At 42.1% G+C, this 72,089-nt stretch overlaps 1 protein-coding gene across 3 annotated transcripts; it reads left to right on the forward strand.

The window, feature by feature from the left end:
- Window positions 1–35,881: 35,881 nt before the first annotated feature.
- LOC134344230 (mitochondrial glutamate carrier 1-like) lies at window positions 35,882–58,320 on the forward strand. Of its 3 annotated transcripts, XM_063043681.1 has the most exons (10): window positions 35,882–36,022; window positions 42,138–42,240; window positions 43,354–43,479; window positions 44,299–44,354; window positions 48,373–48,463; window positions 51,678–51,796; window positions 51,890–52,085; window positions 55,404–55,558; window positions 56,347–56,422; window positions 57,013–58,318. In XM_063043681.1, the coding sequence occupies exons 2-10, from the start codon at window positions 42,221–42,223 to the stop codon at window positions 57,164–57,166; spliced, it is 993 nt and encodes a 330-aa protein (XP_062899751.1). In that variant the 5' UTR covers window positions 35,882–36,022; window positions 42,138–42,220; the 3' UTR covers window positions 57,167–58,318. The 3 variants fall into 3 exon arrangements, with proteins under 3 accessions (XP_062899751.1, XP_062899752.1, XP_062899753.1); XM_063043682.1 differs by lacking the exons at window positions 35,882–36,022; window positions 42,138–42,240 and adding an exon at window positions 45,982–46,064 and having other exon boundaries at window positions 43,394–43,479; window positions 57,013–58,320; XM_063043683.1 differs by lacking the exons at window positions 35,882–36,022; window positions 42,138–42,240; window positions 43,354–43,479 and adding an exon at window positions 45,982–46,069 and having other exon boundaries at window positions 44,340–44,354.
- The last annotated feature ends 13,769 nt before the right edge of the window (window positions 58,321–72,089 follow it).

Genomic DNA, 72,089 nt, shown 5'->3' on the forward strand with positions numbered 1-72,089 from the left:
AGAGTCAGTCACAACTTGTACGTTAAGACTGGCAGAATGAAGTCTATTCAGCTCCAAGCGAAGTCTCCGCCAAACCTTCAAGATGTCAATCAGCCCATTAAACAACACCTAGTGCAGGAATGCGTTTTCTGTTAGAATTTGCTTTCCTAAGCATGGTCCCACTAAATTCTAATTTATACTTGTTAGTCTCACAGACAGCTGACAACTGGGTGAGGCATGAGAACTGATGTGTGTGCACTTCTTAACATGCAGGTTAAACTCTCTGTTCTCTACCATAATTACTATTAATTTTCAGCTTTGACAACAAAACAGAACACTGCTGCTAGACATTTAACCAAAACCAGGGTGAGGAAGCATGTCACTTCTCACCCTGACTACTCTGCATTGGCTTCTCGTGTCTTTTAGAATTGATCTTAAACTTCTACTTGTTTTCAAAGTTCTTATTACTGGAGTACATCACAGAATTGATTTCATTTTATAACCCTGCTTGAGCTCTCAGGTCTTCTTCCACCAGTTTCTTAAATTTAAACGATCTTCCTCAAAAGATAACTGGCAAATCAGCTTTTTTGAACTATGTTCCTGAACTGTGGAATTTCAATACTGAAAACTATAAGGGATGAAGACTGATTTGACACTTTTAAATACCACCTCAAAACCTATTAATTCAACTTTACCTTTAATTGACATCTGTTCTTTTTTTATTTTCATGGTTATTTTTATTTTGAGTTTTTTTGCATGTTTGCACTTTATCCCATTGTAAATCACTTTGAACTACACTGCATGAAAAGTGCTCCTTAATTAAGTTATTATTATTAATAATTTTGCAATCTAACACAAATATCCACATTTCTTTCATGAGCAAGTTTAAGCTGTACTGTGCTGTACTGCTCCATGTGGTGTGTTCCCTTCTGAACATTGCTCAGTCTCCAATAATGACCCCTAATGGGGCCCATTGTCCTGGGTATGACTCTAAACTGCAACCGGTGATGAGGCTCTGATTGGGGACTTCCAGAGCTTTGGGGAAAGTGGAGTTACCCCTTAGACATTCATGTTGGGCACGTGGCCAAGTGGTTAAGGCGTTCGTCTAGTTATCTCAAAGTCACTAGTTCAAGCCTGTGGCAGCATGTTTGTGCCCTTGAGCAAGGCACTTAATCACACATTGCTCTAGTCTGTGCGAGGAGTGGCGCCCCACACAGACTTCCAATCTGCACTTTGTAAGGCATGAAAATGCCCGACGCGGGCCTCTCATGGTCTGAGTCGATGTTCCCTCCCCATTCATTGCTCCCAGGGCCGCTCTGACTCGGAACGGTAGCACCTGCAAGGGTTCCTGCTCAGGATACAAGCGAAGGCCAATGGCAGATCTGGCAGGTTCAGTAACTGAACTTCTGATGGAGAAGGCAAATGAGCTAGGACCTCAAATGTCAATGGCTATAGTACAGGCGGATGAACACATGGGAAGAAAAATGGCGATTTCTTTCGTTCACCCAACGGTAGGCAATTGCAAACCACCGTTGCTAGATATTAGGTTTCCTAGAATCTATTTGCTAAGAAAACCATGGTCAAACTCACAAAATGTATCACACAACAACAGCGTCAAGAGGATCTTCAAGACAATTCTGAAGATGCTTCGCTCGGTAGGGTTGATTCCGGTCAGCGATCGTCATCGAGCTACTGCTCATAAAATTCAAGTAACACAAAAGAAAATTATTGCCACTTGGAACGCAAGAACTCTATATCAAGCAGGAAGATTGGACAACGTGATAAATGAAATGGAAAGACTGAAGATGAACATCATGGGAATTAGCAAAGTTCGTTGGATAGGTGCTGGAACATGTCAGAATAGAAATAAAACACTAATTTATTCTTGTGGAACATCCCATACTAATCGAGTAGGAACTTTTATGGATGAAAACATGGCAAAAAGTGTTTTAGGACATTGGGCAATATCAGAAAGAGTGCTCCTTGTTAGATTCAGAGGACAGCCATTTGATTTAGCAATTATACAGGTATATGCACCAACAGCAGATGGAACAAATGAGGATATAGATAAATTCTATGAAGAGCTTAAACAAGCAAAGAATGGGTGCAAATCTCAAGATACTGTTATTGTCATGGAAGATCTAAATGCTAAAATAGGACAAGGTGCTGACAGAAATACCATAGGAAAATTTGGACTAGGGGAAAGAAATGAAAGAAGTGAGAAATGGGTAGAATGGTGCAAGATGAATAATCAGGTCATTATGAATACCTACTTTAAGAACCATCCAAGACGCTTGTGGACCTGGAAAAGTCCAGGTGAAATCAAATTGACTTTATTACTATAAACCAAAGATTTAGAAACTCAGTGACTCAATGCAAAACATATCCAGGTGCAGACTGTAATAGTGACCATAACCCAGTAGTATGTCATGTAAAAGTAAAACTTAAAAAACTAAATAAGCAAAAACCTGACCAAACCCTTGACTACTTGCGATTAATTAAAGAAGAAAACTTAAGACAAAAAATTACAATTGAAGTAAGCAATAGATTTCAAAGTCTAGAAATAGAATCTGTTGAAGATGATAGCAATCATATAGAAATGAAATTTAACTCTTTAAGGGATGCCTTGGTAGAATCAGCAAAGTCAGTGATTCCTAAAAAAGAAAAAAGCACAAAGAGTAAGTGGATGACAGATGAAATCAAAAATCTAATGGAAGAAAGGAGACGGAAGAAAGCCAATCCTATAGAATATAAGTCCTTAGATAAAAAAGTTAAAAGCTTATGTCAAAAAGCCAAAGAAGAATGGTTAAACCAGGAATGTGAGCAAATAGAAAGAATCCCTGTTACTGATCCAAAAAGGTTACATCAACAAATCAAGAATATCACTGGTAAAAAGCTCCTCTGTTCTTTAGGTGGATGTTTGAAAGCAAAGGACGGTACCATTATCATGGAAAAAGATAAGATTATGAACAGATGGACTGAGTATATTCAGGAATTGTTTGAAGACGATCGAGGTGGAAAACCAGAAATTAAGAAAAACATTGAAGGTCTAAGTATTTTAAAATCTAAAGTTCGTAATGCAATAAATAAAATGAAGAAAGGAAAGGCAGCAGGTCCTGATGAATTAGTAATAGAACAAAGTATCGCCCTTGAAGATTATGGAATTGAAAATCTTATCGATTTAATCAATGACATTTATGAGACAGGAATAATACCAGAAGAGACAAAAAACTCAGTACTTATCACTCTTCCTAAGAAACCAGGAGCAATAGAATGTAAACTACATAGGACCATTGGTTTAATGAGGCATATCGCCAAAATACTTCTAAGAATTTTGATGACAAGAGCTAAAAGTAAGATACAAGCTGAAATAGGTAAAGAACAATGTGGCTTTGTGAAAGACAAAGGTACAAGAAACGCAATATTGATGTTAAGGATACTATCAGAACGAGCTATTCAAGTGCAAAAAGATTTGTTTGTTTTATCAACTACTCGAAAGCATTTGATAAAGTGAAGCACAATAAGTTATTTGAAATATTACAGAAAACTCTAGATCTAGATTTGAAAGACCTCCGCCTAATCAGAAATCTGTACTGGGAACAAACTGCTGCTGTAAGAATAGATGGAGAAGTGAGTCAGTTTACGAAAATCAAGAGAGGCGTTAGACAAGGGTGTGTTTTCTGCCTGATTTATCTAATGTTTACAGTGAAACAATATTACAAAAAATAAGAGACATCTTGGGAATCAAAGTTGGCGGTGAAAACATCAATAATTTCAGATACGCAGACGACACTGTGTTAATTGCAAGTACGGAGGAAGAACTACAAAACTTAATTGATATAATTGTTGAAGAAAGTACAAAAATGGGTTTATCTATCAATTGCAAAAAGACAGAATGTATGGTGTTATCCAAAAAGAAGGAGAATCCTATCTTCAGGCTGAGAATAAACGGGGAAGACATAAAACAAGTACAGAACTTTTGCTACTTGGGAAGCTGGGTGACATCAGATGGCAGGTGCGACATGGACATCAAAAGAAGAATAGGGATGGCAAAAGACACCTTTACGAGAATGAAGAGTATACTGACCAGTACTAAACTAGGCATGACAACCCGCCTCAGAGTACTGAAATGTTACGTTTATCCAGTTATGTTATATGGCTCAGAATGTTGGACAATACCTAGTAACATGAGGAAACGAATTATAGCAACAGAGATGTGGTTTTTGAGGAGGATGCAAAGAATATCATGGCCGAAACGAATACCTAACGAGGATGTCATGAACAGAGCAAACACAAAAAGAGAAATAATGTATGAGATCATGAAAAGGCAACGTAACTTCATTGGACATGTGATTAGGAAAGAGGAGTTAGAATGCACGGAAATTATGGGAAAGATTGAAGGGAAGAAAGCAAGAGGAAGGCAAAGACAAATGATGATGGAGGCAGTAGCCAGAGAACTGGAAATGAATACAAATGAATTGATCCACTTGACCCGAAACAGGGGTGTGTGGGCTATGGCAGTCAAAGCTCAAACTGGGCACAGCACCTGATGATGATGGGAACCAGTTCACAGCCTGGTATGGAGCCTCTAAGTCACATACCATCCATGATGCCTGGCTCTTTGGAAATGCACCATGGGAGGGCCTTCTCCTCTCTACCAGATCAAGAAGCCAGCTGCCTCACCAGCACTTTCTCTAAAGCAATTGTTGGAGCACTTAGAAAATTAGAAAGTTTTTGACCAGAACAGGCCATTCAGCCCAACAAAGCTTCCAAATTTCCTATTACATAGTGTGTTGAAATAACAATTGTTTAAGTTTGAAAGTTTCTAAGGTACTGCTCTCAACTACACAACTAGGTAGTTTGTTCCATGTCTCCACAACTCGCTGTGTAAAGAAATACTTCCTGGTATTAGTCTAAAATCTCCCCATAATTAGTCTCGACCTATGACTCCGTGTCCTTATTGATGGATTAACTTTGAAGTAGCTGATGGCATCCACCTTATACCCTTAATGATTTTGAACACTTCTATCATGTCTCTTCTCATTTTATGTCCACTTAGGCTAAAAAGATTTAATTTTTTCAATCTTTCTTCATCACTTATACCCCGCAGATCTGGAATGAGTCTTGTCGTCCTTCTCTGAACTCTCTCCAGTGCCTTCAGATCCTACACACAATAAGGAGACCAAAATTGTACACAGTATTCAAGGTGTGGCCTCACAAGTGCATTATACAGTTTAAAGAGAACGTCTCTGGACTTCAACTCCACTAAGCGCATTATGTAGCCCAACATTCTATTAGCCTTCCTACTCACTTCTGTGAATGTTGATAGTGATGAGTCTATCAGAACACCAAAATCCTACTCATACAGTGCACTTTCTAACTCAAGACCCCACCCCCATTGGATATTTATTTCTAATATTTCTACCTCCTATATGTAATACTTTACATTTACTTACATTAAATTTCTTCTGCCATTTATCTGCCCACTTCTGGATTTTGTTGAGATCTAACACTGTATTGATTCTGCTGCCTGAATGCTATCAACCCGTCCCCCTAATTTTGTGTCATCGGCAAACTTTACTAGTTTATTTGTTACGTGCTTATCCAAATCATTAGTGTAAATTAAAAACAGCAGCGGCTCCAAATTGATCCCTGCTGATCTCCACTTTTAACACCTTCTAGGTGTGAAAATGATGCTCTCACCATAGCTCATTGTTTTCTGTTTTTGAGCCAATTCTGCACCCATTCGCACACCTTACCCTGAATCCCTACCTCCTATACTTTGATTATTAACCTCTCATTGGGTACCTTGTCAAAAGCCTTTTGAAAGTTGTTCCTGTCTACATTGGACAGGAAAAGCAGCAGTTATTGCACACACAATGATGCCCCATAGAAAACAATGTGACAATAGTCAATTATTAGAACTAGTTAATATTACAACATGGTACAGGCCCTTCGGCTCACAGTATCGTGCTAACTTTTTAACCTACTCTAAAACCCTTCCTTCCCACATAACCCTCTATTTTTCTATCATCCATGTGCCTATTGAAGTGTTGCTTGAATGCTTCTAGTGTATCTGCCTCTACCACCTCTCTCTGTGTAAAAAAACATACAGTGTACCTCTGATATCCTCCCTATACCTTCTTCCAGTCACCTTAAAATTACGTCCCATCGTATTAGCCATTTCCACCCTGGGGAAACGTCCCTTGCTATCCACTCGATCTATGCCTCTTACCATCTTGTACCCCTCCATCATGTGTCATTTCTCATTTTCCATTGCACCAAAGAGAAAATCGCTAGTTCACTCAACCTTTGCTCAAAAGACATGCTCCCTAATCATAGTCATAGTCATAGTCATACTTTATTGATCCCAGGGGAAATTGGTTTTCGTTACAGTTGCACCATAAATAATAAAAAGTAATAGAACCATAAATAGTTAAATAGTAATATGTAAATTATGCCAGTAAATTATGAAATAAGTCCAGGACCAGCCTATTGGCACAGGGTGTCTGACCCTCCAAGGGAGGAGTTGTAAAGTTTGATGGCCACAGGCAGGAATGACTTCCTATGACGCTCTGTGCTGCATCTCGGAGGAATGAGTCTCTGGCTGAATGTACTCCTGTGCCCACCCAGTACATTATGTAGTGGATGGGAGACATTGTCCAAGATGGCATGCAACTTAGACAGCATCCTCTTTTCAGACACCACCGTGAGAGAGTCCAGTTCCATCCCCACAACATCACTGGCCTTACGAATGAGTTTGTTGATTCTTTTGGTGTCTGCTACCCTCAGCCTGCTGCCCAGCACACAACAGCAAACATGATAGCACTGGCCACCACAGACTCGTAGAACTCGTAATCCTGACAGCGTCGTGGTAAATCTCCTCTACACCCTCTCTAAAGCTGCCACATCCTCCTTGTAATGAGGTGATCAGGACTGAACATGATACTCCAAGTGTGGTTCCTGAAATTAGGGCTAAAATATCAGAGGTAACTCCTTTGTACCTCTGCAAATCTGTATCATAAGAGGCTTTATATCAAATGGAGAGCACGGGCAGGAGTCGTTTTAATGTTGCTTTTGAGAAACAGTACCTCCAGCTGTTCATTTCTTTGTGCTGGAGAGATGGACAAGACTCTGCACTGATGATGTTGGAAAAGGACTTTGAATCTCTGTTCTGACTCAAAGCCAAAGTCAATTTATGATCAAAGTACATACACTCAGGGACCACTTCATTATGTACACCTGTACACCTGCTCATTAATTCAAATATCTAATCAGCCAATCATGTGACAGTAACTCAATGCATAAAAGCACGCCGACATGGTCAAGCAGTGCAGTTGTTGTTCAGACCAAGCATCAGAATGGAGAATGTCAGGGAATTTTTAAAATAAAGCTCAGTGCAAGACTTCAAGTGATAAAACGTTTATTTTAGCATGATATCATAGAAAGTTCACAAGTGTGAACTCTGAGGTACAAAGGAAAAGCTTGTCTTTATATCCAGTAGCACTCAAGTAAGCAAAGCCACCTCCTCGCCCATTAGCAAGACAAACAGTTGATTTGTCGCTTCATCCATCTACCACTTGTGCAATTGTGCCATCGCTATACTGAGGGATTTGGTCAAAACTATCATCTTAGTTATGCAGATGAGAAACTTTAATTAAACAGCATGTTCAAGGACACCAAGCCTTTAGCAATAGATACAGCTCTTTTAACTCTATTTTCAAAATTTTCTTCCATAGAGAAGGAATATCTAAATAGTTTTGACTGTGGAATGATTGTTGGTGCCAGATGGAGCGGTTTGAGTAATTCAGAAACTGCTGATCTCTTGGCATTTTCATGCAGAACAGTCTCTTGAGTTTACAGAGAATGGTGCAAAGACTTAAAAAAAATCCAGTTGAGTAGCAGTGGCAGTTCTGTGGCAAAAACGTTTTGTTAGTGAGAGAGGTCAGAGGAGAATGGCCGGACTGGTTTGAGCTGAGAGGAAGGTGACAGTAACTCAAATAACCACACGTTACAACTGTGGTGTGCAGAAGAGCATCTCTGAAAGCACAAACATTGAACCTTGAAGTGGATGGGCTACAGCAGCAGAAGACCATGAAGATACACTCAGTGGCCAATTTATTTGGCACATAGGTACTGAATAAACTGGCCACTGAATGTATACAGCACCAATCACTACCTTCAGATTCATTTTCTTGCAGGCATTTACAGGAAAATAAAGAAATACACCAGAATTTATGAAAAACTGACAAGCAACCAATATGCAAAAGAAGACAAACTGTGCAAATAAAAAAATAAATAATACTGAGAACATGCAGGTTGTGGAATCAGTTCAGAATTGTGGTGAGGGTAGCTATATACAGTCATTTAGGAGCTTGATGGTTGAAAGGCAATATCTCTTCCTGAACCTGGTGGTGTGGGATGATATTATAGACCACACCACAGTCTGTGGGATTTAGAGGAGCAAATTTGTAGAGAGATCACAGACCATGCAAGAAACTCTGAAGTTATGATAGTAGGTGCTTGTAACTTTATTCACTGGGGCTCCCATACTGTAAAAGGACTGGATAGGAAAGAGTTCAGGAAAGTTTCCTCAATGAGTACACAGAAGTCCCAACGAGAGAGTGTGATACTCGATCTACTATTCAGGAATGAGACAGGGCAAGTGACAGAGGTTTGTATAGGGGAATACTTTGCATCTAGTGATCATAATGCCTTTAGTTTCTATGTAAATATGGGAAAGGATAGGTCTGGTCCTCTGGTTGAAATTCTAAATTGGAAAAAGGCCAATTTCAATAGAATCAGAGAGGATCTGGCAAGAGTGGACTGTCTGGTTTAATATGGTGCTATTGAAGATGTGCAACAACTTATAGTTCCAAAGCAAAGGAATTCAATTAAGAATATTATTAATAACACATTTTCTGAAGTAAATTGTGGTGAACTGTCACCACAAACAATGAAGAGGTGAGTGAAGGCAAAGCAAATTCACGAGATGTGCCCTGCTGGTGTGCTGCAAAATCGATACACTTGGAGTCGGAGCCGTGCTTGTTGGAGTGGACGATTCGGAGAGGAGAAGATGGGACAGAGGGCTTTTGATGCCCATACAGCTGGCCTGGATCACTCTGAGGGCTGAGCTGATTTGGAGAGGTTGAGAATGGCTTCTTTGGCAGTGAATTCTAGGCCTGGAGCAAATCGCCACAGCAAGGCCTGGGTCCTACTGCAAGGTACAAATAAGCTGTTTGGACAATTTAAATGCCGGCCAAGATAGGCTGGAAGGCAGTGTGTTGGGCAAGGTTAGAACATTCTGCGCACCGAGCCGATTGGAGAGGTTGAGTACAGCAGTGAAATCTAGGCGCAGAGCAATTCACCACCATGGGGCCAGGTCCTAGTGCGAGTTTCAGATAAATTAAATGCCAGCCCACATAGTCTGGGGGCTCCTCTCTCTGTGACATTAAGGCAGTGAGACTGCTCCCGATTATTGTGCCTCGTCTCTACAAACTTTGTGACGATTTGCCCCGCTAATATGATGAACGGAATACTGAGGCTTTGGGCCCACTCTGGGCTGCTCTGGAGATTTGGATCTAAGGACTCAATTTGGTTCGGAATGCTGTTGTTGCTTGCCTCTACTGTTTGCATGTGTCTTTGTTTGGTCTTTTCCACCTCTTTTTCTGTGAGAACTGGGGGGTTGGTCTTTTCTTTTAGAAACATAGAAACATAGAAAATAGGTGCAGGAGTAGGCCATTCGGCCCTTCAAACCTGCACCGCCATTTATTATGATCGTGGCTGATCATCCAACTCAGAACCCCGCCCCAGCCTTCCCTCCATACCCCCTGATCCCCGTAGCCACAAGGGCCATATCTAACTCCCTCTTAAATATAGCCAATGAACTGGCCTCAACAGTTTCCTGTGGCAGAGAATTCCACAGATTCACCACTCTCTGTGTGAAGAAGTTTTTCCTAATCTCGGTCCTAAAAGGCTTCCGCTCTATCCTCAAACTGTGGCCCCTCGTTCTGGACTTCCCCAACATCGGGAACAATCTTCCTGCATCTAGCCTGTCCAATTCCTTTAGGATCTTATACGTTTCAATCAGATCCCCCCTCAATCTTCTAAATTCCAACGAGTACAAGCCCAGTTCATCCAGTCTTTCTTCATATGAAAGTCCTGCCATCCCAGGAATCAATCTGTTGAACCTTCTTTGTACTCCCTCTATGGCAAAGATGTCTTTCCTCAGATTAGGGGACCAAAACTGCACACAATACTCCAGGTGTGGTCTCACCAAGGCCTTGTACAACTGCAGTAGTACCTCCCTGCTCCTGTACTCGAATCCTCTCGCTATAAATGCCAGCATACCATTCGCCTTTTTCACCGCCTGCTGTACCTGCATGCCCACTTTCAATGACTGGTGTATAATGACACCCAGGTCTCGTTGCACCTCCCCTTTTCCTAATCGGCCACCATTCAGATAATAATCTGTTTTCCTATTTTTGCCACCAAAGTGGATAACTTCACATTTATCCACATTAAATTGCATCTGCCATGAATTTGCCCACTCACCCAACCTATCCAAGTCACCCTGCATACTCCTAGCATCCTCCTCACTGCTAACACTGCCACCCAGCTTCGTGTCATCCGCAAACTTGGAGATGCTGCATTTAATTCCCTCATCCAAGTCATTAATATATGTTGTAAACAACTGGGGTCCCAGCACTGAGCCTTGCGGTACCCCACTAGTCACTGCCTGCCATTCTGAAAAGGTCCCATTTATTCCCACTCTTTGCTTCCTGTCTGCTAACCAATTCTCCACCCACACCAATACCTTACCCCCAATACCGTGTGCTTTAAGTTTGCACACTAATCTCCTGTGTGGGACCTTGTCAAAAGCCTTTTGAAAATCCAAATATACCACATCCACTGGTTCTCCCCTATCCACTCTACTAGTTACATCCTCAAAAAATTCTATGAGATTCATCAGACATGATTTTCCTTTCACAAATCCATGCTGACTTTGTCTGATCATTTCACCGCTTTCCAAATGTGCTGTTATCACATCCTTGATAACTGACTCCAGCAGTTTCCCCACCACCGACGTTAGGCTAACCGGTCTATAATTCCCTGGTTTCTCTCTCCCTCCTTTTTTAAAAAGTGGGGTTACATTAGCCACCCTCCAATTCTCAGGAACTAGTCCAGAATCTAACGAGTTTTGAAAAATTATTACTAATGCATCCACTATTTCTTGGGCTACTTCCTTAAGCACTCTAGGATGCAGACCATCTGGCCCTGGGGATTTATCTGCCTTCAATCCCTTCAATTTACCTAACACCACTTCCCTACTAACATGTATTTCGCTCAGTTCCTCCATCTCACTGGACCCTCTGTCCCTTACTATTTCTGGAAGATTATTTATGTCCTCCTTAGTGAAGACAGAACCAAAGTAATTATTCAATTGGTCTGCCATGTTCTTGCTCCCCATAATCAATTCACCTGTTTCTGTCTGCAGGGGACTTACATTTGTCTTTACCAGTCTTTTCCTTTTTACATATCTATAAAAGCTTTTACAGTCAGTTTTTATGTTCCCTGCCAGTTTTCTCTCATAATCCTTTTTCCCCTTCCTAATTAAGCCCTTTGTCCTCCTCTGCTGAAATCTGAATTTCTCCCAGTCCTCAGGTGAGCCACTTTCTCTGGCTAATTTGTATGCTTCTTCTTTGGAATTGATACTATCCCTAATTTCTCTCGTCAGCCACGGGTGCACTACCTTCCTTGATTTATTCTTTTGCCAAACTGGGATGAACAATTGTTGTAGTTCATCCATGCAACCTTTAAATGCTTGCCATTGCATATCCACCGTCAATCCTTTAAGTGTCATTTGCCAGTCTATCTTAGCTAATTCACGTCTCATACCTTCAAAGTTACCCCTCTTTAAGTTCAGAACCTTTGTTTCTGAATTAATTAATTGTGTTCTTTTGGGTTCCTTGTTTTGTGACTCCCTGTAAGCAAACAAATCTCAAGGTAGTATAATTTATACATTCTTTGATAATAAATACATTTTATAACTTTGCATCTTTGAACAGGCTGTTTTCTGGCAAAGGTGTATTTGGTAAGTGGGAGGCCTTCAAAAGTGAAATTTTGAGAGTAATGAGTTTTTATGTTTCTGTCAGAATAAAAGGGAAGGATAATGTATTTTTTGCATTTGTATTTATACAGGAGATGGACACAGAGTCTGTAGATGTGAGGAAATGCAGCAGTGAGGTCATGCACCCTATACAAATTACAGAGGAGGAAGTGTTTGCAGTCTTGATGCAAATTAGGGTTGGTAAATTCCAGGGCCTGACAAAGTGTTCTCTTGGACCCTGTGGGAGGCTAGTGCAGAAATTGCAGAGGTCCTAACAGAGATCTTTAAAACATCATTAGCCATGAGTTTGGTGCTGGAGGACTGGAGGATAACTAATGTTGTTCTGTTGTTTAAGAATAAGCCAGGAAATTATAAGCAGGTGAGCTGACATCAGTAATGGGAAAGGGCATCACTAAATCATGGCTGAAAGAAGATTATAGTTGGGAACTTAATGTCCAAGGATACGCCTTGTATCAATCGGGCAGACAGTTAGGTAGATGGTGCAGGGTGGCTCTGTTGGTAAAATATGAAATCAAATCATTAGAAAGAGGGTACATAGAATCAGAACATGTAGAATCGTTATGGGTAGAGATAAGAAACTGCAAGGGTAAAAAGATCCTGATGGGAGTTACATACAGACCTCCAAACAGTAATAAAGATGTGGGTTACAAATTACAATGGGAGATCAAAAATACATGTCAAAAGGGCAATATTACAATAGCCATAGGGGATTTCAATATGTAGGTAGATTGGGAAAATCAGGTTGGTGCGGGATCCCATGAAGAGGAATTTCTAGAATGCCTAAGAGATGGCTTTTTAAAGCAGCTCGTGGTTGAGCCCATTGGGGATCAGCTATTCTGGACTGGGGGTTGTGCAATGAACCAGCTTTGATTAGAGAGCTTAAGGTAAAGGAACCCTTAGCGAACAGTGATCACAATATGATATAATTCACCCTGCAATTTGAAGAGAGACCAAAGTCAGATGTCTCAGTATTACAGTGGAGCAAAGGGACTTCCAGAGTTTAAGAGAGGAGCTGGCCAAAATTGATTGGAAGGGAACGCAAGCAGGGATGACAGTGGCGCGGCAATGGTTGGAGTTTCCGTGAGCAATTTGGAAGGCACAGGATATATACGTCCCAAAGAGGAAGAGATATTCTAATGGCAAGATGACACAGCCATGGCTGAGATGAGAAATTAAAGACAGCATAAAAGCCAAAGAGAGGGTATATAATAGAGCTAAAATTAGTGGGAGGTTAAGAGAATTGGGAACCTTTTAAAACCTACCAAAAGGCAACTAAAATAGCCATAAAAAAGGAAGAGATGGAATACAAAAGTAAGGTAACTAATAATATTAAAGAGGATATCAAAAGTTTCTTTAGATGTATAAAGTATAAAAAAGAGGCAAAAGTAAATGTAGGACAGCTGGAAAATGATGCTGGAGAGCTTGTAGTGGGGGGTGGGGGGGACAAAGAAACAGCAGATAAACTGAATATGTAATTTGCATCAGTCTTCACTATGGAAGACACTAGCAGTATACCGGAAGTTTGAGATTGTCAGGGGACAGAAGTGAGTGAAGTTACCATTACTAGAGGGAAGGTGCTTGGGAACTGAAAGGTCTGAAGGTTGATATGTCACCTGGACCAGACGGTGTACACCCCAGGATTCTGAAAGAGGAGACTGAAGAGATTGTGGAGGCATTAATAACAATCCTTCAAGAATAAATGGATCATGACATGGGTCCATTGTTGGTTGTCCTCTATATCAATGATCTGGATGATAATGTGGTAAACTGGATCGGCAAATTTGTGGAAGACACCAGGATTGGGTGTGTAGTGTATAGCAAGGAAAACTATCAAAGTTTGCAGCAGTATCAGGACCAGTTGGAAAAATAGGCTGCAAAATAGCAAATAGAATTTAATGCAGACAAGTCTGAGGTGTTGCACTTTGGGAGGACCAACCAGGGTAGGTCTTACACTATGAGTGATACAGCATCTAGGGGTGTGGTAGAATAGAGGGATCTGAGAAAACAGGTCCATAATTCCTGGAAGTCACATCACAGGTAGATAGACTACAGAAAGATTTTGGCACACTGGCCTTCATAAATCAAATATATTGAGTACGGGAATTGGGAAATTGCCTAATGCATTCGGTGAGGCCTAATTTGGAATATTGTGTTCAGCTGTGGTCACCTATCTACAGGAAAGATGTCAAAAAGATTGTAAGAGTACAGAGAAAACTTTGAAGGATGTTGCTGGGACTTGAGGACCTGAGTTATAGGGAAAGATTGAATAGGTTAGGACTTTATTTCCCTAGAAGTTAGCAGATTGTGGGGATATTGATAAAGGTATACAAAATTATGAGAGGTTGGGTGAGACTACAAATAGAGGTCATGGGTTAAGGGTGAAACGTGAAATGTTTAAGGGTAATATGAGGAGGAACTTCTTCACTCAGGGGCTGGTGAGAATGTAGAATGAGCTGCCTGCAGAAGTGGTGGATGCAGGTCCAATTTCAATATTTAAGAGAAGTTTGGATAGATACTTGGATGGGAGGTCAGGTCGATGGGACTAGGCAGATTAATGGTTTAGCACAGACTTTTTGTGCTGTCGTGTTCTATTATTCTAATAATAGTCCTATGGGCCTCTAAAAAATCCTCCCAGGAGGGGGGAGAAGATGGCGGCGCGACGACAGCGTGCACGGCCACTTCGGTGATGAATATCTGTTAAGTAGGGGACCGTGCACAATCCTGATTTGATGGAGACAGACGTGAGAGCACAGCGGAACATCTGGATAACTTCTGAAATGTCTGCTTTGCTACCGCTGCTACTGTGTGGTAACCGGAATCTCTGGAGCTGAAGGCCTCGAAATCTTCAGCTTTCCGTGTTTCAGCGGCCGGGGAGAGGTCGAAGGCGCTCGGCAGAGGATGGCGCTTGGGAGGCTGTATCAGAGAGGCTGCTACGAAGCTCGGAGTTTTCAGACAGATGGACTCAGGGTCGACTGGGGTCGGCTGCTTCCAAGGTATCGGCAAGTTGGTGGTGCCTGGAGGTTTATGGCAGGGAGTTTCTCCCTTTTGCCGCCTGCTATCAGGGACTCGGGAGTCGATCGACTCGAGACTTAGAGACTTTTTTTTTACTGTGCCCATGGTCTGTTCTTTATTAAATTATGGTATTGCTTTGCACTGCTGTAACTATATGTTATAATTATGTGGTTTTGTCAGTGTTAGTCTTTGGTCTGGTTTTCTATGATATCACTCCGAAGAAACATTGCATCATTTCTTAATGCATGTATGCATTTCTAAATGACAATAAAAGAGGACTGAGTGTTCTCATAATCTAATCTAATCTAATCTAAAACAAGACAGGAAGGTGATGAGTAGGCAAGAAGGAAAGCATGATTTGCAAAGGGAGCACTAGGAATGGAGAAACTATACTTTTAAGTGTATATTGGTGGTTAACCTCCTTTCTGCAGCTGCTTGAGGTGCATCCAATGTCTTAAATTAGCAATGGAGCCTGTTAGCAGATCCATGCCTGCACCATGCTAGCAGATCCATGCCTGGACCATGCTAGCAGATCCATGCCTGGACCATTGTTTCCACAGAGATGTGTCATTATCTCTGTGGTAGCCGGACCTAACATGAACTCAGTGGCTTCTTTATTAGGTACACCTGTACACCTGCTCATTAATGCAAAAAGTCTGATCAGACAATCATGTGCGGTAATTCAATACATAAAAACATGCACGCTTGGTTCAGTTGCTGGTGAGGTAGTAATGGGGGACAAAGAAATGGCGGCTGAACTTAGTAAGTACTTTGCATCAATCTTCACTGCGGAAGACGCTACCAGTGTGCCAAAGGTCCATGAGGGTCAGGGAGCAGGATTGAGTGCCATTGCAAAGGAAAAAGTGTGAGGCACACTCAAAGTTCTTAAGTTGGAGAAGTCACCCGGACCAGATGGAGTACATCTCAGAGTTCTGAAAGAGGTTGTTGAAGAGATAACAGATGTATTGATCTTTCAAGAATCACTTGATTCTGGCATGGTCCCAGAGGACTAGAAAATTGAAAATGTCACTCCACTCTTAAGAAAGGAGGAAGGCAAAAGAAAGGAAATAATAGGCCGGTTAGCCTAGCCTCAGTGGTTGGGAAAGTATTAAGGATGAGGTTTTGGGTTATTTGGAGATTAATGATAAAATTAGTCAACGTTAGCATGGTTTCTGTAAAGGGAAATCTGCCTTGGAGTTTGTCCTTCCAAAGTGTACCACCTCACACTTCTCCGGGTTGAACTCCATCTGCCACTTCTCAGCCCACTTCTGCATCCCATCAATGTTTCTCTGCAATCTTTGACAATCCTCCACACTATCTACAACACCACCAACCTTTGTGTCATCTGCAAACCTGCCAACCCACCCTTCTACCCCAACGTCCAGGTCATTAATAAAAATCACGAAAAGTAGAGGTCCCAGAACAGATCCTTGTGGGACACCACTAGTCACAATCCTCCAATCTGAATGTACTCCCTCCACCATGACCCTCTGCCTTCTGCAGGGTCAAGCCAATTCTGAATCCACCTGGCCAAACTTCCCTGGATCCCATGCCTTCTGACTTTTTGAATAAGCCGACCGTGTGGAACCTTGTCAAATGCCTTACTAAAATCTATATAGATCACATCCACTGCACTACCCTCATCTATATGCCTGGTCACCTCCTCAAAGAACTCTCTCAGGCTTGTTAGACACAATCTGCCCTTCACAAAGCCATGCTGACTGTCCCTGATCAGACCATGATTCTCTAAATGCTCATAAATCCTATCTCTAAGAATCTTTTCCAGCAGCTTTCCCACCACAGACGTAAGGCTCACTGATCTGTAATTACCCGGACTATCCCTACTACCTTTTTTAAACAAGGGGATAACATTCGCCTCCCTCCAATCCTCCAGTACCATTCCCGTGGACAACGAGGACATAAAGATCCTAGCCAGAGGCTCAGCAATCTCTTCCCTCGCCTCATGGAGCAGCCTGGGGAATATTCCGTCAGGCCCAGGGACTTATCCGTCCTAATGTATTTTAACAACTCCAACACCTCCTCTCCCTTAATATCAACATGTTCCAGAACATCAACCTCACTCATATTGTCCTCACCTTCATCAAGTTCCCTCTCATTGGTGAATACCGAAGAGAAGTATTCATTGAGGACCTCGCTCACTTCCACAGCCTCCAGGCACATCTTCCCACCTTTATCCCTAATCGGTCCTACCTTCACTCCTGTCATCCTTTCTTTTCTTCACATAATTGAAGGATGCCTTGGGGTTTTCCTTTACCCTACTCGCCAAGGCCTTCTCATGCCCCCTTCTTGCTCTTCTCAGCCCCTTCTTAAGCTCCCTTCTTGCTTCTCTATATTCCTCAATAGACCCATCTGATCCTTGCTTCCTAATCCTCATGTATGCTGCCTTCTTCCACCTGACTAGATTTTCCACCTCACTTGTCACCCATGGTTCCTTCACCCTACCATTCTTTATCTTCCTCACCGGGACAAATTTATCCCTAACATCCTGCAAGAGATCTCTAAACATCGACCACATGCCCATAGTACATTTCCCTGCAAAAACATCATCCCAATTCACACCCGCAAGTTCTAGCCTTATAGCCTCATAATTTGCCCTTCACCAATTAAAAATTTTCCTGTCCTCTCTGAATCTATCCTTTTCCATGATAATGCTAAAGGCCAGGGAGCAGTGGTCACTGTCCCCCAGACGCTCACCCACTGAGAGATCTGTGACCTGACCCGGTTCATTACCTAGTACTAGATCTAGTATGGCATTCCTCCTAGTCGGCCTGTCCACATACTGTGACAGGAATCCGTCCTGGACACACTTAACAAACTCTGCCCCATCTAAACGCTTTGAACTAATCAGGTGCCAACCCTGTTATTTTTGCACCTTTCCAAAATCTGCCTCCCAATCTGCTCCTCTGTATCTCTGCTGCTAGCAGGGGGCCTATAGAATATCCCCAATAGAGTAAACTGCTCCCTTCCTGTTCCTGACTTCCACCCATATTGACTCAAAAGAGGATCCTGCTACATTACCCGCCCATTATGTAGCTGTAGTAGTATCCCTGACCAGAAATGCCACTCCTCCTCCCCTTTTTCCACCCTCTCTATCCCTTTTAAAGCTCTGAAATCCAGGAATATTGAGAATCCATTCCTGCCCTGGTGCCAGCCAAGTCTCTGTAATGGCCACTACATCATAATTCCATGTATGTATCCAAGCTCTCAGTTCATCACCTTTGTTCCTGATGCTTCTTGCATTGAGGTAGACACATTTCAGCCCTTCCACCTTACTGTCTTTACACCGTTTATTCTGCTTCTCTTTCCTCAAAGCCTCTCTGTATGTTAGATCTGGCTTTACTACATGCACTTCTTTCACTGCTCTATCACTCCGGGTCCCATCCCCCTTGCAAATTAGTTTAAACCCTCCCGTACCAAGCTAGCAAACCTACCTGCAAGGATATTGCTCCCCCTCGAGTTCAGGTGCAATCCATCCAATCTGTACAGGTCCCACCTTCCCCAGAAGAGATCCCAATGATCGAAAAATCTAAAACTCTGCTCCCTGCACCAACTCCTCAGCCATGCATTCAACTGCCATCTCTTCCAATTCTTACCATCACCGTCACATAGCACTGGCAGCAATCCTGAGAACCTTGAGGTCCTGTTCTTCAGCCTTCTGCCTAGTTCCCGAAACTCACACTTCAGGACCTCATCCCTCTTCCTGCCTATGTCATTGATCCCAACATGTATCACAACTTCTGGTTGCTTTCCCTCTCGTACCAGGATGTCGTGCACCCGGTCAGAGACATCCCAGACCCTGGCACCCGGGAGGCAACAAACCATGCGGGTGTCCTTCTCACGTCCACAAAATCTCCTGTCTGCTCCCCTGACTATAGAGTCTCCAATGATGACAGCTCTCCTCTTTCCCGTCCCACCCTTCTGCACCACCAGATCAGACTCAGTGCCGGAGGCCCTGCCACCGTGGCTCACACCTGGTCGGTCATCCCCGCCAACAGTATCCAGGACGGTAAACTTATTATTCAGGGGAATGGCTACAGGGGTGCTCTGTCTGCTCACCTTCACTTTCCCCTCTCTGACTGTCACCCAACGACCTGCTTCCGACAGCCTAGGTGTGACTACCTCCCTGTAGCTCTCATCTATGACTGCCTCATTCTCCCTTATGAGTCGAAGATCATCCAGCTGCTGCTCCAGATTCCTTACATGGTCTTCCAGGTCGCCCAGCCGTATGCACTTCTGGCAGATGTGACTCTGCGGGAGAGGGGTGTTCCCCCAAGACTGCCACATCTCACATGAGAGGCACATCACCATCTCAGGAGGCATTGTAAAGACTAACTGCGAGCAAGCTTGTCCTCCGCCTTTTCTCGTCGAAGCCTCTCGAGTCAAAGCCTCAAAGCTCCACTCCTTCACTGGCCCACTCACTCACTGGCCACTTTCCATGAGGCTGCTTAGCATAGTAAAATCTTATGGCATTACAGGAAAGATACTGGCAAGGATAGAGGAATGGCTGACAGGCAGGAAACAGTGAGTGGGAATAAAGGGGACCTTTTCTGTTGGCTACCATTGGCGAGTGCTGTTCCTCAGGGGTCAGAAGTGGGAACGCTATTTCTTACATTGTGCATCAATGATTTAGATAATGGAATTGATGGCTTCAGTGGCGGCACCAGAGATTTTTTCTTGCTGGTGCTACGGAGGGGCTGAATGATTCGGTGATGGTGCTGAGGGATGCACTGTATGGTAATATGTATTCGCAAAGCCAGACGCGTGGTATTCAAAAGTCAGTTACAAGCATTATGCGCCTACTATAAATGCCTCTGTTGATTCACAAGCAACAGCAATTGATAGATCTAATATAGAAGTGAACTGTTACAATGTCAACAGCATCGGAGACAACGTGGGCTACACTGAGCATAAACAAAAAAAAACAGAGCAACCGAGGAACAGCGGACAACGTGAATCATGCACCAATCCCGCAATCAGCGTCAAATGCGTGCTTTTCAACTGAAAAACACAAAACGAACCCATTGCTATTCGCATTGCATAGACAGACAACGCCAAAAGATACACCATTATTAAAGTCAAATAAGGCAAACAACAGATGCAAGGCTTTACCAGGAGTTGAACAAATCGTACTCTGACTATGCAATACCTCAATTAATTCGGCTATTGAATGTAAAACAAAAATCAACAGAGTCACCGCTTGGAAGTCTAAGCAAAACCAATAGGCTTAATAGCAGTAAGTGTAATATTTTAGGTTTTGCAGGAAACATAAGGACTATGGGGTATCCACCACAAAATAATAACAATAATCAGCATTAGTCTTGGCCCAAATTTTTTAAAAATCATCTGCACTCACTCAGAATGTTTTCAGAGAAGCACAATCCGTCTGTTGTTGTGATTGGTGGCGAAAGCATCAATGATTTTCTGGATGTCAAGTGCTTTGGTCCTCCAGCTGTTTATGGCCAACAGGGCCAAGTTACTGTTCCGAGCATCGCCGCTGCTATTCCTTAAGTAGTTTTTGATGCGTCTGAGGCAAGAGAAACTTCGTTCGCATGAGGCAGATGTAACACGCAGAGTCAGTGATATGCAGATTAGTTTGTATAAATCTATAAATGCATCACGGTACGGTCTCATTAGAGCTAGAAATTCCACTGTGTCATTCACTGTCTGTCCTTGCCTTTGTTTTGTTTCCAGCAGACGCCGAACCTGATGTAGCTCTGCAGTCAGGTTCACTTCAGTCACTCCATAGTATTGGGCCATTGGCCAAAGACAATTCTTGTCTAGGAAGAACTTGTGTTTGGGACTTAATGCTGAGACTCCAGTCAGAACACTCCCAGTCTCAACTGAGAACCGTCCTTTCATTTCAGTCAGAAATCTGTCTATAACTGGATAGAAACAGTGGTTGCGAAGGTCATCAGAGGATGTGACAGGTGTGCGTTCAGTTTGGGCCTCAACAACAAAGTCATGTAGGCGGCGGGGTGGCTGGGCCTGTCTCCTTTCATGTGGTCTGCTCTGTATACCGGCCTTGATGCACAGGTCCCGAGCTCTTGCCTGAATTTCACTCCATGATTCCTCTCCCCGTTTTGCTGAGAGTGCATCGATAACAGACTGAGCCAAGTCCATAGCGGATGAAAGCTCCAAACGTGAGATTGTAGCTGGTCTGACATGAACTTGGTGACTCGGAATAAATCCTCAAACAGTGAGAAGTAAAGCAAACTGCTCGTCAATCAGTTCATTTACAGCTCTGGCCTCCATTTTCCTCTGTGCATTTGGTTGACCCGTAATATCCCGTAGTGTAGCTAAATGGCAGGAAGTGATTTCCTTATAGCCCACAAAGCTGTATACTGCCATGCCCAGCGTGTATCTGACAATTTCTTCAACTCCACGGGCTGTGCAGTTGATTCCAGTTCTCTCTGTTTCTTCATGAAAAGATCGTGGGCAACAGAGTTTGAAAAGAAGTTGTAAAGCAGCTGCATAATTTCAAGAAACTCACCCGCTTGTGGTACATTGCTCACAACATCCACTAAAACAAGGTTAAATCTGTGAGCATGGCAGTGTATATATAATGCCTGTGGGACCTCTTTCCTGAACCTCTCTTGTACCTTGTTATTGCACCCGGACATCACTGCCGCCCTGTCATAACACTGACGTATACAAGTGTTCTTATCAATAACACACTGGGAGAGTGTCTGTTCCTGCTTTTAAGAAGCGACTCTGCGTCCAACCCTTCTGCTGGAGTGAAGTGCAAGAATTCTTCAAGCACTATTTCGTTATTCAAATACCGCACCACCACTGATATTTGCTCCTTTTTACTCAAGTCTTTACTTTCATCCACCATGATGGCAACATATCCAGCCTCCTTGATTTCTGCACTTATTTGACGTCTGATCATATCTGCCATAATACCCATAATTTTATTTTGGATATCGTGATGGGTGTTCTTTGCATTTCCAGGATTGTCCCCTTTTTTTTTAGCTACAGTTTTATCAAACTTCCCAATTACACTGAGCAACTCGACAAAGTTTCCCCTATTGCCAGATACATCATTCTCCCGGTGTCCTCGCTGGGCAATGCCTTGGCACGCAGAATAGCATAGAGACTCAACCACTGCTCTCATATACTCATGATTTTCTTGGACAATCTTTGCATGTCCTTTATCAAGCATATTTCCCAATCTTGAACCGTCTTGTTTCCTCAATCTGAATTCGGCCCATGCCTCCATCGCAAACTTATGAGCTGCACTTACATGGTGAGTTTTGAAAGCTGTTGTAGCTTTCCGCCAGTTGTGGTAACCGGTGACAGTGAAGGGAGACTCAGAATGGAACCCATGTCCTCCACACAGGAAATGCCTGCATGTGAAGCAGAACGTAGTATCTTTCATGATTGAATATTCCAGCCAGGGGTACAGGTCAAACCAGCCACGAATACTCCTTTGCTGATTGCCAAACTGTTGCGAAGGATACTTTTTCAATGATGGCCGACGGGGTCCTTCCTCAGGCTGCTGGCTAACATCGCTAACAGTTTTCCCACTCGCACTAAGAGCAGCTTCATCCATGTTCTCTTCCGAATCCCGCTCCATTTCTTGTTCCTCTACTTCACCCTCACACTCCTTCGATGAACTGCTGTCGTGCTCATCCCCACTTACTTCTTTCTGCATGTCACTTTCAATTAAGACAGGCTCAGGCTGAGACACCACTAATTCCTCTGGATGAGGTCGTTTTCTGACTAAAAATCGATCCATTTTTCACACCGCCAAAATAATGCATGTGCCAGGCCCACGCTCGCTTGTAAACCAGCCTTGACGCACAGGTCCCTAGTTCTTGCTTGTGTGGCATCTGTTAGTTTTGCGAGACCATGGATCTGTGCCTGGATGTATGCTATCAATCTCTCGTGGGAGTGAGAGTGAGTGACATCAGCACCTTAAATGATCTTAGATCAGCAAACTGATCTGAGGACAGCAATGGCAAGACATTGACAACGAACGAATAAGCAGAAGTGTAGAGTGGATCTGACAGAGTTTATAACTTTATTGCTGTGTGTGTGCTATGGTAATTGGGGGCGCTGTTTCACTAGATCAACTGGAGAAACAAGCTGTATTCAAAACTATACAGAGAAAGCAAAGCAGCTGCAGTTAATTTCTTGGTGGTGCTATGGTGGTGCTATTGCAATTTCTGCTGGGGCTATAGCCCCAGCTAGCACCACCTTAGCACCACCCCTGGATGGCTTTGTAGCAAAGTTTGCAGATGATACAAAGAGAGGTGGAGGGGTAGATGGTACTGAGGAAGCAATGCAATTGCAGAAGGACTTAGACAAATTGGCAGAATGGGAAAAATGAGGCAAATGGAATATAGTGTTGGGAAATGTATGATAATGCATTTTGGTAAAAGTAACGAAAGTGCAGACTATTATCTAAATGGAGAGAAAATTGAAACATCAGAGGTGCAAAGGGACTTAGCAGTCCTCATGCAGGACTCACAGAAGGTTAATTTACAGGTTGAGTCTGTGGTAAAGAAGGCAAATGCAATGTTGGCATTTATTTCAAGGAGAATAGAATATAAAAACAAGGAGATGATTCTGAGGCTTTATAAGACACTACAGACAGCTGTGGAGGCCAAGACCATGGGTATATTTAAAGCCAATATAGATAGTTTTCCTGATTGGTCAGGGCATTAAAGGTTATGGCAAAAGGGCATGTGTATGGCAGTGGTATCTGGGATCAGCCATGATGGTATGGTGGAGTACAGTCAAAGGGCTGAATGGCCTAATTTTGCTCCTATGTCTTATGGTCTAAAGCAGTGTAATTAAAGGGAAAAGGGGACAAAGAATAGAAGATAAGGTAAGATTAGTTTCATTTATTTATTTTATTTAGAAGTACAGCAGGGAACAGGCCCTTCCAGCCCTTCAAGCCGTGCTGCCCAGTGAGCCACTGATTTAACCCAGACCTAATCACAGGACAATTTACAATAACTAATCCATGTACTAACCTGTACGTCTTTGGACTGTGGAAGAAATCCACAGCGCCTAGAGGAAACCCTCACGCACAGGGAAAAGTAACCTGCTGCTTACAGTGTATGCCAGAATTGAACTCTGAACCCTGACGCCCCACTGTAATGTATCGTGCTAACTGCTACGCTACTGTGGTGCCCCATGGCACATTTGTCACATGTACATCAAAACATCGAAACATACAGTGAAATGTGTAATTATGTGTCAGTTCGAGAATGTACTGGGAACAGTCCGCAAGTATCACCACGCATCCAGCGCTAACATAGCATGCCCTCAATTTACTAAATCTAACCCGTACATTTTTGGAATGTGGGAGGAAACTGGAGCACCTGGAGGAAACCCACTTGGTCACAGGGAGAACTTACAAACTTCTTACTGACAGCGATAAATGAGTGCACTAAGCATTATGCTACCCTGCTGCCCCAAGCTCATCAGTGCACATTCATCAGCAATAAACTCCATATGTCTTTTTATCACTAAACTGCTGTCACTCTGTAACCTTAGAACACTCTCTAACATTGTCAGGGGTCATTGAGGAGAGTCGGGAGGACATCTGAGCACCATATAAACATCAAGATGGGCTTTGTAATTCCACGTATTCTAATCCAATAATACTCTCATAGGGGATAAGATGTGCGTTTTTTTCAAAGTTCTAAGTAAATTATTATCAAAGTATATGTATGTCAACATATACTACCCCAATATTCATTTTCTTGTGGGCATTCACAGCAAATACAAGGCAACAGACGTTTGAGATCAGAACTTTCCTTCTTCTCGATGAGTTTCCTACCACAGCTGACGAGCCCCATCTGCCTAAAGCAAATGGTTTTAAGGTGCCAGTAACTCACCTTTTCCCCTTCTCCTGTTAGTAGGAACAGTCTTGCCAGGTTTAGTAGCCAAGACACACGTGAAGACCAGGAGCTGGACTTGGTTGTCAGAGGCTATTTAAGACTCACACCATTGGGAGCATTTAATAGGTAGTGGGAGCTTGTCCCCATTGCCACCACCAGCTATAATAACCTTATGGAACTAAATTGTGCAAATAAAAAAGGAAAACAAAATAATAATAATAAATATTGAGATTGTGAGCTGTCGAGTCCTTGAAAGTGAATCTGTAGGTTGTGAAATCAGTTCAGAGTTGCAGTGAGTGAAGTTATCCATGCTGGTTCAGCCGCCAGTTGAGAGGTAATAACTGTTCCTGGTATTGTACCTAAGGCTCCTGTTGATGGCAAATGTGAAAAGAGAGTATGACCTGGCTGGTGGGGTCCTTGATGCTGGGTGCTACCTTCCTGCAACAGATCTGCTGAAATGAAAAAGATCACTCTATTTCTACACCCCCCCCCCGCCCCGCCATTTCTGACCCTTTGCTTTCTGACTTCCAAGCCTTTTGGATATCAAAAACACTTAATAATATGTACAGAAATTGCAAGAAAACTGTATAAAATTTCAGAAAATAAATCAAGGTGTGCATACAGAATTAGCAGTTGTTCAGCCTATAAAATGATCACAGTTAATGGAGGCAACCTCCCCAGCATCAAGACTTAAAGTAAGCAGGGACGCGGTGGTGGAATTTCCCATGGCAATAGTAACTGAAGCTGGTCATTCCTATGTGGAGCAGTAAATTTGATATGGTTGGAGTGGTGACTGTAAATATAATTATTTAGAAACCAGAGCCTTCTGTAATATGATCAGTTTCGGATCCGAGTAGCATGCAAATAGAGATGCAGAAAATCTGGTTTATGACGACGGATAGAAAATGTGCCAAGAAACTTGATGGGGAAAAAGTACAACAGAAACTGAACTGGGTTTTATATAACATGCACTCAGTGATCACCTGTACACCTGTGGGTGAATGCAAATATATAATCAGCCAATCACGTAGCAGCAACGCAAGACATAAAAGAATGCAGACATGATCAAGAGGTTCAGTTACTGCAGGGGTCCCCAACCTTTTTTGCACTGCGGACCGGTTTAATATTGACAATATTCTTGCAGACTGGCCAACCGGATTGGGGGGGGGGGGCGGCGGAACTCACCTCAACATGTCTTTTACAGTTAGGGTTGTCTCACTCCCAAATAAGGGACAAAAGTAGCAGTCAAATACAGGACACTTGGGTTTACCCCGAGAAAGATTACTATGACCATGAAATCTTGTGCAGGCACCTGTCTGCGCATATGTGACATGCGCATGCGCGTACTTGCCGATTTTTTTCCCCCCACAAATCGGTTTTGGCTTAATCTTCCCGACTACACTGTACATACATTATTTCTACTTTATATAGGCTGTGTATTTATCATATCATTCCTGCTTTTACTATATGTTAGTGTTATTTTAGGTTTTATGTGCTATTTGGTAGGTTTTTTTTAGGTCTGGGAACGCTCAAAAATTTTTCCCATATAAATTAATGGTAATTGCTTCTTCGCTTTACGCCATTTCAGCACAAAAGATTTCATAGGAACACTCTACCTTAGCAGGGGAAATATGGGACAAGGGCGGTCCCATATGGGACAAACCATTTTAGCCCAATATACGGGATGTCCCGGCAAATTCAACAGTGCGTGACAGGGAATGAGGAAAGGTGCAGCTGTCTCATATCATTTCCTCGCAGCCCGGTAGCACATGCTTTGCGGCCCGGTGGTTGGGGACCACTTGAGCTACTGAATAGAAAGGAAATGTGACTTTGACCATTAAGTGATGGTTGGTGCCAGCCAGAGTGGTTTGAGCATCTCAGAAACTGCTGATCTGCTGGCATTTTCATGCACAACAGTCTCTAGGGTTTACAGAGAATGGTGCAAAAACTAAACAAAAAATTTGGTGAGTAGCAGTGGCAGTTCTTTGGGCAAAAATGCTTTGTTAATGAGAGAGTTCAGGGGAGAATGGCCAGACTGGTTAAGCTGACAGGAAGGTGACAGTAACTCAAATAATCACATGCTACAACAGTGGTGTGCAGAAGAGCATCTGAATGCAGATGTTGAACCTTAAGTGGATGGGCTACAACAGCAGACCACAAATATACACTCAGTGACCATTTTTATCAGGATGTGCCGAAAAAAGTGGCCACTGAGTGTGTACTATATTCAGCTGATGAAAAAATTTTCCAAAAGCATTTTAGTGTGTGTACAGCAAATGGATAGACTTAAAAGATGCTCAAAATGCAGAATATCCCAAGTATAAAGCTGGAGAATTATTTCTGCTGCTGTTCTGCTGTCTAACCTTATGAAGAATATTGAATATTCCACTGGACCTGTATGCTGGAATCAAATACTCAATGTAATTGGAAAATACATAGCTGAAATAAACTGCCCAGGTCATTTCACCAGAAGTCCATGAATGATAATTGAGGAGGGATCTCACTGAAATCTGCCGATAGTGAAAGGCCAGGACCAAGGAGACAGGGAGATAACGTTTCCAATATTAACAGAGAGTATGATGCAACAGCACTGATAAATGGTGCATTTCACTGTATATTTTGATGTACATGTGATAAATAAAGCTGATCTTTAATCTATAGAGTTGATCAATTCCTCATAATGTTGGGTTGGAGGACAAAGACAGGCTTTTTTCTTTGCCTGCATGCACCAAGTCATAGTTATCTTTCTCTGCTTTCCTCTCGATTTGAATGAGTGCATGTGAACATCAAAAGAGTTTGTGTGGTGCATCTGAAGGCAGCTACATTGAGGTACAGATCAAAGCATCACAGCTCTCACTTTGTATTCAGGTCAGAGTACTCCGCATGAAATTAGTTCATCCTCCTGCAGGAAGTTCAGCAGCTCCCACCAACCAGCATAATTTCACTGTGTCACAATTGAAGGGGCAACCCTCCCACCCCCCCGCCTTAGAACTCATTTCTTTGATCTTGATCTCCAATGGACAACCCAGCCATCTGTTGGAGATCAAGATTAAGTCAAAGTTCAAAGTATAGGTATTATTGAGATATGTATGTATCACCATATACTACCCTGAGATTAATTTTCTTTTAGGCATTCATATTAGTTCAAAAAATACAATAGAGTCAGTGAAAATCTACACACAAAGACAAACAACCAACATTCAAAAGAGGACAAACCGCATGAATTCAAAAATAATAATGAGAATATGCGTTGTTGAGTCCTTGAAATGACCCAATTGATTCTGGAATCATTGCAAAGTGAAGTTATCCATGTTGGTTCCGGATCCTAATGGTTGTGGGGTAATAACTGTTCCTGAACCTGGTGGCGTAGGACCTAAGGCTCCTGTAGCTCCTTCCCCAGATGTTCAGAGCGAGAAGAGAGCATGGTTAATATTGTTGCTGTAATATTCATCAACATGGGCGTGGTCTGCACGTCCCCCTCGATGTTCCTGCTCCCTCCCCCCCCCTCACATCCCAAAGGTATGTCGACTGGTAGGTTAGCTGAAAACTGCTGTCAGTAGGTGTAGGGGATTGGCAGGACAACTATGGGAGTTGCTGGGCATAGGAAAGTCAATAGATTCTATGAAAAATACACTCAGTGTTCACTTTAGTAGATACACCTGCTCGTTAATGCAAATATTTAATCAACCAATCATGTGGCAGGAACTCAATGCATAAAAGCATGCAGACAATGGTCAGGTTTAGCTGTTGTTGTTCACAACAAACATCAGAACGGGGAAGAAATGTGATTCAACTTTGTTGGTGGAATGATTGTTGGTGCCACTCGGGGTGGTTTGAGTATCTCAGAAACTGCCAATCTCCTGGGATTTTTATGCACAACAGTCTCTAGAATTTAGAGAGAATGGTGCAAAATAAAATCCAACGAGTGACAGTTATGTGGAAGAAAACACCTTGATAATGAGAGAGGTTAGAGGAGAATGACCAGAATGGTTCAAGCTGACAGGAAGATGAGTGTAACTCAGATAACCATGCAGTGGTGTGCAGAACAGCATCACTGAATGTACAGGTCAAACCTTGAATTGGATGGATTACAACAACAGAAGACCATGAACATACAGAAATACTCTCAGTGACCACTTTATTAGATACAGAAGCACCTAATTAAGTGGCCACCGAATGCGCATGTTGCTTACACCATTCCTATTCAACACTCTGTTAAGTAGGTTTGGGAACTGAATTACATCAGTCTCAATTACAAAGGGGCAAGCAAGATGGAAATTAATGTAAACAAGTGTGAGGTGTTGCACTTCGGGAGGACAAATCAGGGTAGGACTTACAGTGAGCTGTAAGGCACTGAGGAGTGTGGTAGAACAGAGGAATCGAATAATACAGATCCACAATTCCTTGAAAGTGGTATCTCGGCAGACAGGATTATAAGAAATTTTGACACATTGGCCTTCATAAATTTAAGTACTGAGTACAAGCATTGGGGTGTTATGTTGTATAATTTAGAGCAGTGGGCCTCAACCTCCGGGCCGCAAACCATGCAGGGGTGCAGCGGTAGCCGGGACGCACCCAGCACATCTTTAAGAAAAAAGCTGAAATAAACAAGCTAATTAATTAGGTGCCACTTGGCACGTAAATGTTGGCCCAGATCAGAGGCGACACCTAATTAATTAGCTTGTAGAAACTCAACCGAGGTGAGTTTAACCCTATTTGAACACCGCCACCCCCCCCCCCGGTGGACGGTCCGCAAGAATATTGTCAATATTAAAACGGTCCGCGGTGCAATAAAGGTTGGGGACCCCTGGGTTAGGACATTATTCCCTGGAGTGTAGAATGAGGGGAGATTTGATAGAGGTATACAAAATCATCAGCGATTTAGACAGAGCAAATGCTAGCAGGCTTTTTTCGACTGAGGCTGGATGAGACTGGAACTAGAGGTTACGGGTTAACGGTGAAATGTGAATTGCTTAACTACACTCAGCGGGTGGTGAGAGTGTGGAAAGAGCTGCAAGCAGAAGTGGTGGATATGAGTTTGATTGCAACACACGAGAAGTTTTGATCAGTATGTGGATTGGAGGGATTTAGGTGTAGGTAGGTGTGACTCGGCAGAATAACAGATTGACACAGATTAGATGAGATGAAGGGCCTGTTTCTATGATGTAGTGCTGGATAACAATTTTGGCACTGCTCCTTTCTGGAGAGAATTGTATTCAATATTTGAAGAAGGGTGCCAAGTGGCAGATAACACAGAGAAACGCAAGGAAAAGGATGAAATTGCAATGAGATTAGTTTAAGCAATAAAGAAGTATGACTCAGACTGACTCACAGAGCAGTCATTTGACACTTCTGACCTCTGCAAGCATACCATTATGCAGTCTTTTTTAAGAAAATGAATACCGGTGTTGGGGTCATTCCGAATGCAACAGACTGAAGATCATTGAATACATACCTGAATGACTATAGCATTAGCTGTTATTCATTTTTAGTGTTTAACCACAGACAAGCAGACAACCAGGCATTATTACTTACTTACACTATTTGGAGGTCAGAGCGCAGCTCAGGCATTTTAATAAAGTAGGGTAAGATGTTCTGACATGCACAAGGAAAGATGGAACTTGGATGATAATCTTTAAGGTGATCTCCTGGAAGAATCAACCAGAATCAGACTCTGAATTAATATCACTGGCATACAGTATGTCGTGAAATTTGTTGTTTTGTGGCAGTACTATATTGCAACACAGAATTTAAAAACTATAAATTACAATAAGAAATATATAACATTAAAGTTAATTAGTGCAAAATAGTTTTGAGTGTGTGTCTTCAGGTTCCTGTGCCTTTTCTGCAATGGCAGCAATGGGAAGAGGGCATGTCCTGGGTGATGCAGGCCCTTAATGATGAATACTGCCTTTCTGCAGCTTTTTCCAATCCTGTGCAATGGCCCCTCTACACCAGACAGTGAAGAAACCAGTTAGAATGCTCTCCATAGTTCATGTGTAGAAATTTGTTAGAGTCTTTGGTGACATACCAAGTCTCCTCAAACTCAGAATGAAATTTAGCCTCTGTAATTCCATCAATACTGTATGTTGGCCCAGAACAGATCTTCAGAGATCTCCCGAAGTCCACAATCAATTCCTTTGTCTTACTGACATTGAGTGCAAGATTTTGACAACACTAGAAGCACAAGATGTTAGTGGGCATTAGTTTCTGTGCTTTGTTGGTATAAACTGACACTTAGACATGCTCAACCACCTTAACTGCTGCTGAGAGATTATCCATTTGAGGATTCCATTGATTTGATCCACTCAAACCTTGCTGGTTTTTCCATTGCATGGAGATTTCCATGAATGTTGCAGATCAGCACTTTAAAGACCTACATTGACAGTACACCTCACAGGCTCTGTGGGGAAAGTCCTGTAATTTGAAATATCCTCCTAGTGTAGACTGCATCGACATAAAAACTTCTCAAAAACTGCTCATCAAATATATAAATGAAAAGTAGATGGCATGCTGAGTTAACGTAAACTTATAAACAAATGGAATATCTTACACTGTAAATGACAAATCTATTTATCCACACTGGGGGCCTTAAATACAGAATTAGCTAAATGGTTTGGTTGAGATAAGGTCACTTTCTTTATTGTTAAGAGGTAATTCAAGATCATGAACGAATAAGGAAAATCTTGTCAGATGCATGATACATAAAGAATTATCCAAAGAATCAGAGAAGCAGAAAGCTGGTGGGAGCAATCTTATTAGCAGCTTTAAAATCCTCATATTTATTGAAAAGAAGTTGTAGACAGGAGACATGATTGGCTCTTCTAAAACAATGCCGCAATAGATCTAACATTGTTGATAAGCTTTATACACTTGTCATCACCTTTTTTCTATCATTCCCTTCTACCTACTGTAGCCCTACATTTTTCTATCATCCATGTGTCTATCCAAGAGTCTCCTAAATTTCTCTAATATATCTACCACCAGTGTGTTCCATGTACCCACCACTCTGTGTGAAAAAACTTACCTCTGACAACCCCCCCCCCCACTAAATTTTCATTCAATGTTAGCTAAGTTAATAACAATGCACATCCTGGATGTACATTTGCAAAGGTCAACAAAATTTAAATGTTTTTTTTGATTTGGGAAAGGAAAGCAGAAGATGATGATCTGTAGGAGGTGGGTTTTTAAAACTCTATGAGGAGTGAGAGTGTTCTTTGAATATTTTTACAGCAGAGATGGATTCTTGATAAGCCAAGCAGCAAAGAGGTAAGAGGTTCTCTGGGTAGGCTGCAGTCAGAGCAGCCATGTTAAACATCAGATCAGGCTCACGGTTAGCCGTGCCTCACCTTGGCCGGGAAATCAGATGCCAGATGTCGCCACCAGTTTGCCAGTGGGGGTGGCACAGTATATTGTACAGCGCCAGCGACCCAGGTTCATTTCCTGCTGCTGACTGTGGGGAGTTTGCATGTTCACTCCATGGCCTCCAGTTTCCTCCCGGAGCTCTGGTTTCCCTCCACATCCCAAACACACACACACACACACACACACACACACACAGGTTAGTAGGGGAAATAATCACATGGCTGTAATTGGGCGGCACAAGCTCAGTGGGCCGAATGGCCTGTTACAGTGCTGTCTCTCCAAATTATTGCTAAGTACTGCTTTCACTGAGTTTAAAAAATCTGAACCTTGAGCTGAATTACTCATTCTCCTTTGCAAACACTTGGCGTATAACTGGGGTTAGCAGGTCACAAAGGTCTAATTGGGCAGCAGGGTCTCAACAGGCTGAATGGTCTGTTACCATCCCACATACAGTTTCACACTTCCCCTTACACTGAAATTAAAAATATATATAAACCCAAATTACTCATTCTGCTTGCAAACCCTCGACAGATAACTCAGGTTTAATAGGTCAAATGGGTGTAATGGCCAGCACAGGCTCCATGGGCCAAATGGCCTGTTACGATGCTGTATGTCCAAATTATTGCCATGCACGTTTATACTTCCGATTTCACCAGATTCCCAAACTTTAACCTGAATTACTCATTCTCTTGCAAATACTCGGAGTATACCCAAGGTTAATAGGTCACTGGGGTGTAATTGGGTGGTACAGGCTCGACGAGTCATGTACTGCACCATGTACACAGTTTGACACTTCTACAGAGGTTTTATTAAAATATAAACCTGAATTACTCATTCTTCTTGCAAACACTTGAGCCTGGGTCACAAGGTAAGAGCCCATGATATTACAGGAAAGATATCAATATGGATAAAGCATTGTTTGATTGGCAGGAGGCAAAGAGTGGGAATAAAAGGAGCCTTTTCTGATTGGCTGCCAGTGACTAGTGGTGTTTCACAGGGGTCTGTGCTTTTTAAATCGTATGTCAATAATTTGGATGGCAGAATTTATGGCTTTGTGGCCAAATTTACATACGATATAAAGCTAGGTAGCAGGGCAGGTAGTTCTGAGGAAGTAGAGAGGAAACATTAGGAGAATGGGCAAAATAGTTGCAGATGGAATATTGTGTCTGGAAATATATGGTCATGCATTTGGTAGAAGAAATAAAAGCATAGACTATTTTCTAAGTGGAGAGAAAATTCAAAAATTTGAGGTACAAAGGGTCTTGGGAGTCCTTGTGCAAGATTCCCTAAAGGTTAATTTACAGATTTGAGTCTGTGGTGTGGAAGGCAAATGCAATGTTTTCATTCATTTCAAGAGGACTAGAATATAAAATCAAGGATGGAATGTTGAGTCTTTATAAAGCACTGGTGAGGCCTCACTTTGAGTATTGTGTGCAGTTTTGGGGCCCCTTATCTTAGAAAGGATGTGCTGAAACTGGAGAGGGTGCAAAGGAGATTCCGGGATTGAAAGGCTTGTCTTATGAGGAGCGTTTGATGGCTCTGGGCCTATATTCATTGTAATTCAGAAGAATAAGAGGTAACCTCATTGAAATCTATCAAATGGTGAAAGGCCTTGACAGAGTGGATGTGGACAGAGTATTTCCTATGATGGGAGAGTCTGAGACACAGCATCAGAATAGAGGGGCATCCATTTAGAAGTAATAAGGATGAATTCCTTTAGCCAGAAGTGTGGAAAATATGTGGAAACTTTTTGCTACAAGTGGCTGTGGAGGTCAAGTCATTGGGTATACTTAAGGCAGAGGTTGATAGCTTCTTGATTAGTCAGGACATGAAGGGTTACAGTTAGAAAGCTGAAAGGGAAAATAGATCAGCCATGATATCAAGCAGTAGCAAATCAAGGGAACTGGACTTGCTGTGTTGTCTCAAAGACGTTTCTCCACTCATCCGAGAGGCTCCTTCAGTTCCAATCCATGGTGGGTAGTTTTCTGGTTTATAAACTCTGTGAGTTGTTTAAAGGTATAGCAAGCACTTGAGGGTCATCAAGAGTCATAGAGGTAATGAGAGTCATTAGTCTTATCTTTGCATGAATGTAGGTGTGAACTGTTGTGGAGACACTGGAGTAGAGATGTTAGGACTGCCTAGTAAGTAGCTGATTGGTGGTGTCATACCTCACCCCCTTTGTACAGGGATGGGTTTGAAAACTGAGAGTTTATAAACCAGAAAACTCTCCACCATGGATCAGAACTGAAGAAGCCTCCCAGATGAGAGGTGAAACATCTTACAGACAACACAGCAAGTCCAGTTCTCTTGATTTACTACTGCTTGAATAACAATGACCTGGATAACTGAAAACCTTCATAAACGATCAGCCATGATGAAATGGTGGAGCAGACTCGATGGACCAAATGGCCTAATTCAATAGACAATAGGTGCAGGAGTAGGCCATTCAGCCCTTCGAGCCAGCACCTCCATTCACTGTGATCATGGCTGATCATCCACAATCACTACCCTTTTCCTGCCTTCTCCCCATATCCCTTGACTGCGCTATCATTAAGAGCTGTATGTAACTCTTTCTTGAAAGCATCCGGAGAATTGGCCTCCACTGTCTTCTGAGGCAGAGCATTCCACAGATCCACAACTCTCTGGGTGAAAAAGTTTTTCCTCAACTCCGTTCTAAATGGCCTACCATTTATTCTTAAACTGTGGCCTCTGGTTCTGGACTCACCCAACATCGGGAACATGTTTCCTGCCTCTAGCGTGTCCAATCCCTTAATAATCTAATATGTTTCAATCAGATCCCCTCTCATCCTTCTAAATTCTAGTGTATACAAGCCCAGTCGCTCCAATCTTTCAAAATATCCCGGGAATTAACCTCGTGAACCTACGCTGCACTCCCTCAATAGCAGTACTTGTATACCCTGGATTGATAGGTCACAGGGATATAATCAGGGGCCACAGGCTCGACGGGCCGAACGGCCGATTACTATGCCACGTACAGTTTCACACTTCCCCTTACATGGAGTTTTTTTTAAAAATACAAACCCGAATTACTCATTCTTCTAGCAAACACTTGGTTTATAACCCGGGGTTCACATTCTTAGCTACTTAAAAAAACTGGACGATTTTCTCGCTAACTCTATCGGAAACTAGGGGAGAAACCGTTAGCTGCGTGCGCACCCCAGCCAACCGCCGTTAAAGCTGCCTACGCGCCCGCCATAATATTCACGTGGCGTAGTGGAAGAGAATTTGAATTACTCACGGGGGGAGGGGGGAGGGGGGAGGGTGAAGACGTCAATCTTTGTCGTGAACCAATAGGTGGCCCGAGGCGCTGACATTCTTTGTGGGGATTGGCTAGTTCGAGCGGCCGGCCCCCGCCTTCTGCCTGGTGGTAGGAGCGAGGGAGGCGCTTCTCCTTTTGTCGAGGGGAGAGCGGAGACGTCAATCACTGGAACTGAACCAATAGGTGGCGCGCAGTGGTGACGCTAATTGTGACGATTGGCCGTCCCGAGCGGTAGGGACCCGCCCTCTGCCTAGTGGTTGCGGAGCGAGGGGCGCGCCTTTCTTTTTCCGGTCGCCATCCAGTTGGGTTCAGATCGCCGGGGCGGGAGAGGCTATCACGACACAGCGAAGCACCAGTCACCCAGTCAGATCAACCAGAGCGGTGAGTACCGGGGGATCGGGCTTCACCGAGAGGCGCGGGATTGCTGCCCCTCGCCGCCTTGTGTGCCTGAGTTCAGTCAGCCTACGGTCATGAATGGACGCCGGAGCCTTTCTGGTGTGCGACTGACTGTTCACCGCGAAGCCGTTCTGAGAGAAAAACTATGTTCCCTTCTAACAAAATTCTGGCGATGCCGGCTGGAGTCCGTCGGTGAAAACAGAAAACACTATTGCCCTTCGAGCAATATATTCCGCCGGTCTCTTAATTTTAAACAGTCTCCCTCAAAAGATAATTGGCCAGTCAGCCTTTTCTGAACTGCGCTCCCAAACTGCGGAATTCAATACCTAAAACTGTAAGCGACGCAGGATCAGTTGACCTTTTTAGACGCCAACTCAATACCCGTTGATTTAACGTTGCTTTAATTAACAATTTTGTCTTTTGTTTCCAAGTTTGCACTTTATGCCATCGTTTGTATGAAAGTGCTCTCTATATAGGCTATTATCATTCCTGTCATTTTACTTTCAAATGGTAATACTGCATAACAAACCCTGTCACAATTCTGCGTCCTACTGAAATATTAAATTCCGAATCCACGATACGTTTACTTGTCTACCATATTGGGACTGTACCCTTGTGAATTAGTAATCTACCGATTAATTAGTCATCGACTGATTCGTTTTCTGATTTTTAAATGCGGCTAAGTGCGTCAGTTAAATAATAACTTTTAAATCAGTTCGTAGCCTAACTGATTTTTTTAAAGTTGTCCGGTGTGCAAAGTGTACACCCGGTTAGACACTTGGGCAAGGAATATTGAATGACTTGCACCCAGAAACGGAAGGCTGTAACGGAAATTGGACTTTCAGTTACAAGCAGCAGGTTGGAGGTCTAAATCTGCAATTACGGCACAGCAAGTGTGTACAACTTAAAAATTAGAGTTGATGTGGAGACGATGTTTCCTCTGGTGGGGGAGTTTAGGAACAGAGGCACTATGGTGGGGAGGTCTAGGATCACAGCCGCAATAGAGGGACGTCCATTTAGAACAGATGAGGCGAAGGGTGGTTCATCTGGAATTCGTTGACATGAGTATATTTAAAGCGGAGGTTGGAGACGGCAGAATGAGTGTGAAAGGGATAACAAATCATCCATGATAAAATGGTGAAGACTCGATGGGCCGAATGGCCTCATTCTGATCCCGTGTTTAAAATATGAAATAATGAAAATAACACTGCAAATGTTCAAGCAGTTGGGATTCCTATAAGGAAGCATTGCTTCAACAGAATGATTTTCATTTTTGTGAATGATTAAGTGCCTCTCTTGCCACAGATATCTTCCATATTTAAATAGAAAAAATAGTGGCCTTACATTAAATCCTATGTGTCTCAGCCGTTCCTTCCTCTTATCAGTTTTTCCCATGTAGGCACTGAACACTTCCCGGGCTTTGTTGTCCTTGGCTGCTTGTACCTGTGGCTATAGTTACTATAGGAATCAAAACAGATCCTGCCTGTGCATAATTGACATAAGAGTTGTGGCATACCAAGCTGATTATTGTCTGGCCACCTTGAGCCATGTCTACTGAAATCAAAGTAACACATAGAAAACGCTGGAGGAAATCAGCAGGTCAGGCAGAGTCAATGGAAATGAATAAACAGTTGACATTTTGAGCTAAGACCCTTCTTCAACTGAAGTCAATTGCGGTACCCCTGAATTGGATGCAATCAATTCATCTGGTGCAGTCTAAGAAATGACGCTGGAATCGTTATTGAATCGGAAGGTATTAGCTTTGAAGATCTGATGAAGCGGAATAATTAAGCAACCTCTTCTAAGTGACAAGCCATTCATTGGAAAAGCAATTTCCTTCAAGTAACCTGCCATCGTGGGCATGTGTACAGAAAGGTGTCAGGACAATTGGCAGCAATATCATGAAGGGTCTCACCCACTAACCTACCCCTCCACACAGTCAACCACCACTACCTAATCATTTCCTGTCAGTCACTTTATGGACAGACAATCTATGTATATAAGCTATTTTATATTTATATATAGTGTGTATTTTTTTATTATTTGTAGTTTTTTGTTGTATCGGGTCTGGCATAACAATTATTTCATTCTCCTTTACACTTGTGCACTGGATATGACATTAAACATCTTTGCTGAAGAAGGGTCTGGGTCCGAAGCGTCAACAGTTTATTCATTTCCATAGATGCTGCCTGGCCTGTTCAGTTCCTTCAGCTTCTCATGTATGTTGCAAACAATCTCGCGTCTTCATGCCTTTGATGCAAGTACAAGAGAATAGAGTCTTGTCACATTTCACTCTGTTTGTATAAATGTCCTGTCAGTCAACACTGTTACCAGAGCTTTCATATTGAATATGGTAACCTCTTAAATGTGTTAATGAGGCAGGTACAATTCAGAAAGAAAGAAAATCTGGTGTATTATTTTTCTATGGCCTCGGATCTTATTTAAGATGCACTTAATCTTGTAGGCTGGAAATAGCAGTGATGGTGAGCTGAAAGTCAATTTTAATGCATAGGGACAGGGCTGTGTGCTTCAGAATAATGCCATAGGTTCCCTTGTGTTTATAAATAAGCTCTTGAACAGTTCAACTAAAAAATGGTCCTGTCATTAGGAGCAGGAAGATTAATCTATTTTTGTATGTGGGTCTCTAGAGAGGACATGAACTTGGCTGTCACCTTACTAGGGTAGGAGTTTGGCTCTGTGTGATGGATAAGCTATGCATGATACTGGGTGTTAACGGACGGGGCAAGAGACTATTTCTAAACTGATGGCTCTCGTTTTGAGATGCCAGCTGTCGTGAATCACATTTCAGTGGAGTGACAGCATGTTGAATAATTACAGATCATACGAGCATGAAATTCCATTTCCCAATATACCATGTGAATTGTATTCCGTGGTAATTCCGTACTCTAACCGGACTAGATAATTTTTTTTTTGAAAGTTTAGTTTTTATTGGTTGGATTTTTGTTACTCTTAGCAGTTTACAGTATTAATGCTATATTAATACCTTCAAGCAACACACACAAAATGCTGGTGGAATGCAGCAGTCCTGATGAAGGGTCTCAGCCCAAAATGTCGACTGTATCTCTTCCTATAGATGCTGCCTGGCCTGCTGCGTTCCACCAGCATTTTATGTGTGTTGCTTGAATTTCCAGCGTCTGCAGATTTCCTTGTGTTTGCGTTTTTAATACTTTCAAGTTGTTATTTGGATCTGAAGTTTATTTGAGGTACAGTGTGGAACAGGCCCTTCTAGCCCACTGAGCCACATCACCCAACAACCCACCCGTTTAATCCTAGCATAGTCACGGGACAATTTACAATGACCAATTAACCTACGAACCAGTAGGACTGTGGGAGGAAACCAGACAGTCACGGGGAGAACATACAAACTCCTTACAGGGTGGGGGGGCGCGCGCAGGAATTGAACTTCGGAACACCCCCAGCTATAGTAATATTGCTCTCGCTGCTGTGTTATCGTGACACCCATGATGAAAGGTTCACATTGGTTTCAGTCCTAAGGTGGGATAGCAGGAGTTTGAAATATCTAGGTACTCGGATGGAAAACGTGTCTTTGGATACAAGACTGAAGTTTCAAAGTTAAATATCATCTATAGGGATGAAATATGTTGACTTGTTGTTGAGTTAGTCTGTTGTTGGTGAGAAATGTGTGGCCGTGGTTTTTCTAGTGAAGCAGCGTTAGATTATCTTGAATTTTGTGGTTCTTTTGCATTTGATTTTCATCGCAAGCCTGAATGCCACTGTTTCTGAAAGACCTGAGTCTTGATAAGGTTTTCCAAAATGCACTGCTTATTCATCTCTGGGAAAAACACAAATTTTGTTAGCAGAGCTGAAATATCTACTCATGACTTTAAATATGTGGTGAAACAACCATTGTAGCTTTTAAAAAGGCCTGGATTTCTCTTCCTGTAGAGTGATATTGCTTTGTCATTATACAAATGAGGATTTAATTTAAAATCCATGCAATTCTGAGTTAACTTCGTAAACAGTTGTTCTGCAAGTTTTCCAGACTAACCTTGAGGAATCGAATGGTTCTTAAACTTCTTGGTTAGACAGTATGTCAGACAAAGTAAATTTATTGTACCAAGTACATTTATGTCACCAAATACTACCCAGAGATTAATTTTATTGCAGGCATTCACAGTAGAATCAATGGAAAACTTCACACAAAGACTGACAAGCAATCAATGTACAAAAGGAGACAAACTGCAAACACAAAAAATAAATTAAGAATCAATAAGTAATACAAGATGAGTACAAGTTTGTCATCTGACTGTACATATATACAACCAAACAAAACAACATTCCGCTGGACCACAGTGCATCCACAAAACATAACACAAAATATTACCACAAATATATAAGTAAAATACAATTTAAAGTGTACATAGTGCACAGCACAGGTAAATAGTAAACAGAGTTGTAGTGTCTTGAAAGTTACATGTGACTAGCATACAATTTGGCAGCCAAAAAATTGTTGGAGTGGTATCCCCTCATGCTGTGATTATGTTGCTAAAAGTGGCTTTGGAAAGTACTCTGAAGCCCGTGCTTGCCTTGCATCCCTGAGAGTAGATTACAGATTCATGCTTAAGAATATGTCAGATACAGAGTTAAATGATCCGGAATCGCAGCTCATGTTACAAAGTGCCTGCAACTTAATAGCTTGCTCAATTTAGTTTGATTCTAAGGGGCTCAGTTCAGTTTTTTCCCACTGACTTCCCCTCTGTTTTTGTTGTAATTTCAGATGGCTTCCTTAATTTCATAGTAAATTACAAATGTTTGGTGATCCTGTGGCATAGTTAGTCTTCTGATTTAACACAGACATAGAAAAATACACTACAGGAACAGGCTGTTTTGGCCCATTGTGTCTACATAAACGAATCCCACCTGCTTCTGAGTGATCAGTAGCCCTCTATTTCCCATTTCTTTATAGTTGTACTATTTGAGCCTGTCTTCATTCTTCTGTGATATGTCTCTCAAAGGTGATCACTGTAAAGCAAAGTGGAAGAAAATCTGTGGTTTCCTGGCAGGCTTCAGTAATGAAGCTCGGAAAGTATATGACATCATGGATTGCAGGCAGGTTCTGCACTATTGTTGAACATAACTAATTATTTCAATAGCCTGATGGGAAGGGAAAATTTGGTCTTTTTTCACTTTATTAAAAATAAACTGATCTTGATGACATCTTTGTACTTTATTTTGAACTTTGCATTCTGCGTTTCTTATATTTGGGAGCAGCCCAGTGTCCCACAGACGCTGTGTGTCATAGTCAGCTGTTGACCTGGGACTTTGCAAGCCAGGTTGGCCAGCTGCCAATGTAGGCATCCATCAGTGAGAGCTGTGTGACACATGCTGCCCCACACAGTTGGAATGTCTGGTTAATGTTTGGGTGTTTTACATGTCTGCTGTGAATTTCATCTGTCAGCGCATTCATTCTACTATCTTGTACTGTGTCGTCTCGAGTCTGAAGGAGGTAAGGTTCCAGTGCTTTAATCCCACAAGATCCTTGATCCAGAAGTCATGTTTCTTCTTAAGCCCATCGCCCTTACTGGGGCATGGGCTGCCGGCAGCGATTCGCCAGAGTCTTCTGACCGGGGCCCGTCTTTCAGGGTGTAGCACATTGAAGATCTTTCCTCTTAAGGATGAGGTCTTTGGAGCTTCTGTTTGCATTTCTGTAGGTCTGGGTTTTTATGGGATGGGGTTGCTAGCCCCATGCCCAACCCTCCTTGTGCAGCTGGATTTGGGACTGCCCATGACAGAGTTAGATTTCATCTTTGGAGTTTCTGTATTTGAGCTGACTATTGTAGTCAATCTGGTGAATACATTCAAACTCATGACCAGCATTGTTTTGTGAAATTTAAATTAGCTAAATGCCACAGTTGGTTAGGGTGGTCAGACTTGGAAGGTCAGGGAGTTTGTGGGACAATAAGGTGGATGCAGAATTGGCCAAAGTGGACAATTGGCTCTTCTCATTGTGGGGCTGCTATTTTGAAGAATTGTGGTTTTGAAAAGCTAGGTGTACTTATCAGTTTTAGCATACTATTGAAGTAAGTTAATAAGATTAATCAATGAATTTGTTCTGCAGAGTCCAGGCTATAGTTCCCGGTGACTCTTCAGCTGTGCCGTGTGACATCTGGTTTGTGCCGTCTTAGAAAAATATCACTAAACATGTCCAACAACCACATCAGGTAGGAGTTTTGTTCTATGTTGCCTATGTAAACCTTCACCAAATGCTGCCCTGAAGGTGAAAATTTGCCTTTGACTGCTTTATGTTTCATTATTTCACAACCACACCTCAAGTGAAGAATTGTTGAACTCTTTACTGGTTTCATAAGCTTTCGTTCACAATTCATGTGACTGACTTTTTGAAAAAAATCTCCTTAGTACAGAAGTAATTAGTGATTCTCTATAAATGATCACAACGCCTGTAGTATCCACCTCACTTGTTGGGAAAATGTAATTCTCTCAGCTTATCAGCACACACCGCTGACAGTCATACTGCGTAGAATGTATGGCCCTTTGGCCCATCTTATCCATGCTAACAGTGTTGCCGACATTTGGCCCATTTCCCCCTAAACCCTTCCTACCTATATACTTCTACAGTCATAGAGTTACAGCAGGGACACAGTCCCTTCAGTCCATCCAGTCTGTGCCAAGGCCATAAGATTTAGGAGCCAAATTAGAGTATTCAGCCTGTCTAGTCTACTCCATCATTCCATCATAGCTGATTTATTAACCCCCTCAACCCCGTGTAAGACATAAGAGCTGAATTAGTCCTATTTGGCTGCACTCAGATCGTAGCCCTGCATGCCCCTTCCAACCATGTAGCTATCCAAACTAATAGTTAAATGTTGAAATTGAACTCACATCCAGTACTTCTGCTGGCATCTCGTTCCATGCTCTTGCCCCTCTCTGAGTGAAGAAGTTCCACTTCATGTTCCCCTTAAACATTTCACCTTTCACCCTTAACTCACCCAACCTCAATGGAAAAAGCCTGCTTGTATTTACCTTATCTATACCCCTCATAATTTTGTATACCTCTGTCAAATCTCCCCTCATTCTGAGCTCCTGGGAATAAAGGCCTAATCTACTCAACCTTTCTCTTTAACTCAGGTATGTCTTTTACTGACAGCAAATCATACACGTTGTCCTAATTCAGCACATTTTTATGGGCAGCAGGTTCTATTATCACTCCAATTTCCTGCTTTAATGATCCTGTTGGGGGTTTAGCATTTAAAGATTAAATGTTAAAATATTGCATAGCTTGTAGCTAACTGTTGTTATGTTTGTTCAATTCTCAGCCTCCCCGCTAAGCTCATCAATGGTGGAGTTGCTGGATTGATCGGAGTTACCTGTGTTTTTCCGATTGATCTGGCTAAAACCAGGCTGCAGAACCAGAGGAATGGGCAGCGTACTTACACCAGCATGTGAGTTACACCAATACTGAGAAGCACCTTGAAACACTTGCTCCTTATTTCCAATATAGAAATACTTGGTATTTAAGCTCCCTGAACTCTTTAAATTTTTCACATGTCCTTGCTTGCATTATTTGCTAAAGTGTGCTCATAGAAGGCAAAAGTATGAATCTTTTTCTAAATAGGCCTTTTAAATAGAGATAATTTTATTTCTGTTGGCACAGAATAACTCTTGACTATTTATTTATTTAGAATAGGTGTTCCGAACCTTTTTACACCATGGACCAATACCATTAACCAGGGGGTCCATGGACCCCAGGTTGAGAATTCCTGACTTAGATATTCAGTGTGGAACAGTCCCTTCCAGCCCAAAGAGCCTCATCTCACCTCCCAGTTTCCCACTGATTTAACCTAGCCTAATCACAGGACACTTTACAATGACCAATTTACTTACAAATCGGTACATCTTTGGAATGTGGGAGGAATCCTGAGCAACTGGAGGAAACCCAGGCAGTCCAACGGGAGAACATTCAAATTCCTTAGAGGACACCTGTGTAGAACTCCAAACTCCAGTGCTGCGAGCTGTAATGGCGTCGAGCTAACCACTATGCTATCATTGTGACTGCACCAAAGTACTCAATCTGTGTAGAACAGCTCATTCCTTAAAGGAAAGGGTCAACTAAGTCACCTTAGTACACTTTGGAAGTTTCATAGGCAGAGTAGGAACTAATTATCAACTTGATGTAATAGATCTAATCTTTGATTTCTTTATCAGAAGTACAGATGGAACAGTTTTGTGCCGCCTTAATTTTACTTTCTTTCTTTGTTTAGGATGGACTGTCTAATTAAGACCGTGCGATCTGAAGGATATTTTGGAATGTATAGAGGTAGGGATTTGTTTTCCATGTATTGGCTACAAGTCTTCAGAAATATGCAGAACTGAATTTTTTGTAAAAACTACATCTCACTGGTGATTCCACAAAATATCTTATAATTAACCTGTTAGCTGAATATACTGTTGAATGTCGTTTTGAAATTGCACATCGTGTTTTAATGTAATAATAATGAACTTAGTACTTTTCAATTCAGAATGGATAAAGTCTTTATGTTTTTGCCTGCTATTGGCTTGATGTATAAGGATTTGCAGCTAATTGGTATGTTGTTAGTTGTCATTCTTCATGGATAAGTAGGGTAAAAGTCACAGTTGAGGCCACTCCTCACCTGCAAATCCTGTAAGAGTTGTGGTTCAGTTTTATTAATTTATAGACTACTGTTGCCTAGATTAATTAACAAAACATTTTATTGCAATGTTAATCTTGTGTTATTAATTTGGAGAGAAAATCTAAATGAAATACATTGTGATAATTTGTGGAAATTCCTGATCGTTTAAGACTGATTAGACTGATGTGGTCTTGTGCTCCAGAGCAAGTAAGTACAATGCAGTTTGTGCAGCCCAATACAATGTGCGGTAATCAGGCATGTTTTCAGGAGTCAGTGTTTCTGTTGGTGGTTGAGTCTATCCCATTATGTCATATTCTCCCCTGCCCAAGAGACTGTAAACTGTTATTTTCCTCTTTTGATAAGTAAAATGAGGGTTATAGCGAGACATAGCTGGTAGAGTCACTGACTCTATGGCAGCAATCCTTTTGGGGTGCCACAGTAGCATAGTGGCTAACACCATGCTATTACAGCTTGGGGTGTTGGAGTTCAATTCAGGCGTCATCTGTAAGGAACTTGTACATTCTCCCCATGACCGAATGAGTTTTCTCTGGGTGCTCTAGTTTCCTCCAATAGTCCAAAGATATGCTGGTTGGTAGGCTGATTGGTCATTGTAAATTGTCCAGTGATTAGGCTAGGATTAAATTGGGTGATTGTTGGTTGGTGTGGCTCCAAAGGGCCTGTTCTGCACTGTATGTCAATAAATAAATTTTGATCCCCTTCCTTTCATGTACTAAGAGCCAATGTCCCGAATTAATTGGTTTGCCACTGCCAAATAAGTAACACACTTGCAGTCACTTGGAGATGATCACATGCAGGGAGTTTTTAAATTACAATCGGCTGAAAGCAGCTTTGGGGCAGGCACAGAACTGGATTTCTCCAGGTTGCTGACCTGTGAACCATGGGAGATGTGTTTGGTTGAAGCATCACGTTGGCTTTCTCATGAATTTTGTCATTTAGAGAGAGCTCAGGCATGGTTGAAGCCAGCATTTCTGAAAGCCTTTACCAGTTAAGATTGGCCTACTTTGTACATTGATTATTGAAGCTTGTCCATAGACTTGCTGTTCTGCTTACACTCAATGTTTAATAGTCCATCAGAGCTGGGAAATGGGACTTCTGAAAACATGTTTGATGCATGAGGTATTTTAAATCTAGTTGCTCAGGAAAGTGATATCCGTTAGATGTTGAATTATCAAAGGAAAATGTTAATGCCTAAAGTCCACTACTACATATATATATTTTTTTTAAATCTTGGAGGAAATGGTCTTGTTTGCATCTGTGTTTTTCATGTTACAGACGGTCGCCATGGATATTGAGGCCTAGCCGATCTGGCGAAGCCACGATGGATCAAACCATTAAGTGGCTTACAGTACCACTTGGTCTTGTAACTAGGATACATTTCTTTCAATTTTCAATGTTATTTGTATATTTTTAAATCAGCAAAGATTACATTACTAATTCTTGAATTTTCTCACTTTCCATCTCACACCTTTTCTTAGTAACACTTCAATCTTCTGTATTTTAAATTGTAAGCTATTAATGGTTGTATTTTGGGGGTGGGGCAGTCTGGGGTTATAATATTACAGGAGCTTTATTTTTCACCTCATTTGCTCCACAAGTGCAGTGCACATGAAGGGAAATTTAACTTGGGTGGTTTGTAGTGGCCCATCACACTTGTAACGTTGTGTAATGTATCAACCCATGGGTGCTAACTGTTTATTTAGAAACCTGAACCATTTGCACAATTAATTAAATCAGTTAGAAGGAAGTGTCCGTAGAGGAAAAGGAATGAAGGGTTGAAAGTCATGTTTTCTGTAGCTGACACACAGCAGGTGGTCTCCTTGTTCTGGCATAAGTAGCAGACTTTCTCCTCCCTGCATTCCATCCCCCCTCCCCACCATGATTCCCATCCAGCCCACCTTTTTGTCCAGTATTGGTTAGTTTGTCAGATGTGTCCATAATACAGTCAAAGTTAAGATCAAGTGGCTTTGAGTGGACAGCAGTCTTTAAGGTCATAACATGGCATGTATTGTTACATTGAGAAAAGTATAAAGATTGTTTGGACTGAAGTTAGCTCTGTCTTATGGGCTGTGCTGTGTTTCCAATGGTTACTTACTCTTCACTTGTAGATAAGTACTTGTGATTCCATGGGCCATTCCATATGTGATGTGTTCATTGAGTAGTTAATTTTTGGTTGTGGGCTTTGCCCTGGGCAATAAAAAAAAACTAATTCCATTTCATTGGAGTGAAGTCTGCCTGTGCTCTTCATTTCAGATTTCTTGTTTCCTTCCTGTTAGTACTGTCTCTCTTACTACAATTTTATTTGTATGCTCTGCTGTAACATGCAAAGTACTTGCTTCAATTCTGTGACCTTTTTTCTATTCTTCATCTTTAGAATTGAGTAAATGTGTAATTAGAATCATGCCTTATCTCTTAATCCTGGATTAGCCAGAATTAGTTTTCTTTTCAGCAATTAGTCCTTTATTTTAAAAGAAAATATTTAATATTAAAACTCCTGTTAAACACATGAGTTTATGCCTTTTTATTAATATATGCAAATGAACCCTTGACAAGTCATGCTGCAGTTGAAATATTTGATTTTCTATCTCCCAAGCTGATCAGACTTCTGATGTATTGATTGGTTGATTTTCTGACTATTGGTCTGAGAGTAAATTCTTTGACTTTGGATGGCATCGAGTCCGATCCTTGCCGTGCTTGATACCTGTTCACTGCTTTGTGATCAGAAGCCCACGATTAAGCATGAATACCATTGTGTCACAGCCATGCATACCCTAAGGGAGCCTTAGCTGCAGTTAGCCATATCAGAATAAAATACAAACTTAGCAACATGCCAGGCAACAATCATGTGACAGCAACTCAATGCATGAAAGCATGCAAACATGGTCAAGAGGTTCAGTTGTTTTCAGACCAAATGTTAGAATGGGGGAAGAAATGTGATCTAAGTGACTTGGACCATGGAATGATTGTTGGTAGCAGACAGGGTGATTTGAATATTTCAGAAACTGCTGATCTGTGATTTTCATGAACAACCGACTCTAGAGTTTACAGAAAATGGTGCCAAAAACAAATGTCCAGTGAGTTGTAGTCCTATGGTTCAAGCTGACAGTAACTCAAATAACCACGTATTACAACAGAAGAGCACCTCTGAATGCACAAGTCAAACCTTGCAGTGGACGGGCTACAGCAGCAGAAGGCCACAAACATACACTCACTGGCCACTTTATTAGATACAGGGGTAGTTACTAAAGGAGCTACTGAGCAGATCTTTCCGATAAAGTAATTTTGTGATTAAAACAGCTGTTCTGAGTCTGGAACATGCTCTGAATTCTGACCCAACTATTCAAAGAAGTGAAATTAAATTGTTCCCCATCTTAACTGTTGACTGCCAAATCAGAAACTGAGACTGCGCAGTTAATGTGGCAAATGCCTGTCTCTCTGTCTGTCACCTATCAACATGAGATATCTGACTGCTTGGAAGATATTAAATTTATTTGAGCTGTTTCTCTAAATGTAATTTTAAATGCTGCATGAACTCAGTTGAGTTCAAGGAAAAGGACAACATGATGTATGATACAGAATCTATATTTGCCTATCCAAATTGGATGTAAATTACAGAGATGCCACATGTAAAAGGGATACTTAGTGTTAAATTTTTTTATCCAATAGGTGCGGCTGTGAACCTTACACTGGTAACACCTGAGAAGGCCATTAAACTCGCTGCTAATGACTTGTTTCGTACCTATCTGTCAAAAAATGGGTATGTTTTGTAAAGTACTCTATCAATTTGAGCAATTAAGTATTTTTTTCAGTTCACTGAAAATGTCGATGGTATATCACTTTGTAAATTGTTTCTATGGAGCTGTTTCAAGTTTATTGTCATTCGACCATTCACATGTATACAGCTAAATGAAACTGCATTTCTCTGGGTTCAAGGTGCATAACACAGTACATACAATCACACATTGCACATGTAGTTATAACAGCACTTGCTGTCACAGAATAATTTTAGCACAAGTCTGAGTGGCATGGCCTGAAGATTGATGGTGCATAGGATGTTGTCCTGGAGCCACGTTTCTGCAAGAACAAACATGTAGCAGTTCCTCATCTCGTGCTGGTCTCAACTCCAGGGAGTGAACACTGAACAGAAGCAACAATGGCAGGATCGTCTTACAAGGGCCAACACCCCACCCAGCAATGATCCCAAGGGGCTTGCCATGCCTCTGTTCTCTCCCACACTGCCTCTGGTACCTTCTCCCCGGGTGGATGCAACTGGTGAGGGTCTTGTCCATGCAACTCCCCCGACGTTGGTCTTGCCAATGAAGCAATGGACCAGTCTTGAAGTATTCTGTAAACACAAAATAATCTGCAGATGCTGGGATCAAAGCAACACTCACAACACGATGGAGGAACTCGGCAGGTCAGGCAGCATCCACGGAAAAGATTGGTAGACGTTTCGGTCCAGAACCCTTCGTCAGGACTGAAGAGGGAGGGGGCAGAGGCCCTATAAAGAAGGTGGGGGAGGGTGGGAAGGAGAAGGTTGGTAGGTTCCAGGTGAAAAACCAGTAAGGGGAAAGATAAAGGGGTGGGGGAGGGGAGTCAGGGAAGTGATGGGCAGGAAAGGTGAAAAAGGAATAGGGGAAAACACAATGGATAGTAGAAGGAGGCGGAACCATAAGGGAGGTGATAGGCAGCTGGGGGATACATAGAATTCTCCAATTTCCGGTAATTCCCTCCCCCTTCTATCCCTATGTCACTCTGCCCCCTCCCCCAGCTGCCTGTCACCTCCATCATGGTTCCGCCTCCTTCTACTACCCATTGCATTTTCCCCTATTCTTTCTTCACCTTTCCTGCCTATCGCCTCCCCTCCCCCACCCCTTTGTCTTTCCCCTTACTGGTTTCTCACCTGGAATCTACCAGTCTTCTCCTTCCCACCCTCCCCCCACCTTCTTTATGGGGCCTCTGCCCCTTCCCTCTACAGTCCTGACGAAGGGTTCTGGCCCAAAATGTCGACCGATCTTTTCCACAGATGCTGCCCGACTGCTGAGTTCCTCCAACGTGTTGTGAGTATTGCTTTGAAGTATTCTGTACTACCATTGTCCAACAGGGTCTTGCAATTGCAAAAAAAAAGATTAAGATGCTTATTTGTTAGACCCGGAGAAGCCCCTGTGACCAAATGTATCGCCATCTTACCAGAAGTTAAAATGCTGACCAGGTTCCCTTTTCCCAGAAATGTCAGCCACTGTATCAGTAGCCTGTACTTAGCTGATCTGGAAATAATGGACCTATGTTACTGGCCTAACATGCGCTGGATTCCAGGAACCTAGTATGGCTGGTGGCAGAACCTCCTTTGATACACAAAGCACTGCTTTGAAATTTGGCTTACTTAAGTCTATAAGTGGTAGATGTTTATCGGATATTAGTATTCAAGTAAGTAATTTTACAAAATTAAGTTTTGGGGGCATCAGAGTTTGGAATACAATCCCGATACCATCTGTAAGGAGTTTGTATGTTCTCTCTGTGACCACATGGGTTTCCTCCAGGTGCCCTGGTTGATTTCTCCCCACAGTCCAAAGTTGTACTGGTTGGTTGGTTCATTGGTCTTTGTAAATTGTCCAGTGATTAAGCTAGTATTAAATCATTAAATTGGTAGGTTGTTAGGTGTCACAGCTCCTTGAGCTGAAAGGACCTAATATAAGCTCTTATCTCTTAATAGATAGATGGATAAATAGGTGTGTGGAAGTGAAGTCACTTGACTAGGAATTGTTTCCCTTCCTGATGAAGGGTCTTACCCCAAAACCTCGACTGTTTATTCATTTTCATAGATCTTACCTGACCTGCTGTGTTCCTCCTGCTTTTTGTGAGTGTTGCTCTGGATTTACAGCATCTGCAGAATCTCTTGTGTATATGTTTTCCCTCCTGTCTCCTAGTCCAGAATGGTAGCATTGTCAGTAAAAATGGGGAGTAGGAACTGAGAGGCCAGTGACAGATCATGCAGGCTGGTTTGGCATTCTAAGTCGGTCAGCACTTCGAAGCTTAGCCCAAATGTGAGTGTGCAGAACCTGCCTGTAAAATAGCAGAACCGGACCAACAGCATGCAGACATAGTCAAGAGGTTCAGTTGTTCAGACCAAACATCAGAATGGGGAAGAAATGTTATGTTTTGTAACTGCACAACATTAAACTAATTGAAAGGAAACACAGAGCCAGGAATGCATCTTAGTTTTGTTTTTTCTTTAAATAATAAATTATTTAAAGAAACAAGTATGCTTAATCAAACTATATATTTACAACATTACTCAAATATTACTGAAATATTAAATACACAACAAATGTGATCTAAGGGACTTTGACCATGGAGTGATTGTTGGTGCCAGAGAGGGTGGTTTGAGTATCTCAAACTGTTGATCTCCTGGGACTTCTCACACACACACACACACACACACACACACACACACACACACACACACACACACACACACACACACACACACACAATAGTCTAGAGTTTACAGAAAATTATGTGAAAATCTAGTGAGTGGCAGTTCTGTGGGAGGAAATGCCTTGTTAATGAGAGAGCACAGAGGAGAATGGCCAGACAGCTTCAAGCTGACGGGAAATCAGCAGTAACTTAAATAACCACATTATCTGAGAGCATCTCTGAATGCATAACATGGCAAACCTTGAAGTAAATGGGCTACAGCAGCAGAAGACCATGAACATGCACTCAGTGGCCACTTTATTAGGTACAGGAGATATAGAGGGCTTTATGGCTTAATTCTTTTTGGCATGATGAGTAAGTAGATCATCTATTTTGTTCTTAATATATTATTCTTTGTAGTTTAATTTTGATTTTCTCAGTCTGGGATATTAATGCCACAGAACTTGTGTTTCAATGTCTTGTATACAGATTGAACTGTTCTATTTTGAATGGAATGAATATATTCATGATTGCTGTTTTCTTTGCCTTTTCAGTAAGGGTTTAAACATATTGGGTGAGATGCTGGCTGGCTGTGGAGCAGGCCTGTGTCAGGTTATTGTCACTACTCCTATGGAGATGCTGAAAATTCAACTTCAAGATGCTGGCAGACTAGGTAACTATCCAATTTGCCTATCTTTCTGTAAATCAATAATACTTGGTGTCCATGTTCTTGAGATTGCTAAAATTCTTGCTTAATTTGTTCTAGCTGCTCAGCAGAGATTGATACTACCTCCTTGTTCCACCACTAAAATCGTAGCCAGCAATCCAGTTTTGAGTCGGGCTTACAATGTTAGCCCTGCTACTGCCTCCAGGCCGGTATCTGCAACCCAGATTGCCAAGGATTTATTCCACTCCCAAGGGTTTAGAGGACTGTACAAAGGATTAGGAGCAACTATACTGAGGTACAAAAGCTATGTGTTGGAACAATTTCTGTCCCTCTGCCATCAGATTTCTAAACAAATCATGAATTCTACCTACACACACAAAATGCTGGTAGAACGCAGCAGGCTAGGCAGCATCTATAGGAAGAGGTACAGTCAACGTTTTGGGCTGAGATCCTTCGTCAGGACTAACTGAAAGAAGAGATAGTAAGAGATTTGAGAGGGGGAGGGGGAGATCCTCCAGCCTTGTATCCCTTTTGCCAATCAACTGTCCAGCTCTTAGCTCCATCCCTCTCCCTCCTGTCTTCTCCTATCATTTTGGATCTCCCCCTCCCACTTTCAAATCTTTTACTAATTCTTCTTTCAGTTAGTCCTGACGAAGGGTCTTGGCTGGAAACATTGACTGTACCTCTTCCTAGAGATGCTGTCTGGCCTGCTGCATTCCACCAGCATTTTGTGTGTGTTGCTTGAATTTCCAGCATCTGCAGAATTCCTCATGTTTTTGTTTATGAATTCTACCTTATTTTGTGCATATATGCTTATATTAAATTACATTTTATGTATTGTACTGCTGCCACAAAACAACAAGTTTCATGACATTTGTCGGTAATAATAAACCTAATTCTGAACCAATGGGTTTACCTATTCTAAACCAATTGCTACACTGTGTAGCATATTGGAATGTTTTGCCATAACGTAAGGCCTAGCATTGTGCTTTTGCAAATGCTTTTGGCAGAAGTATCCAAGTTTAGGTGGGAGTGTGCTGGGCAAGGAATGTAATTAACTACTATTCTATATCTTTAAGAAATAGATATTGGTATAAAATTGTGTGGGGATTACGGGTTCATTCTTCTTGTGTGCTCTTTGGGGAGTTCTATGCCATATTTTCTGCTACAACCCTTGGTTCTGCTGAGCGAGGTTTATGCAATGTTCTTCTCAGCTAAAGAGGACTAATGTTATATATTAGTACTCACAGAAAGGGACCCTTCCCTGCTGACTATCCAGCCTATCTATAGAACATAGAACAGCACAATACAGGCCCTTCGCCCTACAATGCTAGGCTAACACTTTAACCTACTCCAAGATCAATCTAACACTTCTCTCCCACATAGCCTTCCGTTTTTTTTTCCATTTAAAACACTCATTTACTACTATGCAAAAGTCTTAGGCACATGTTCAAAAAAATCTGTAAAGCAAAGATGCTTTCAAAAATAATGAAAAGTTTCTAAATATCAAGAATATTACTATAAAGAGCAGTAAACAGTAAAACAGCGGTCCCCAACCACCGGACCGGAACCGGGCCGCAGAGCATGCGCTACCGGGCCGCGAGGAAACGATATGATTTGACGATATGAGTCAGCTGCACCTTTCCTCATTCCCTGTCACGCCCACTGTTGAGCTTGAACACATGCGAGGTCATTAACAGCGCATCATCCATGTCAGCGCGGGAAGAAGATCAACTCCTCGGGCTTGCAAATGACGGCGGGCTGAAAAGTATGTTTGACATAACATCTCTGCCGGCATTCTGGATCAAAGTCAAGGCTAAATATCGTGAGATAGCCATGAAAGCACTGAAAATGTTGCTTCCATTTCCAACATATCTCTGCAATGAATGCAACGAAAACTAAGTTGCAGAATAGACTGGACATAAGGAACCCCCTTTGAGTATCGCTGTCTCCCATCACCCCTCGATAGGACCATCTTGCTGCAGAGAAACAAGCCCAGGGCTCCCACTGATTCAGCGATACTGGTGTGTTGCAATGATTTTATATGTTCGTACGGGGAAAATATGTGCCGTGTGTTTAATATCCAAACATTACTTAAAACGTTATGATGCTATTGACTGATAAGTGACTTACATAACCATATAACAATTACAGCACGGAAATAGGCGATCTTGGCCCTTCTAGTCTGTGCCGAAAGCTACTCTCACCTAGTCCCACTGACCTGCACTCAGCCCATAACCCTCCATTCCTTTCCTGTCCATATACCTATCCAATTTTTCTTTAAATGATAATATCGAACCTGCCTCTACCACTTCTACTATAAGTTCTTTCAACACTTACTTCAAGCTCCCCCTCCTCCCCTGATAATTGACTTATCACTATATTCATGCAAGGAAAATATGCGCCGTGTGTTTAATATTAAATTCGTTAGATAAACCCTTTTAGAAACAAAATTGAGTGTATTAGCCGCTTATTACCAATATTCCGGTCGTGATTACCCCCCCCCCCCCCCACAAACAGAATTGCCAAAAATGATTTGCAGAGAATCGGCGGGTGTACACATGCGCAGGTCACGCATGCGCACTGATGCCCCGCAAGGCTTCATGGTCATTGTAGTCTTTCTCGGGGTAAACACAATGTATTTTTTGATTTTTTGACTGCTACTCTTGTCCTTGGCAACCCTACCCCCCCCCCCCCCCCCCCGGGTCGGCCGGTCCGCAAGAATATTGTCAATATTAAACCGGTCCACAGCGCAATAAAAGGTTGGGGACCCCTGCAGTAAAAGACTAAAATCAATATTTAGGGATGACCACCCTTTGCCTTTTAAACTGCATCAATTCTCTTAGGTACACTGTTGTGCAGTTTTATATCTAAAAAAAAATTGGCCAATAGCTTGTTCCAAGCATCTTGGAGAAATTGTCACCGTTCTGCAGAATTTGGCTCTCACTTGTTTCTGTCTCTCCAGGTAATCCCAGACAGCCTCGATGATGCTGGGATCTAGGGTCTGCAGAGGCTATACCATCTAAAACCATGTTTTAAAAATAAATATATATAGGGTACCTGTACCACTATCCCTGGTAGTATGTTTCACCCCCGGGCACCACGATATTGTAATGGTTAGAGTGATGCTATTACAGCTCAGCCCATCAGAGTCTGGAGTTCATTTCTGTAAGGAGTCTGTGTCCTCCCATTGAAATGAATGTTTTTTCTGGGTGCTCTGGTTTCCTCCCACAAATCAAAGATACACTGGCTAATATATTAATTGGTCATTGTAAATGGGGTTAAATTGAGGTTTGCTGAGTGACGCAGCTTGAAGGGCCTATTCCGTGTTGTACCTCTAAATAAATAAAAAAATCATTTCCTCCAATTACCTTAATGATAAATCCCCTCATATTAGCGAATTCTACCCTGGGGGAAAAAGTCTCTGGTTGTCCACTGTTTCAATGCCTCTCATCTTTATCAAGTACTGCTCATCCTCTGTATCAATCCCACTTTCACTAATTGCACTTCCCTCCCTGCATCTGTTATGTAAGTATAGTCATAATAATTGAACAGTATTATGGTGTAGTTTCACAATTTCCTTAAGATAAAATTGTTTCCTTGTATTGAACAGGGACGTTCCATTCTCTGTCATCTATTTTCCGTTGTTCGCCCATCTGAACAAACTTGGGCAAAATTCAGTGGATGGGAAAGTGTCCTTTGTCCATTCATTTCTATCTGGTTGCATCGCTGGATCTGTTGCAGCTGTGGCTGTCAATCCATGTGATGGTAAGAGTTCAGTTTATTGTTATTTGATTGTACAATGAAACGAAACAGCGATCCTCTGGACCACAGTGCACGCACACTACATATATCATACAGAACACATAAACCAAAACATTGCCACAAATAAACTAGTAAAGTATAATTCAAAATGCCTGTAGTGCTCAGCACGGATAAACTGTCCTAGTGATGAAGTACAGTGGTATTGTACAATGGCTGGAAATTTGTCTACCACAAATTTTGTTTTTGCGCAGGGATAGCCATTTATTGGCATAGTGGTTACGTTAAACAGTCTGCTCAGGATTAGTTCAGGAGCTGCTGAACAGCAATAATTCTGTTACCTTCACCTTGACTGTTGATCTGTTTGAAATCTCAATTGTTAGAATAATGCCTGAAAGAGTTTGCAAAAAACGCTACATGAGATAAGTGGAAATTTGGGTTTCACCAGAGATTTGTAATTAAATTCTCCAGCAGCGTTGTTCTGATTGAAGTTTGATATGATTCGGTTTGAGGCCCAATGCCGGTTCCTCAGTGGGAGGACAGATGATAAACGACACTTGGTGGCACTTCTTTGTACTTCATTCGAGCAGGTTGGCTGGTTTTCCAAGCTACTAAATAAGCTGAGCACTTTGCAGTTGTTATTTGGCCAGTTAACTCGGGGTTGAGTTTTAGAATAACCAAACTGTTCTACTGCTACGTCAGATGTAGTTTGCTTCAATTAGCGTAAAATGCAAGTGTTGCTTGTGAAAGTGAGCAAAATGTTATTGGATTATAAATTTATTTTTGTATTTCAGTGATCAAAACACGATTCCAGTCTCTACATCGAGGGGCAAATGAAGAAGCCTACAGTGGTATTGTGGATTGTGCTAGGTGAGTGAGTACTGGCGAATCAACTTCTGGCTAATTATACAATTGTTTTCCTTAACTATTTGTGACTGACATGTTATTCATGTACTTAGTTGAAAAGATTAGTTTACTCCTTGTTCTAATTAGGATTTAATTACATGTTCTATATTGGGACATTTCCGTTAATGGACTGCAATATTAAGAAAGACTTATAATAAGACTTCAGAAAGGGGTGTTGAAAGTGAATCAGTTCTGTATTGAGTTGATTGAAGCTATCCCCTCTGGTTCAAGAGCCTAATGGTTGAGGGGTAATAACTGCTCCTGAATCTGGTGATGTGGATTCTGAGGCTCCTGTACCTCCTTCCCAATGGCAGCATTGAGAAGAGAGCATGACCTGGGTGGTGGGGATTGAGATGGATGCTGGGGAGGGCATTGATAATTTACTTTGAACTTTGTACTTTGTTTCCTTGCAATGCAACCTTGATTGCTATTGAACCCAAATGCTTATTGGTTCATGGCTTTTTCAAATTCTGTTTATTACAATAGAAACAACTTTATATTTATTTCTCAGGTTTGAAATAACTTGATTAGGTTAATTACTTTCTCCCCTGCAGGAGAATCTGGAGAAACGAAGGTCCTTCTGCATTCCTGAAGGGGTCAGGCTGTCGGGCATTAGTTATTGCACCTCTTTTTGGCATTGCCCAAGTGATCTACTTTGTGGGAGTTGGAGAGTTCGTCTTGGGCTTTTCACATTTCGAAGTGTATTGATCTGCCGTCATCCATTCCTGAAGAACTACCTTGTACAATGAGCAATGCCAAACATGTAACCAAGACACTACTGCCTTGATTGGAAGGTTCACGCATGACTTTGCTGTTCACATTGGTAAAGGTGTTGGGAGGTAGAGATTGCATGTTGCAGGATGGTTGGTGTGTGAAGAATGTCTTGTGTTATGAAAGAATGGTTAAACCAAGGGGCCAAACTTTGTTCTCTAGCTCCATTCATTTTTTTTTACTTAAAATTGGAATGCATCTTTGTACAGTTAGCAGTATTTAAAACCTTTTTATACATTTATACATTGATTACACTTTCTGAGCCTGTGAAGTAACCCAATTTTAAACTAATTACCTCAAGTAGGCACATTGAAGTGTAAGAAAAAGAGCAACTGTATCTGAAATTGTGGGGAAGAGCCCAAGTAGTGACTTTAGCCCTTATCATCCTCCTTGCTTTGCCCTGAGAACAATTACTGTTGGTTTCACAACCTGTTACACTTCCTCACCCGAGAGATTGCTAATCTCAGCATTGAACTGCCCACACAAACGTGGACATGGCAGAGACATTCAATGTTACGTTGTAGGAATGTCTATTTGGGAACTAATTCATAGTGTATTCCCCCCCCCCCCCCCGCCAAGTACTTTAGCAGGCCATCTTTGTTCCACTTCAGTGTTGTTCATGAGCCATGCTTCCCGTAATTGGTTCAACTAAGACTTACCAGTTTAATGTGTTGATGTTAACTGTAGTGATGCATTAAAATAGGTCATTCAAGGCTGAGGTCCACTTGAACAACATCTGTTCCTCATTGGCTCTATCAGAGCAAAAGTACCAATGTGATTATATACCATTAAATAACTCATCTCCAAATGCCCGTGGGTTATTGAACTGTCAGAAGACTGACATTTTCACTGAGGAAGGGGGGCAGTGTCAATTTCTGGCAGTTTAGTTTGTAACTGCTCCTTTACCTTGGTGTTTTCACTATGTTGAAATGGCATTAAACTAACAGTGCCTCTGGTAATATTTTAATTTATGTAATGGTGCCTTTTATGCTGTGAAACTGGTTACCAATACAGAGCATCATACTCAGACTTTATACATGGAAGTAAGACTACTAATAAATTTTAAATTCAACTGTAAGAATAAACTGAATTTTATAATCTTGGTTAGTCCTGAGTTTGACTTGTGAAATATTTCTTCTGCTGATAATGAGGTGTCATTGTTCTTAAAGATCTTTTTCCCCCTCCAGCTGAAAGCTCCTGATATAAAGTCTTAAAAGTACCTCTTATCTTACCAATATGTTGTCATCAGTCGGCATAGTGACTGGTGTTCTTGTCCTCATGCTTACAGGTGGATTCTGAAGGAATTGTCTGATGGACTGCTGCAGACCCCTCCACTGAAGGGGCAATCCTTGCAGACTTTCAGGGCCCTTCATTTCATATGTACAAGTTATTTTCTGGATTGACCGCAAATTAAATTTCTGTTGCAGTGTAATCCAGAGTTAAATGCAGTAGTGTTATCTCCCTGAGAAGCAACACTTTTATCTCTTTTGACAATCTTTCTTGAATGTTTGCTTGAATTTGAAACTGTGGTTACAACCGTTCTTCCTCTTGAAGTCTAATAGTAACTGCATTATTCAGAGAGGTAGTATTCAGCCATAATCATATTAAATGTTGGGGTAGCTTCAAAGGGCCTGGTGGTCTTCTGCTCCTAGTTGCTGCTGCTCTTGAGAGCTGATTCTGATGTGACGTTTAATATGACTGCTCTGACTGCAACCTTGACTGTTTCCACCTACCCGCAGAACCTTTTACCTTTTGCTTGACTCATCAAGCATCCATCTCTGCTGTGCTTCCAATGCTCCTTGAAGAGTTTAAAAACCCAATTCTCTAGCCTCCCACAATATTTTGCTATATTATATACCATCTCTTTTGCTTTGTTGCTGTCTTTGACCTCCCTTGTCACCCACAGTACCCTCTTCCTGCCTTTAAAATAAATTAGCTTAGAATTTGGATAATTTCTTCAGTGCAATAAGAATCTGTGCTCAGTATAAATACCAATTTGGGTTCCCACACAAAAAATCTGTGAATAGACCAGTGAACTATTTGTAGCAGGTTGGTTTAGTGTGCTAGAACAGGAGCCATGTTTGGCTTTAAATACTATACAAAGAAGGGCAATGACAGCTGAAGATGCATTCCCCATGCCAGCCAGATCCATATGGCTTTGTGAAAGAGACAGAGGAGGACACAATTAATTTGTGAGAGTGTACAGGAGAGGAACTGGAAAACCTGGCAGGATGTGGTGACAATTGTCTCAGTTGTCAGACTCCCCATTGATTACACAAAGCACAAACAAAGATTGTCCTCAGGAGATTACAATGCACTGACTGCTCTTGCTGGAATTGATTGAAATTTTGTGTGTGGGTGGACTTGCAAAGCATTGGGTGAAGGATTATTAAGTGCATTCAAGTTTAAGCTTGTTGTCATCTTACTATATAAATAATATAACATTACTCTGGTCCACAATGCACCAACAAAGGATATATCACACTCAGCACATAAAACAAAATATTATCATAAGTTAATAAAATATAATTCAAAATGCATGTTGTGTGCAGGTAAACAGCTCGCTGTCCTAGTGACAAAACCTTGGTGGTGGCAGGGTATTGATTAGTCTCACAGTCTGAGGGAAGAAGCTGATACCCTGACTCTGGCCATCCTAGTCCTGATGGTAGCAAGCCAAAGAGATTGTGGAATGGATGGTTCGAATCTTCAACAATGCTTCAGGCCCTTCCATCTACAACACTTCTAGTAAATGTCATCAGTAAGGGGGAGAGAGACCCTGGTATATTCTGTCATTCATCTGACAAATGGTTACCAGCAACACAGTAGACCCATAAAGTGTGGGGTTTGCCCTGCAGGCAAGGATCTTCCCACATCCTTCTCCATCACTGGTTGCAGGCCCTTATGTGCTATCTAAATTCTGCTACTTTTAAATCACATCAGCCCTTGTGCTTCGCAGAATGCACTGGTGAAGAGACTAATATATGTCCTCAAGATCTGTTTGGTAGGACCACCTTTGTGCAGGGAATGCAGACACATGAAATATGTTATTCACCTTCCCATTTCTTTGGGAGATGGAGGAATCTGGAGTGAAAAACAAATGGGTCATCGGTATCTGTGCAACGAGTGGTTGGCTGATAATTCAAGTTGAGATCCTGAGACCATAAGGCAATAGGAGCAGAATTAGGCCATTTGGTTCATCGAATCTGCTCTGCCATTTGATCATGGCTGATCAATTTCCCTGTCAACCCCATTATCCTGCTTTCTCCCTGTAACCTTTCATGCCCTGAATTATCAAGAATCTATCGACCTTCACCTTAAGTACACCCTTAATGACCTAGCCTCCACATCAACCTGTTACAACAAATTCCACAGATTCACCAACCCCTGGCTAAAGAAATTCCACCTCATCTCCTTTCTAAATGGACAACTCTATTCTGAGGTTGTGCCGTCTAGTCCTATACTCTCCCCATTATATAAAACATCCCTTCCATATCCACTTTATCTAGGTCTTTCAACAGTAATTCTTATGAATTCCAGTGAGTACAGGCCCAGAGCCATCATACATTCCTCATATGATAAGCCTTTCATTCCTGGAATAATTTTTGAACTCTCCAATGTCATCGCACCATTTACTAGATAAGGGGCCCAAAACTGCTCATAATATTCCAAGTGAGGCCTCATCAGTGCCTTATAAAGCCTCGGCATAACAATCTTGTTTCTATATTCTAGTCCTCTCTAAATTAATGCTAACATTGTATTTGCCTTCCTCACCACCAAATCTGTGTTAATCCCTAAAGGAAATCCTGCACGAGGACTGCCTAGGCCCTTTGCACCTCTGATTCTTGAATTTTCTACCCGTATAGAAAATAGTCTATGCTTTTATTCCTTGTACCAAAGTGCATGACTATAGACTTCCTGAACCTGTATTCCATCTGCCCCTTTGCTCATGCTCCTGATCTTCTAAGCCCATCTGCAGCCTCCCTGCTTCCTCAACACTACTTGCCCCTCCACTTATCTTTGTATCATCTGCAAACTTGGCCATAACGTCATCAATCCCTTCATCCAAATAGTGACATACAATGTGAAAAAACAGTCCCAACACCGACCCCTGCAGAACACCACTAGTCGTCAGTAGCCAATCAGAAAAGGCTCCCTTTATTCCCACTCTGCCAGTATTTTTCCTGGAATACCATGGGCTCTTAACTTTGTAATCTACCTTGTGTGTGGCACCTTGTCAAAGGCCTTCTGAAAATCCAAGAACACAACATCCACTGATTTTCCTTTGTGCTGCTTATTATTTCCCCCCAAAAAATTCCAACTGATTTGGTCAGATGAGTTTTCCCCTTAAGGAAACCATGCTGACTGGCATATTTTGGTATAGATACCCCTCATAATTTTGTATACCTCTATCAAATAAGGTAAATGCAAGCAGGGTTTTTCCACTGAGGTTGGGTGGGGTGATAATTAGAGGTCATGGGTTAAGGGTACAAGGTGAAAAGGAGAACATGAGAGGAAACCTCACTCAGAGGATCATGAGAATGTGAAATGAGCTGCCAGCGCGACTGGTGCATGCCAGCTAAATTTCAACATTGAAGAGCAGTTTGGGTAGGTATATGAAAGGCAAGGGTATGGAGGACTATGGTCTGTGTGCAGATCAATGGGCCTAGACAGTTTAAATGGATAGGCATGGACTAGATGGGCAGAATGACCTGTTTCTGCTGTACTTTTCTACAACTCTAGACACCAGCTATTGCTGCTTTGCCATCATCCCTGCCAGTATCCCCTTCCAATCAACTTTAGCTTGCTCCTCTCTCATGCCTCTAATTCCCTTTTCTCCACTGTAATACTGATACGTCTGACTTTCCTTCTCCTTTTCAAACTGCAGGGTGAATTCTGTCATATTATGATCACTGCCTTCTAGTTCCCGAATAAAACCTGTTTCATTTAAATTTTTCATTTTTTTTCCATCGGCGTCGAGAGAGGCAGGACTGCGCAGGCATGTGACGTCGGGGAGTGAAACGAGGAAGATTTAAAAGGAACACAGCCTTATATAGCAGGCAGCGGAGTTTGCGGGCTGCGGAGTGAGCTGGGAGCAGAGTGAAGGCTTAAGGGCTTTGGCGAAACGGGCGAGGCGAAGAGGATTTGGTTATTTTTTTTCCACTGTTATTTGAAGAGAGGGGGAAGTATGAGTGAGAGGGCAGCTTGTTGTTCTCAGTGCCGGATGTGGGAGGTGGAGTCTCCCAACTTTGAGGAGATGCAAAAGAATTTAGAAGGAGTGGATTGGGAAAATTTGTTTTATGGGAAGGATGTAACAGAGAAATGGAGGTCATTTAAAGGTGAAATTTTGAGGGTTCAGAATCTATGTTCCTGTTAGGTTGAAAGGAAAGGTTAAAAGTTTGAGAGAGCCATGGTTTTCAAGAGATATTAGAAACTTGGTTCAGAAAAAGAGAGGGTTCTTCAATAAATATAGGCAGCTTGGAGTTAATGAAGTACTTGAGGAATATAAAGAATGTAAGAAGAATCTTAAGAAAGAAATTAGAAAAGCTAAAAAGATATGAGGCTGCTTTGGCAAGTAAGGTGAAAATAAATCCAAAGAGTTTCTACAGTTATGTTAGTGGCAAAAGGATAATGAGGGATAAAATTGGTCTCTTGGAGAATCAGAGTGGACGGCTATGTGCGGAGCCGAAAGAGATGGGGGAGGTTTTGAACAATTTCTTTTCTTCTGTATTCACTAAGGAGAAGGATATTGAATGGTGTAAGGTAAAGGAAACAAGTAGGGTAGTTATGGAAAGTATGACAGTTATAGAAGAGGAAGTACTGGCACTTTTAAGGAATATAAAAGTGAGTAAGTCTCCTGAGTCTGGACAAGATATTCCCTAGGACCTTGAGGGAAGTTAGGGTAGAAATAGCAGGGTCTCTGACAGAAATATTTCAAATGTCATTAGAAACGGGGATGGTGCCGGAGGATTGGTGTATTGCTCATGTGGTTCCATTGTTTAAAAAGGGTTCTAAGAGTAAACCTGGCAATTATCGGCCTGTGAGTTTGACGTCAGTGGTGGGTAAATTGAAGGAAAGAATTCTTAGAGATGGTATATATAATTATCTGGATAGACGGGGTCTGATTAGGAACAGTCAACATGGATTTGTGCGTGGAAGGTCATGTTTGACAAATCTTATTGAATTTTTTGATAAGGCTACTAAGAAAGTTGACGAGGGTAAAATGGTGGATGTTATTTATGTGGACTTCAGTAAGGCCTTTGACAAGGTTCCATGGAAGGTTAGTTAGGAAGGTTCAATCGTTAGGCATTAATATTGAAGTAGTAAAGTGGATTCAGCAGTGGCTAGATGGGAGACGCCAGAGAGTAGTGGTGGATAACTGTGTGTCAGATTGGAGGATGGTGTGTAGCGGTGTGCCTCAGAGATCTGTACCGGGTCCAATGTTGTTTGTAATGTATATTAATGATCTGGATGATGGGGTGGTAAATTGGATTAGTAAGTATGCAGATGATACTAAGATTGGTGGTGTTGTGGATGATGAGGTAGGTTTTCAAAACTTGCAGAGAGATTTAGGACAGTTAGAAGAGTGGGCTGAAAGATGGCAGATGGAGTTTAATGCAGAAAATTGTGAGGTGCTACATTTTGGTAGAACTAATCAAAATAGGACATACATGGTAAATGGTAGGGCATTAAAGCATGCTGTAGAACAGCGGGATCTAGGAATAATGGTGCATAGTTCCCTAAAGATGGAATCTCATGTCGATAGGGTGGTGAAGAAAGTTTTTGGTTTGCTGGCCTTTATTAATGAGAGCATTGAGTATAGGAGTTGGGATGTAATGTTGAATTTGTATAAGGCATTGGTAAGGCCAAATCTGGAGTATTGTGTACAGTTCTGGTCACCGAATTATAGGAAAGATGTCAATAAAATTGAGAGAGTACAGAGGAGGTTTAGTAAAATGTTGCCTGGGTTTCAACTCCTAAGTTACAGAGAAAGGTTGAACAAGTTAGGTCTTTATTCTTTGGAGCGTAGAAGGTTGAGGGGGGGCTTGATAGAGGTGTTTAAAATTATGAGGGGGATTGATAGAGTTGACGTGGTTAGACTTTTTCCATTGAGAGTGGGGGAGATTCAAACAAGAGGACATGGGTTGAGAATTAGAGGACAAAAGTTTAGGGGTAAAATGAGGGGGAACTTAACTCAGAGAGTGGTAGCTGTGTGGAATGAGCTTCCAACAGAAGTGGCAGGTTCCATGTTGCCGTTTAAAGTTAAATTGGATAGATATATGGACAGGAAAGGAATGGAGGATTATGGGCTGAGTGCAGGTCGATGGGACTAGGATAGGGTAAGAGTTCAGCACGGATTAGAAGGGCCAAGATGGCCTGTTTCCATGCTGTAATTGTTATATGGTTACACAGCATCCAATCCAGAATAGCTGATCCCCTTGTGGCTCAACCACAAGCTGCTCTAAAAAGCATTCTTGTGAGCATTCTACAAATTATCTCACTTGGGATCCAAAATCAGCACCAACCTGATTTTCCCAATCTACCTGCATATTGAAATACCCCATGACTATTGCAACATTGCCCATTTTATATGCATTTTCTATCTCCCATTGTAAGTTGTGGCCCACATCCTGGCTATTATCCAGAGGCATGCATGTAACTCCCATCCAGATCTTTTTACCCTGGCAGTTCCTTTGCTTTACATCTAACGATTGTACATCTCTTGATTCTATCGATCCTAAGGATTTGATTTCATTTTTCACCAACAGAGACACAACACCCACTCTGTCTACCTGCCTGTCCTTTTGCTGCAACATGTATCCTTAGATGTTACGGTCCCAACTCTGATCTTCTTACAGCCACAACTCTGTGATACCCACAACGTCATAACTGTCAATTTCTAACTGTGCTGCAGGTTCAGCTAGAGGCGGGAGGATTTCTAAAACAGAGATTAGTTGGTGATGGGGGGAACAGAAAAGAAAGTGAAATAATTTGAGCAAATGGAGCTTGGTGGAGGGAAGGAAGGGGAAATGTAGTGTGAGGCTGCCAGACACTCTATCAAAACTTCTGCTCATGTCTGGCACATCATCCCCCATCTCACCTGATTCCACGTATTACCTACCATCCCCTTTCTCAGCTTTTTATGCTCCCTTCACTCTACACTCAATTTGATGCAGGCTGTCCCTTTGCCTACACGAATGCTGCCTGACCTGCTGAGTTCCTCCAGCACAGTTTTCTGTGGCTTCCCACTTCTTAATTTCACTTCATCCGCCAAACGTGAAATGTTATCCCTAACACAAATTAAGGTATTTGGCGTTAAAAGGAACCATTGTCCCTTGTCTGTAGCATTGTCCGTCTCATTCCTGTTTGAAAGATGTTTACCATTGTTCTCAACAACATGGCCTTCAGCTAATTTTCTAGGCATAGTGCACTTGGAATTCTATGTCAGTATCACAAATCCCTGAGTTTCACATACCCTATCGAACAGTCCGTATACACCAGAATATGAATCATCTTTAATATCACTGGAATATTCGTGAAATGTTTTGTTTTACCACAGCAGAACATTGCAATCCAAAATAATAAAACCCATAAATTACAATATATTACAGTATGTTTAAAAAATAAAATTAAGTAGTGCAAAAAGAGAGGGAATAAAATAGTGAGGTAGTGATCATTGGTTCTCTGTCCATTTAGAAATCTGATGTGGAGTTGAAGAATCTGTTCCTGAAATGTTTAGTGTCTGTCTTCAAGGTTCTGTACTTACTTATGTAGCCATGAGAAGAGGGTGACGGGGGTCCTTAATGATGGATGCTGCCTTTTTTGAGGCTGGTGCCCATGATGGAGCTAGCTAAGTTTGCAACCTTCTGCAGCTTTTTCCAATCCTGTGCAGTGGCCCGTCCATACCAGACGGGGGTGCAGCCAGTTGGAATTTTCTTCACAGTATATCTGTAGAAATTTGCAAGGGTCTTCAGTGACATACCAATTCTCATCACCACGTAACCACCCTAATCTTGCCCACCATCTCCCTAACTCTACAATAAAGTCAATGTGCTTAGTCCGGTGTACTTTTCCAGTGAACGATTCAGTGTAACTGAAGACTCATTGGGAATTAACCTAAATGTGGTTCAAGGAACATTTGTCCCAGATTCAGTTTCACTGTGAAACAGCTGTCCAACGTATGAGTAGATGATCACCGAGACATGCTAAAATTAAACCTGATGCGGTGTCCTATAAGAATTTCACACGACACCACGATGCTTCACTGAGAGTGAGGATTCTGATTTAATACAATGCTGTAATACTTTACAACTAATCAAAAGTTGAGACTCCTCGACTTCCTACTATAATTTTTGGTTGCATCACCGTCTGGTATGGAGGGCACACACTGCACAGGATCGGAAAAAGCCGCAGAAAGTTGTAAACTCAGCCAGCTGCATCATGGACACTGGCCTTACCAGCATCGAGAACACCTTGAAAAGGCAACACGCACAAAATTCTGAAGGAACTCAGCAGGTCAGGCAGCATCTATGGAAAGTAGTTTTTGGGCCAAGGCCCTTCTTCAGGATTGGAAAGGAAAGGGGAAGATGCCAGAATAAGAAGGAGGGGAAGGAGGACCAGCTAGAAGTAGGTAGGTGAAGCCAGGTGGGTGGGAAAGCTAAAGTGCTGGAGAGGAAGGAATCTGATAGGAGATAGTGGATAGTTGGTAAGAATAACTTATTGAATGTGAAGGCCCATTTTCAACAGGACATCATTCTCAACAACCTTCGCCATCTTCAACGGGGTCCTACCACCAAACATAGCCTTACCTCCCCCTCACACCAACCTCCCTCCTGGCGCTTATTCCTGCAAGCGACTGAAATGTTAAACCTGCCCGTACACCTCCTCCCTAACCTCCACGCAGGGCCACAAACTGTCCTTCCAGGTGAAGTGACACTTCACCGACTAATCTGTTGGGGTCATCTATTGCATCCAGTCCTCCTGAGATGGCCTCCTCTACAGTGGTGATACCTGTCGTAAATTGAGGGTACTCTTTGTTGAACACCTCTGCTCTGTCCACCAAAAGCAGAATTTTCCAGTGGCCAAGCATTTTAATTCCTATCCCCATTTCCATTCCGACATGTCTGTCTATGGCCTCCTCTTTTGTCATGACGAGTCCACTCTCAGAGTGGAGGAGCAACACCTCATATTCTGTTCAGTTAGCCTCAGACCTGACGGCATGAACACATAGTTCTCCTTCTGGTAAGTTTTCCCTCCCCCTTTCCTCTTCTTCCATACCCTACTCTGGCCCTTTACCTCTTCTCCTCATCTGCCTTGTCCTCCACTGAGTCCCTTTCTCCTTCATTTTCTCCCATGGTCCACCCTCCTCTGCTATCAGATTCCTTCTTCTCCAGCTGTTTATCTTTCTCACCCACCAGGATTTGCCTCTCACCTTCTAGCTATCCTCCTTTCCCTCCCCCTATCTTTTTATTCTGGTACCTCCTCCCTTCCTTTCCAGTTCCGATGAAGGGTCTCAGACTGAATCGTTGACTGTTTATTCCCCTTCATAGATGCTGCCTAACCTGCTGAGTTCCCCCAGCATTTTGTGTGTGTTGCTCTGGATTTCCAGCATCTGCAGAATCTCTTGAGTTTACCTTAAAAAGGTGATGCCTTAGAAAGGCATCATCTGCCATTAAGGATGCCTATCACCCAGAATATGCCCTCTTCTTAATGCCAGCATCAAGAAGGAGGTACAGGAGCCTGAAGACACTCACTCAGTAGTTTAGAAACAGCTTCTTCTCTTCTGCCATCAGATTTCTGAATGGTCCATAAATACTACCTCACAATCTTTCCCTCTATTTGCATTATTTATTTATTTTTAAAAATGTATTTATTATTATAAAATATAGTGATTTTTTTGAGTCTTGCACTGTACCGTTGCTGCAAAACAACAAATTTCATGACGAAGGTAAACCTGATTCTGATTGTAGTTTCAAAATCTCAAGATGGAAGAAGCTATTTTAACTAATTTTATGAATTGATGCAGGAAAACACAAGGCCCACCCACACTAAACACTTTGCCATATTTATAAATACAGTGGATTTGGGACACATCGGAACAAATACTTTTTGGCCCAATTAAGCAGCTCCCCAACTAGCCAAAGTTTCTTGAAAAGTTAGAAGCGTATAAATCAGACAAACTACTGTTTAACTGATTAACAAATTAGATAGATACTTTATTGATCCGAAAGGAAATTACAGTGTCACATAGCATTTCAAATGCACAGATATACATATATACAAATATTAGAAGAGAAGTAGAAAGAATAAAAAATAAGTTACCCCAAACAGTCTAACAGGAGGGGGTCATCACTTCCCTGGCTATAGGTTGACTTATTATGTAACCTAATGGCCAAGGGTAAGAATGACCTCATGTAGCGCTCTTTGGAGTAACACAGTTGTCTCAGTCTATTTGGAGTAGTGCAGTTGTCTCAGTTCAGCCAAGGTGAGAAATATTGTCCAGAACTGCCAGGATTTTCCATAGGGTCTTTTGTACTACCACAGCCTCCAGTGAGTCCAGTTCGACTTCCATAACAGAGCAAGCCTTTGTAATCAGTTTATTGAGCCTATTAGCATCACTCATGTTGATGCCATTGCCCCAACACACCACCACGTAGAATATTGTACTGGCGACAACAGGAGAGGCCTGCATACTCCAAAGCACCTCAGTCTCCTCAGGAAGTAGAGGCGACTCTGACCCTTCTTGTACATGGCCTCTGTGTTGGTGCTCACTCAAGTCTGTCATCCAGGTGCAACCCCAGGTACTTGTAGGTCCTCACCACATCCACATCCACATCCATTAATAGTAACAGGGAGCAGTGGAGGCTTAGTCTTCCTAAAGTCCATCACCATCTCCTGTGTCCTACTGATGTTGAGCTGCAGATGATTCAGATTGCACCATTTGACAAAGTCCTCCACGAGGGTCCTGTATCCTGTATTCATCCTTCCATCCTCCCTTTATACACCCAACTATTGCTGAGTTATCAGAGAATTTCTGCAGATGACATGCTTCAGTGTTGTATCTGAAGTCCAAGGTATACAGAGTAAACAAGAAGGGAGCCAATACAGTCAGCTGTGGGGCCCAAATACTGCTTATAGCCATGTCTGACACACAGCTCTGAAGCTGCACAAACTGTGGTCTGCCAGTCAGGTAGTCCATTATCCAGGATACAGTGGAAGTGTTTGAATGAAATACAGAAGTACTATAAAACTGTGTATTAGTTCCAAATAGTTATCGAAGGAGGAATCCAGTGTATGTTGATGCGTTGTTTTGATGAATAAAATCAGTACAGGCATCTAGTGTAGATAATTGATAATGCTGTCGATGATTGCATCCTCCAAACCTTCATTTTCATTGTAACATTCAAGATGATTGTTGCTACCTTCAAATTCTTTATAGTTCCTAACTTGTTAAAGTAATGGAATTGTTTCCTTTTCACTCCCGACTATTTCTAGCATCTCCCAGCCTGAATGCTTCAAATTGCAGTGAGCAAAACAGTTCTGAATTGTCTTACTGCTCATTTCTCGCCAACTAACAATGGCAAAAATGGCTGCATTTTTGAACACAAAACCACGCAAACTGCTGATAATTAAACCTGTTTGCCTGAGGCACAGTGTAGTGTGTCACAGCCATGCAGGCGCACATAACTGACACGAGTTAGAAACTGTTTGGCAAGCCTCCTGCCACAATTAACTGGCCAAATGTCCCAAATAAAAGAGAATCCTGGCTATTTTCTCAATTAGTGTTTTTTCTTTAAGAGTTGTCCCAACTAAGCAGCTGCCCTGATTAGCCATGTTCCAATTAAGTTAAGCTTTTAGATTTAATTATCATTCAACCAGACATGAATACAGCCAAACAAAGTTGAAATCCACTGTATTTAGAAAGGTTGGTGCACAGGAGGCAAGCAGGAAAGGTGATTTATTTACCATACTCACTATGCTCTGAGTAGTCTTCTGATCTCAAATCCTGTCAGATTGACACTAAGGCAAAACACAGTAAAGAGGATACAAAACAGATGAAGAAAGCTCCCACAGCAATCTCATCATCCGATTATCACCGTGGAACCTATTCTGCACTACATTTCCATCAGGAACTCCCGCCATCAACCTTCACCAGGAATAAGTCACAGCACTTGTTTGCACACTGCACACAGAAACAGAGGCCGGATTAAACCCGGGCCATTCGAGGAGTGGGCTGGCTGCACAACTTGTAAAGCTAATGTGCCACTCCCACGACTGCTGAAATAGTTTTAAACAGAGCAGATGCTGAAGTCCAGAGCACCACACACACTCACACACACGAAATGCTGGAGAAACTCAGCAGGTCGGGCAGCATCTACGAAGAGGGAAAAACAGTCGATGTTTCCGGCAGAGACCCTTCATCAGGACTGGGAAGGAAGGGGACAGAAACCAGAATAAGAAGGTGGGGATTGAGGAGAAGGACAAGCTGGCAGGTGGTAGGTGAGGGGGGAAGGTGGGAGGGTGGGGAAGGGGAATAATGGAAGGAGCTGCAAAGGTGATAGCTGGAAGAGGTAAAAGGCTGAAGAAGGAAGAATTAACAGAACATAGAACATTATATAGCACAGTACAGGCCCTTCAGCCCTCGATGTTGTACAAACATTTTAACCTCTCCGAAAATCAATCTAACCTTCCCCTCCTACATAGCCCTCCACTTTTATATCATCCACATGTCTATCTATGCGTTTCTTAAATGTCCCTAAAGTATCTGCTTCTAACACACCCCTGGTAGAGCATTCCACACACCCACCACTCTCTGTGTAAAAACTGATATCTTCTCCCCCCCCCCCCCGCCCCGCCCCATACTTCCCCTCTTGTATTAGCCATTTCCGCTCTGGGAAAAAGATGCTGATTGTCCACTCCATCTTTACCTCATCATTTCGTACACCTCTAACAAGTCACCTCTCATCCTCCTTTGTTCAAAGGAGAAAAGCCTTAGCTTGCTCAGCCTTTCCTTATAGGACATTCTTTGTATTCCAGGCTGTATTCTGGCACGAACATCAATTTCTCCTTCCAGTGAACAAATTCCTCCCCCTCCACCACCTCACTTCTATTCCCCACTCTGACCTTTCACTTCTTCTCACCTGCCTATTAATCCCCCCTGGGTCCCCTCCTCCTTCCCTTTCTCCTACTGTCCACTCTCCTCTCCTATCAGTTTCTTTCTTCTCCAACCCTTGACCTTTCCCAACCACCTGGCATTATCTATCACCTTCCAGCTAGCTTCTTTCCCCTCCCCCACCTTTTTATCCTGGCATCTTTCCCCTTTCTTAGTCTTGATGAAGAATCTCGGCCCGAGCATTGGCTGTTCCCTCTTTTCCATAGATACTGCCCGACCTGCTGAGTTCCTCCAGCATTTTGTAAGTATCCTGGTAAGTCTCCTCTGCACCTTCTCTAAAGCTTCCACATCCTTCTTATAATGAGGTGACCACAACTGAACATAATACTCAAATGAGGTCTAACCAGAGTTGCAACATTATCTCATGGCTCTCGAATTCAATCCACCAAATGATGAAGCCCAGCACAACATACACCTCCTATCAACTTGCACGGCAACTTTGATGGATCTATGGACGTGGTCCCCAAGAACCCTCTGTTCCTCCATTCTGCTAAGAATCCTACCATTAACCCTGTACTCTGCCTACAAAGTTGACCTTCCAAAGCAAATCACTTCATACTTTTCCATGTTGAATTCCATCTGCCACTTCTCATCCCAGCTCTGCATCCTGTCTATGTCCTGTTGTAACTTATGGCAATCTTCTACACTATCCATAACTCCACCAACATTCATTCGTCTGCAAACTTACTA

The sequence above is a fragment of the Mobula hypostoma genome, chromosome 3 (assembly GCF_963921235.1).
Source record: "Mobula hypostoma chromosome 3, sMobHyp1.1, whole genome shotgun sequence".
NCBI lineage: Eukaryota > Metazoa > Chordata > Chondrichthyes > Myliobatiformes > Myliobatidae > Mobula > Mobula hypostoma.

Coding starts and splice junctions, on each gene's coding strand:
- LOC134344230 (XM_063043681.1), top strand. CDS start 42,221: ATGTCCAACAACCACATCAG. Junction 43,480..44,298: donor CAGCGTACTTACACCAGCAT/GTGAGTTACACC, acceptor TTCTTTGTTTAG/GATGGACTGTCTAATTAAGA. Junction 51,797..51,889: donor TCAAGATGCTGGCAGACTAG/GTAACTATCCAA, acceptor AATTTGTTCTAG/CTGCTCAGCAGAGATTGATA.